The sequence below is a fragment of the Amblyomma mixtum genome, chromosome 6 (genome assembly GCF_055824585.1).
Source record: "Amblyomma mixtum isolate Tamu chromosome 6, ASM5582458v1, whole genome shotgun sequence".
Lineage (NCBI taxonomy): Eukaryota > Metazoa > Arthropoda > Arachnida > Ixodida > Ixodidae > Amblyomma > Amblyomma mixtum.
Genome location: NC_143017.1, coordinates 23700535 through 23771851, shown reverse-complemented (window position 1 = coordinate 23771851; position 71317 = coordinate 23700535). Strand labels below are relative to the sequence as shown.

General features: G+C 48.1%; 3 protein-coding genes across 3 annotated transcripts; 2 read left to right on the top strand and 1 right to left on the bottom strand.

Annotated features, from left to right (window-relative positions):
• Positions 1–30773: 30773 nt before the first annotated feature.
• Positions 30774–36473, bottom strand: LOC149338427 (uncharacterized). The gene has a single exon (XM_089547648.1). The coding sequence runs from the start codon at positions 36200–36202 to the stop codon at positions 34373–34375; it is 1830 nt and encodes a 609-aa protein (XP_089403774.1). The 5' UTR covers positions 36203–36473; the 3' UTR covers positions 30774–34372.
• Positions 36474–52837: 16364 nt separating this feature from the next.
• On the top strand, positions 52838–56604 carry LOC149338426 (uncharacterized). Its single transcript, XM_089550741.1, has 6 exons — positions 52838–52977; positions 53708–53872; positions 54458–54560; positions 54984–55079; positions 55475–55616; positions 56567–56604. Exons 1-6 carry the CDS (start codon positions 52838–52840, stop codon positions 56602–56604), a joined length of 684 nt encoding a protein of 227 aa, XP_089406867.1.
• Positions 56605–66190: 9586 nt separating this feature from the next.
• LOC149338425 (uncharacterized) lies at positions 66191–67006 on the top strand. Its single transcript, XM_089550322.1, has 2 exons — positions 66191–66726; positions 66810–67006. Exon 1 carries the CDS (start codon positions 66203–66205, stop codon positions 66704–66706), a length of 504 nt encoding a protein of 167 aa, XP_089406448.1. The 5' UTR covers positions 66191–66202; the 3' UTR covers positions 66707–66726; positions 66810–67006.
• The last annotated feature ends 4311 nt before the right edge of the window (positions 67007–71317 follow it).

Here is a 71317-nt window from a genome sequence, read left to right as displayed (position 1 = left end):
AGGTTTTTTTCGTTCATCCGCAAGGAAGAATTCTGACAGCATAGTTATCTATACTGACTCTTAAATATAAGCTGTCAGCCGCAAAACGCACGCTCCCAAATTTGGGACAAAGTGCCTGAACATACATTCAGACATTGCTTGAGCAGTGTAATGCGCCGACGCTGTGACATGATGGCAGCCATCTAGACAACATGATTAACTTTGCCCAACTGGGGTTCTGTAATGTGCAGAGAAACCTCAAGGGCGTTTCCCAATTCCGCCCGATAGTTTGTCTCCGAAGCCAGGAACATAACCCTCGCTCTTGCGGTGCGTTGCAGAACGTCTCCACCGTTAACGAATGAGCGCAGAGACCGAAATGAAACCAAGCGTGCATTTACGACGCTTATATGGGTTGTGCAGTGCACGTTTAGCTACGCGAAGCGAAAATAGTTAGTGGAAATTCCCCTGGCGCTACTCCTGCCAAGCTCATCCTTTACGCCGACACAGACAAGGCTCAGCTGTGTTGTATTGGTTTTGTCTCCCTTAAGGAAAGAACTGCGTGCACACGCCGAGGCAAAATATTTACGCGACCTTAAACTGAGATTGGCGGATGTCAGTTGAGAGTAAGTTCGGCGACTTGTTCGCCTCAATAATGTTGGGCCACGAAATTCTCCATCGAGCGTTCTAGGGTCCAGCAAATTATGCAGCTGCATGTTTTATATTACCCGCATGGCTTCGTTACTGGCATGTTTTCTGCCTTTCATATCACCATGTTTTGTGGCGCCAAAATGTCCAGCGGGTGGAAACTGGCCACGAGATCGCCGAAGGAAATTAAATGCTCCGCTGTCACGGCATGTCGCATCTAGGGTGTCTCTGTAGATGCTTCTTCAAAAAGTGGCTCCTTCCACATAGAAACAAGGAGCCCAGACCGCCATTAGTAGCTTCAATTATTTCGTTCGCTTACCTCATGACCTCCAGAAATTTAAGCCTGAGGATACCTTACTAACCAGGAATCTCGACTACTGAGCCGGTGAACTAGGGTTTAATGCCGGCTGCGGCGGCAGCGAAACAACGAGAAAGGTGCCCGTGCGATGTGTGATGTGAAGAATCCGATGTGGTGTAAGTTTGGAGCACTCCAATGCGGCATCCATTTATACCCACGTGTCGCTTCCGCTTCCGGTTAAAGGTCAAAATTGGCATTTTTTGTTCAGTCGAGGCCTAAATATCCGTTCTCTGGAACAAATTTATTACTACAATTGTGCACTTTCTGTTAGAAGAAGATATCGTATTTTCACTAGATTATGCAGAAAATACAATACCAACATGCTGGACTACTTTTGTGCAGCCCAGAGGCAAGACCGTGACCGCAATCTTGATAACTGTAACTGTCTATTTGGACGATGCACTGTATATATGCAACCTCCGCCATCTAGGCTGAACACAGCTTGGCCTGTTTCTTCTTTTCTTGAGACTGTTTAGCCGTGATTGCATTCATTTGCTTGCAATGCTGCCTCATACGCATGCTGACGTAATAGTGGAGGAGATGTGCGATTAATGCTTCCTTGTGATCAATGTCTATGTCTATGTTTATGGGGTTTAACGTCCCAATGCGACTCGGGCTACGAGAGACGCCGTAGTAAAGGGCTCCAGAAATTTGGACCACCTGGAGTTCTTTAACGTGCACTGGCATCGCACAGTACACGGGCCTCTAGAATTTCTCCTCCAAAGTTATTCAACCGCCGCGGCCGGGATCGAACCCGCGTCATTCGGGTCAGCAGTGCCTGGGAAAGTCACCATGTGTTTATCATTCACCACGCCTATGGGGTCATAGTACACGTATGACAGTCTGCATATTGATCAAAAAGCCGCTCTGTTTGCTTCAGAAGATAAAATATGTTCAAGTTAGGATGAGTTAGACTTCTCTGGTCTTCATATTGATGATAGATGCTTCAGCAAGAGAGTTATTTTTTTTTACCCTAAAGGCCGTTAAGCAACTAAAGCAACAGGTTACTTTTTGCATTTTTCTGCGAAAAAAACATCTAACGTAGTAAAGAATGAAGTCCTGACTTGCCCTTCGTCCGATTTGTCTTTGCGAATGTCTTCACATTCCCAATGTTCCGCTGAAACGAGGTCGTCCAGCTTTTCTTTGATCTGATGATGTGATAAGATCCCTTGTTTATGTAGCAGCGATTTTCTCCTGTTTCAACTTGCATCCAATAGCTCTATTATGGCTACAAGCTTTAGGAGCCAACCTTCAGCAGATTTTTAAAGCTATTTCATAAATACCCTGACTTTTTCCTGCAATCTCGGGCGTGCCTAAGTCGAAACTCGAATACACCTATATGGGAGTAAAAAGGGTATAAAGCTGTCCTCTGGCGCACACCCTTCTTTAAAGGGTGTGCGCTAGAGGACAGCTTTACACCCTTCTCACTCCTTTATGTTTACAGAGTAGGGAGCCAGGGAGGAGGCCTGTTTGCATACTACAGTGGCAACGGTACGCATTGGTTGGGAAAGGCTGCAAGTGCAATTAATTTTTTTTCCTACAAATGTAAAACCACTGCAGACTTCTCTTTTCAATAACTGACTAGTAATTTAAAGCAGGTAATCTTAGCTGTTTGGTAAATGTCAAAATCCTGGTTGTACTGTACATACGAACAGTATACTGCAGTGTGGTTTTTTCTTGTCAATGTGCTTGACCTGATCGAGAATTCGCAGTAAGAATAGCGTCGCCGCTCTGAAATCGTTAACGCACGTTTGATAGCAGCGTAACCTTCAGTTGAGGCACTCTTCTGTTATTTTGAGGTAGAAATCGCAGACCGTACTGAAAACGGGCACACAGGCGCGGAGACTGGTAGCGACCAAACAAAAATATGTACGCCATAGCGACGAGACGAGTTTTACAGTTTCCTGGGTAGAAATGGTCTAAATACTTATTGTTTCCCTCGGCATTGCTTCAGGTAATCAGGCTAGCCTCCGGTGTTGCAGAGATTTGTCGTGACTTGGTTCGCCGCCATCAGGGTAGGCCGCAGCGAGGCCCATAACCATCAGAGCCGATCGCGATTTTACCTTCGGCGAAAAATCCCGCAGGAAAACAATGTTGAACCAACGTTGAACGAACGTATGTCTCGAGTATGCCACAATTAAAGAGACTATGCAATAAATTAATTGAGATTACATAAAGCAGAAAGGAGATAGGCATTCTGTCACTTGTCACCCCAGCGCAAGAATTTTTGAGCTAGCATCAATAACAACGGAGTTATAGACGATGAAAAATTGCGCTCCTCCTCTCCCCACTCGACTCGTACACGCCGGGCACCAGAAAAAAAATAAAGGAAACAGCTCTGCGACTGGGCCCCGCCCATGATTACGTCATTCGCTGACGTTCACTATGCGATTTCAGGTTGTCGCACCCAGCACCCCAGCAGCAACATTGGCAGCGTCTCTCCGGTCTCTCATCGCCTTGCTGGATTGCGGCGCGTGTCGGATTTTTTTGCTTGTCACTGCGACAAAGGCACTGCGAGTGGCTCCCGAACTCCCGACAGAAAGAGGCGGCAGAGGTAAATTGAAAACATATGCGCGAAGGCATTGCCCTGGCTCACGCTTGCACAAGGAGGTCACGCGGCGACACGAGCAGACGATTTTCAGGGCTACCGGTAGCGTGCCCGTGACGTCGTGGCTGCCGTGGCTCCAGCGAATGACAGCGTGTGGTGGCCTGCCGACGTAACGGGGCTAGTGACGTCTATTTTCACGATTTAAGTCTAACAATCGGTCACTACGAAGACACCAATCGGCACGCAAATTTAAATAAAGACACGGTTTCTAAAAATTCATAATAAATTGCCGGCTCAGCTCCGAAGACTCATACTTGGTGTGAATGCCTCTTAGCATCATTTCTAAGCACTGAAAACATTTACAGGCGACTTTTAACTCGATTCATAGTCCCTTTATTACCTGCAATTTATACTGCAAGATATCTTCGTGTTTTGCTAGAATGAAATGCTTGTACCAACGCACGCTCTTGGACTGGAGGCGCTGTCGGTCGCGCCAATCGGAGCGCTGGAACCGTCCGACTCGGCCGCGTGCAGCAAGTGATCGTGCAACACCTTTCCCAGCCCACGCCCACCTGCAGTTGTACTGTCTAGCGCGATTTGAAGGTTATCGCGCGGACTCCGACCGAGAACACGAACTGCGCCATGGCCCAGAATCCTCTGCCGTGTTGAGGGAGGTATCAAGCCAGCTTTCCTAACTCTTTTTGCAGTTCCCTGAGGTGCCGCCACTCGCTCCTGGGCAAGTAGCTTTTTAATTTTTTTTTGTTTCATCGAACAGGCAGTGATGGTACTGTGCCACATATTCTTCGATATTATCTGGAATTGGACCCTACGAAGCTGCATACGGTGTGTGTAACGTCATTGTAGCTGTAAAGTAACAGTATTCGGAAGAACATTAGATTAAACTCGCGATGCGCTCGTTTTTTTTTTTTTGTGGCCTGTCTCCACTTTTATTTTTGCTTTTCTGTTCGGCAGCCTCAAACAAGAGAAAAAAGGAAGGACGACGCAATTAAAAAGGCCAGTTTAGACAAAATGCTCGGTGTCTCATCATTTTTCTCAACTTACGCATTATTGTTCTTGCTATACCAAAATGCTGCAGCCAGATATGCTCTAAACATTTAAAAATGAATGCGTATTGTGCGGTCGTCGACAATTGTGAGCGAATCGTGGTTGTGACCGTCCCGGCGCATCACGATTTGAGCAAGTTTCTGACGACAGCACGATCCATCTCACTATTATCATAGCAAATAGAAACTTGAAGATGAGAGCATAAAAAGGAGAACTTCTCTGACCAAAAGCATTCGAGGCGGCAAATGTGACAAACTGGGGAATAAAAGTTGTGGTTGTCGTTCTCAGTTTCCACTTTTCGAGCAGTGTTTGTAACACTTGTCTGCGGCATTTCATGAGCGATGACAGCGTAGATTTTTCTTGTTGCAGATGTCTACGAAGAGATTGAAGAGTGCAAGAAAGCGCTTAATTTCTTTACATATTGTGTTTATAATAGGTTCGGAAATGATTAATCATTCAACGCCCAAGGAATGATTTTGAGGGCGTTCATTCTAATTGCTGAACAACTATTTCAGTTAGCTTAGGCAATGCAGTTACGGAAGCAGCATAAAAATTTACATAACTCCGTTAAATATGGATAGATTTATTGCATAAATAAAAAAATGCCTTAATTATGACGTTCTCCTTGAAGCTGTACATTTACGCGCGTGAGGAACAGAGCAAAATCATTAGCGATGAAAGGATCCAGATCCCCAAGCCGGTCCCTGAGGCCCAGATGAGACAATGCTGCCCTGATCACAATGTCTGCAGCCGCGAAGCCGGATCAGCTGGACGCAGTTAAGAGACAGACGGGGAATGATAGCTCAACTAAGGCGTTTGATTGTGAGATGAAGGCCAACCGGTTCCACATGTGTTCGGCCAGCTACGGCCTCTGACGACAGTAACACTATATAGGAAGACGGTTAAGTAACCAGCTACCTCTGTAACTGGCAGTCATTGATGCTTGCTAATTATTCTTGATTAGACGCAAATTCATAGCACATGCTTTTTATGCAAAAGAGACCAATGCTTCCTATGCATTATTACAGTGAATTTAGCGTTTTTACCTTGGTCGTAATACTTCGACGCACCGCCTGATCTTTCTTTTACATCTTTTATACTTTTCGAGATAGAAGCGATCAGCGATTGTGCCAAGTCAGGGTCTTGTCGCAGCGCATTCTGCTCCCTCTCAACGACTGCCCACAGAGTGCCTGTGTCAATGTTCATCGAGTTGGAGCAAGCCTGTCGTGCTTTCATTAGGCCTCAAACGTTTTCTATGATATTCAGGCGGGTGCTTTTTTGAGGGTAGAGGAGGTGCGCATTGCTATAGGTGTGTAAGTTGCCTTGCACTGAGGATGCAGTGTGCACAGGGCAGCTATCGTGTTGGAAATAAAAAACATCCGTGAAGGAAAGGTCCGTTAAATCAAAAACAAGGGGAAGAGTGTCGATGATCTCATTTTATACTTTGGCCGTAACCTTTCCCGGGATGCGGAAGAGCGGACTCAGACCAGCGTAGGTTATTGCTCCCCAGGCGTTGACAGAGACACACCGCCGTATCTGCAAGAAAATTGATCCCTCCAATTTACTAAGCAAAAGACCCACACCGCGGTCAGCAATACGTGGCGAGATACACAGCGAAAGCTCCTAAGCTATTTTCAGTCTATACAGGGTGTTTCACCTAAGAATTTCTGCAATTTTTAAAAATAAGCTATTTGAATTAGATGCGCGCTTTTTCTGCCATAGCATTGTGAGTGGTGTAGTACATCATAATGCAGCTAAGACGTGCTAACTAGTAGGCTTGTTAACCAATATTTAATAGTTAACTTTTAAACTATTACCGTTGGGCTTCTTAATTATTAAGAGACATGTAGCCCACCGTAAGTAATGTCCATATCCGTTTTTAGAATTTCGAGAACGCGATTATCCTCGGCGCTGTGGCCCAACAAATTTTGGCTATTTCGACGAGTTAGGTTCACTGGAGAGGTTGCTTTGCCTGCAAGCTTCTGAAACCGCATGTATTTTGGCGCGATGTAGGCGAAATTTGTTGGGCCATAGCGCCGAGGATAATCGCGTTCTCGAGATTCTAAAAACGGATATAGACATTACTTTCGATGGGCTGCATGCCTCTGAATAATTAAGGAGCCCAAAGGTAATAGTTTCAAAGTTGACTATTAAATATTGGTTAACAAGCCTTCTAGTTAGCACGTCTTAGCTGCATTATGATGTACTACACCACTGACAATGCTATGCCAGAAAAAGCGCGCATCTAATAAAAATAGCTTATTTTTAAAAATTGCAGAAAGTCTTAGGTGAAACACCCTGTACACATGGCACTATAGAATTTCAGAGCGACATGCATATTTTTGTAGATACAGACCACTTAGTTTTGTTAACATACGCTTTGACTGACACTCCGCTCTGGTCATCCGATCTCCTCGGGTGGCGGGTTTCACACCAGCCGCCGCATGCGGAGTCTGTTATATTCCTCCGCCCTCTCCGTACTCTCCGCGCTCCTCCCATGATAACTATTTTATTCATCTACTCTTTCTCTTTAGGCATGCCTGCCTCCTTCCACGGTAACCATTCTCCTCCTACGCGGTTACCACACTGCTACTACGCCTCATTTTGAATTGAAGACGACGCAGCGAGGTACGCAAAAGAAAGTGACAAGTGTAATTTTAAGAGACAAGAAGAGAACAAAGTCGCTCAGAGAACAATAGCGACTTGCTACAAAATTTTAATGAAGCAAACAGAAAAATTAACCACGCTTCGTGTCGCTTGCGTGGTTATTCAATCTGTGTTTGCTTCAATAAACTTCTGTTGCGAGTCATTGCTCATCGCGTACTTCTCGTCCCTGTCTCTCGCGCTGGTAAATTAAAAAATGACACCGTGTCAGCTTGCCTAAATATCTGTTATTCTGAAACAAACGCCAGTTAATGACATCTTAGTCGCAATCAAGAACAATTGGGCAGAACACGTAATGGAAGGTAAGATAACTTATGGTCACTGAGGTTAATGGACTGGATCACAAGAGACGGTAAGCGTAGCTATGGGCGGCGGAAAGTTAGCTGAGTGGATGAGATTAATAAGCCTGCGTGGATAACATGATCGCAGCTAGCACAGGAACGGGTTAATTCAGTAAGTACAGCAGAAACATTTGCCCTTTAGTGGGTGTAATCCGGGTGATGATGATGACTTCGGTGTCCACGTATGTGAAATGATACGGAAGCAAAGCAAATCTCAGTGGCACATATTAACTCTTCACACACGAAGTCGCTGGTTGCAGCAGGAAGTGAATGTCGATTCGTCACTAAAGAAGACTTGTTGCCAGCGCTCATCTCTTGATGGTTCTTGCCGACGTGCAAAATTGCAACGCTACCTATGATGTTCGCTGGTAAAAAGCGGCTTTCTCGCAGCCACGCGGCTTTTCAGGCCTGCAATATTGTCCCCTTGAGATAGCCTAAAGGCGAAGGCCGAGATCTTTAACTTTCTTCGCTGTCGAGAAAAGATCACTGGCGGTGGTAGCAGTTATTAGGGCGTCTTTCTTCTCAGTTCTTTTTCCAGGCCTCCTTTGATGCCGGAAATCTTCTAAGCGGTTTTCCCGGCAAAAGACTCGAAGAATGTGGTTGCCTGTCTTCTGTCGACGGCTCACCTTCCGGGAAATTTCTCATTTTGACGTGAACTTTCCAAAGGAAACAATTTCGGGGCGCTCCTCTAATATAAGTCGGCGAGGCATTTTTCTTGCGAAAGTGGTCGGGATCGCAATGAACATTCCAGCACTTAAACCCTTGTATAAAAATCTTTTTGCGAAATTTCATTGGGGGAAAAAGACAGTATGACCAGGCGATATTGCGAGGATATATTTTTTGCAACTCATAAAGTAGTTCAGGTGTAGCAGTGCCAAGGATCAGCTTTTTCAGATCTTTCCTATCAATTTTCTTATCTTCCGCGAAGATTAGAAGTAACCAAATCCACACTTGATCGCAAAGAATGGAAAGCTTAGAATAAAAACAAAAGGGTGGTGATTTCGTCGCGGGGATAATGGTGGTAGCATGCAACAGCGAAAGAGGGAGGGAAGAATGTGAAATCGTGATTTTAATTGCCCCAAAACCGGCCGGTAGGCGCCTGGAACGCCAGGCCGGTCGACGCTCGCACGATAACCTTCAAATAGTGCTAGACTTTACACGTGCGATCCCCACTCGTGTGAGTCCGGTCGAATAACGATCGTCGAATAACTGTGAGGCCTGTAGGCCTCACAGCTTAGAATTTATTTACTCAGTATTCTGAATGTTCTCTAAGCGACTAATTTCAAAGTGCTATAAGCAGCCCCGAGTAGCGACCAAAAGATTAAGGCCACAGAGTCAACAAAAAGACTCGCGTTACGGCCCTGCCAAGGCACTCGTCTCCGCAGCTTCTTCACTAAGACGTTGGCCCACGCTACGACGGTGTGCTTTATGATTTATTATTTATCAGATACCCAAGTCGCCATTTGGCATTACAGTGAGAGGGAAAGGGGCCATGAACGAAACATGAAAAAGAGTGCTATGCACTCTTCAAAATAGTATACGTATACATATCACGGAACACTTTTCAATCACTACACTGGGGTGGTATTGTAATAGAAAAAAAAAGAAAAGAAACCGCTACTACAGATTGGGAACACACACACGCAGAAACATTGATAACCAAAGGTTAGATGCTGTGATCACGTCTAATGAGAACCAGGAAACTGAGCCTCCACAGAAAGGAAACCCATGTGAAAAAACGAATATGAGCGCGTTTCCTCACATATGCCGTACTGCCTCGCTCTGCACAGAAAAGGAAAAAAAAGAGAAGAAAACTGTCATGATTGGCTCTGCGGTGTTCTAAAGTCTTCCAGTATAATATCTGGTTTAAAAGTGCAGGACTAAATAATCTGTCTTTTGGTGATTTTGCTTTGATTTTGAGGTTTAACGTCCCAAAGCGACTCAGGCCATGAGGAACGGCGTAGTGAAGGGCTCCGGAAATTTCTACAACATGGGGTTCTTTAACGGGCACAGACATCGCACAGTACTCGGGACTCTAGAATTTCTCCTCCAACGAAATTCGACCACCGCGTACGGGGCGCCATAACCACTAAGCCCCCGCGGCGGCAGTTTAGCTCATTATCCTAAACCGTAATGACCAGATCTGTTTCTTGCTCGTGTCTATTGAGCGCATTGGGAGGATCCCATACCATGAAGCATATTCTAAAATTAAACGAAGGTTCGGCTTGTATGAAACTTCTCTGGACACCTCAGGAAAATTGTGCCCGGTGAAAAACAAGGTTTTTAGAGGCTTTGTCAACACTGTAATTATTGCGCCGATGCCAAAATAAAGAAGTGGTCAAATAAATTCTGAAATATTTGTATTCAGAAACTATGTTCAAGGTTTTGCCGTTCATGACACATCAGCAATTATTTTTAGTTTTCTTCCTCGTAAATCTCATACACAGTCTCATCTAAGTTTCTGCTCATCCCCCCTTTTCGCACGACATGTGTATTTAATTTAGACTATAAAGGTGGGGCTAAAAATTAACATGCAGAAATCCAAAGTAATATTCAACAGTCTAGCAAGGAAACAGCAGTTCGCAATTGGTGGAGAGGTGCTGGAAGTAGTAAGAGAATATGTCTGTTTAGGGCAGGTTGTGACAGCTGATCCCGATCATGAGAGGGAAATAACTAGAAGAATAAGAATTGGGTTGAGCGCATATGGCAGGTTCTCTCAGATCATGAATGGCAGTTTACCAATATCCGTCAAGAGAAAAGTACACAACGGATGTATCTTACCGGTACTCACCTGTCGGGCAGAAACATGGAGGCTAGCAAAGAGGGTTCAGCTTAAGGACAACGCAGTGAGCTATGGAAAGAAAAATGATAGGTGTAACGTTAAGAGATCGGAAGCGGGCGGAGTGGGTGAGGGAACAAATGCGGGTTAATGGCATCCTAGTTGAAATCAAGAGGAAGAAGCTGGGTTGAGCAGGGCATGTATTGCGAAGGCAAGATAACCGCTTGTCCTTAAGGGCAACGGAGTGGATTCAAAGAGAAAGCAAGCGTAGCAGGGGGCGGCAGAAAGTTAGGTGGGCGGATGAGAGTAAGAAATTTGCAGGAATATGGTGTCCGCAACTGGCGAAGGACAGGGTTAATTGGAGAGACATGGGAGAGGCCTTTTCCTTGCAGGGGGCGTAGTCAGGCTGTTGATGATGATGACTTTGAATTATATGATTTTGAATGACTTTGACTACCGAGCTTCTTGACATGATTAAACATAAACATGCCTTGTATGCCCGATGTGTGAAAACTGGAAATGCAATGCTGTTTACTGAGTTTAAAAAATTTAGGAACAGCCTGACAAATAAGCTTAGGGCAGCAAAAGATTCGTATTTTTGGGGTATATTTAGTAACCTTGATAATCAATGAAGTGATGTAATTAGGCGCAAATTGAATACGTTATTGCATCCCACCTCGAGTTCAGCTATTCCAGATGTTTTATATTATAATGGACAGCAACTTTCCGGAAACGCAATTCCACAAGTGTTTAATGAAATTTTCACTATAGAACCCTACCACTACGACGACCTCAGCCTGAACAACTGTTTGCAGTTTCTACCAGTTAAAAGCAACGCAGCATCGCTTTTCCTTGCTCCAACTAGATCGCTTGAAGTTTTTTCCTGCATCAGTACAAAAAATAGCAAGTTACTGGATGCCGATGGTATCCAGACTCGCCCTGTAAAGTATGTGCTCGATATTGAGCCCGGTGCTTACCCATATTTATAACATAATATTGTCTACGGGTGTATCCCCCCAAAAAAAGCAAATTGCCCGCGTTGTTACTACCTTTAAGCGCGGTGATAAGGCTGACCTAACTAATTATCGGCCTATTTACATCATTGCAGTATATTCAAAAGGTATTGAGAAAATAATGCACGAGAGATTACTATCATTTTTTAATCGCCACAACCTGCTTCATGACTTTCAACATGGTTTTAGACAGCACCGCTCTACCGAAACAGCCCTCCTCAATCAAAAAGAAATTATTGTAGATGCATTCAGTCGTAAGCACATAACATTAGATATATACATTGATTTCTCTAAGGCATTTGATTTGATTAATAATTCTATCTTTCTCAGCAAATGAGAAAATTACAGTGTGCGGGGAATAGCCCATGCTGTTTTTAAATCTTACCTTTCTTTCAGAACGCAATTTGTTGATGCAAACAATGCCACTTCCGCAATGAAACAGGTTAATGTTGGTGTTCCGCAAGGAAGCATTTTAGGGCCGCTTTTCTTTTTAATCTATGTAAATGACATTGTACACTGCACAGAAAATTCTTCCCTTATTTCTTATGCTGATGACACGACAGTGTTTATTACAGGCAGTTAGTGCAAGGATATTGAAAGCAAGGCTAACAAGACGCTGGCTGACTTAAAGGTCTGGGCTGAGGTTAATTGTTTGAAAATAAATCTCACAAAAACAAAAGTTATTTTCTATACGCCTAGAGGTAAAGTGTTGACAGATGAGATAAATTTGTTTCTTGGCTCCCAACAGCTAGAGATGGTGGACTCTGTAAATAGTCTTGGAGTACATTTTTCAAAGCTTCTTACCTGGAATGAGCATATCGACTACCTCCAATCCAAGTTGTCATCTGCAATTGGTGCCATTGCGCGTGTGCGGCGCTTTATCCCTGCTAAATTGAAACCTATGCTTTACAATGCTTTAGAGCTATGCAGTACTGTAACATGGTGTGGGGCACAACTGGTGTGACCAATTTGCGCAGGCTACACTTGCTGCAGAAAAGAGCCATGCGTTATATTGCTGATGTACATTACACTTTCTCCACGAACCCTCTTTTTTCAAAGTTTGATATTCTTCCTGTGTTTTGCTTATAAAATCATAGGTTAATTGTACGCTATAAAGCTATCGTTAAATTTCATATGGATTATGCAATGCGTCTTGCAAGACTACAAGTGAACTCAAATGATCGTCAAACCAGATACAAAGAAATGTGGTCCGTGCCCACCCCAAGGACGCCCTACGGTGAACAATCTTTGTCTTACACGTTGCCCTCACTGCTAAATTTACTCAACCGATTGGAGTTTGATCCTACCTGTAACCTTAACGATATCGTCAAACGATTTTGCCAACTTGTTTTTTTGCAGGACTAAAATAAGAATTCCATTTTGTTCGCGACAGCTTCTCTTTATACTGTTAATTATTTGCACCGGCATTTTTGTTTGTGTTTCTTTTGTGTTTGCCACTTTCAGTTTGCCTTTGATACTTGTCTGTTTTTGTAACTTGATGTATGACTGGCCGTCATCTTGCTTTTTGCCGACTAGTAAAGGGTCGGGACGTCGTCAAGCTCTCCGAGCTTTAAGTCCCGTGCTCCTCCTTCTCAAAGGAAATAAAGGTGATTGATTGATTGATTGATTGATTGATTGATTGATTGATTGATTGATTGATTGATTGATTGATTGATTGATTGATTGATTGATTGATTGATTGATTGATTGATTGATTGATTGATTGATTGATTGATTGATTGATTGATTGACTGACTGACTGACTGACTGACTGACTGACTGACTGACTGACTGACTGACTGATGGATATGACAGTCTTCATTATAGATAATTTTTCTGTATACAAAGCAGTCAATGCGAACTCTCTTACAAGACGGGAAGTTATCTGTAATCTTTTTTATATAGATTTAAAAAAATAGCGGTCTTTCAACCGATTCTTGAGGGACGTTTGACATAACTTCAACAATGCCTGAAGCCTCTCTACCTGCTATAACAAATTCACGTCTGGCCCGCATGTCTTCGGCTGTGCAGGAGATAATTTGGGGGCTAATAGTATCGCGAGAGTTTTTATTAATAGCAGGTGAGCTATGACATCAAACAGCTTTCTAAAATATAACAAAATGCAATCAACAGTAGACTGATTGTCAAGTGCTTCAGTGTCAGGAGGAAGTCAAAGGTGAATTCTGACAACTGTGTCACGAAGGACGGCCGCCTGCTCAAGCCATATAGGTAAGGGTTGAATAATATATAGGCATCTACGTTTTAGTATGCATTTATATAATATATGTTCAAGTGTTTTGCAGGAGGGAGATATCAGCGATGTAGAATTGTAGTTTGATACACTGCTACGCCAACTGGATTTGTAGATCGGAACAACGGACGCAAACTTCCAGTCATCGTGAAGACACGATTGGGTCGAAGACTTGTCAGAGAGTACTTTCAGATATGGGGATACAGGCCTTGCGCAAGACTTCAACACAGTATTCTGGATACAATCAGGACCAGCAGCTTTTGAAACTTCCATGCGTTGAAGCAATACATCTATTTCGAGACAGTCAAATATAACGTTTACTATGGGCGATACATCAGCAATAACCTTCCTCCTGACACTATCACCACATGATACTGGTAAAGTGAATATGGATTTTGAATATGAATCAAACTTTCCGCTTTTATCGTATAATGTCATACGACAGCATCACCTTCTTTGAGCGATGTAATGGATATACATTTCTTTTAACTCTTTTTATGTATTTCTATAATTATTTGAGACCTTGCTTGCTGCTTGAATTAGGTGTCTCTAATAAAGTACTCTGGACACTATCTATCCCATTTTTTATGTTATTGGTTATAGTTTTAGTTTTACTGAAATTTTCGGGCCTGGAATTATGTTTAAACATACTGCAAATTCGCTCCTTCTTTTGTGGTAGTGTACGCAAGTGCTTTCTGAACCATGGCTTGCTTTTATTGCGTATGTTAGTTTAGGTCCAGAATAGTACAAAATCATCGCGTAGTTTAAAAAATTTTTATTGAAGCAGGACCAAAGTTCTCTTACTGGAGAAGTCTCAGCTAGCGTTTGAAATACAACAAAAAATTAGGAGGACGCTTCAGGTTAGAATTGAGAGCTTCACGCGTTATGACCTTTTCTTTCTTTTTTCTCTTTCTCTCACATTCCGGTTCGCTTGCTGCCCCTCTAACACGTTTTAACTAACGACCCTTTGTGGCACCGGCCACCGCGGTGGCTCCGTGGTTATGGTGCTCGGCTGCTGACCAGAAAGACGCGGGTTCGATCCCGGCCGCGGCGGTTGAATTTCTTTGGAGGAAAAATTCCAGAGGCCTGTGTACTGTGCGATGTCTGTGAACGTTAAAGAACCCCAGGTGGTCGAAATTTCCGGAGCCCTCCACTACGGCATCTCTCATAGCCTTAGTCGCTTTGGGACGTTAAACCCCATAACATTTGTGGCACCTTCGATAAATAAAGAAAAGACCATGTGTGACATGCGCGCTGCGTGCCCGCCTGGCATGTAGAGGGCCGGTGAATTTCATTTTTCATTTGAAGCTTTTGGGAATATTTCCGTCATGCTTCCGATGCCTTCCTTTCAATCCCAGGTCACGGCGACAGCTTTTCGACCGAACGAGGTGCATACGCTATCGCATAACAAGAATCCAGCGCAGCATTATTCTCCAGCGTGTTGGCTTTTGCATAACTGTATATACGCCTACTCTTATTACGTATTCTTGCGTAATCTAGATCCATTTGGCACAGAACAGCGTTATGATTGCTTATTCCCGCTGAAGTGAAGTGGGTAAGATTGTCTGCGAGCAAAAGATCCAATATACCGCTTCCTCTCGTGGGCTGCAACTGAGTCTGTGTTAGAGCGAACGTATTAATGAAGTTGTCCAAAGGTTACTACTGGAAAAAGCAGAGTATTGGTTCCAGTTGAAATCTGGGAGTTTGAAGTCTCCGTCAATAATAATACGATCCGAGTTTATTGAGTTAGCTACAATAGTGAATTCCGATAATGCAGCCACTGAGTTACCTTATGGCCGGTAGAAAAAGCATACCGATAGAGTTCTACCGTTGCGACGATCTGAGTGGCACGATACTGTTTCACACGAGCAGTCATGTACAAAGTTTTGATTAAAGAAATACTGTCATCAACGGAGATAAAAACCCAACCTCCATATGCTTCTGCCTATTTTTCGTGCGGGACCTGAAGTGACTCAGAAAAACTTCACTATCTGCCACATCAGTGTCCAACTACGATTCTGTGCCGACATCAACTAATGAAGTAAGACATGATGTTGGGCTAGTCGATTCATGGTTAGAGCGAAACAAAACTGCGCGAAGACGACGGGACAAAAGAAAGGCACGAATACACACACACAAAGCGCAGACTTCCAACTGACTTTATTTCGTAAAAGCAGGGTGCTTATAAAGGCAATCACAGCAAACTAGGAGACAAGCAGAAGCAACGTGAGAACGGCAATGACAGAGTCAACAAGACCACGTGTGAATTACGACGCATGAAAAGTTCGGATGTGTCCATCTAAGAAATTGATTTCTTGACATGAAAGAGATAAAGAAGGGGCGCTAACACACTTATCACCCATTTTAGAAATGAAATAGGGTTCGATAACTTCTCTTTCGGTTTTTGTTTTGGCCTTTGAAAGGAACTTTGTTTTTTCCAGGTAAGGAGAACAGTTTTTGGTGTCGCAGTTCTCACAGTGCAAGGGTAGATTGCTGCCACTGCCACTGCTAAGGAATCGCCTGTGTTCTAAAGCGCGCTCATCTTTATCTCTTTCATGTCAAGAAATCAATTTCTTAGATGGACACATCCGAACTTTTCATGCGTCGTAATTCACACGTGGTCTTGTCGACTCTGTCATTGCCGTTCGCACGTTGCTTCTGCTTGTCTCCTAGTTTGCTGTGATTGCCTTTATAAACACCCTTCTTTTACGAAATAAAGTCAGTTGGAAGTCTGCGCTTTGTGTGTGTGTGTGTATTCGTGCCTTTCTTTTGTCCCGTCGTCTTCGCGCAGTTTTGTTTCGCTCTAATCAACTAATGGTTTCACCATATGAACTAGGCTATCGAAATCAGCAACTTTGTTTTTGATTCTACGGCCGTTTACGACAAGGAACGAGACGGTTTTGTGTGAGGGATCTCTAGGTAAGTTTAGTGGCACAACTTCCTTGACACTGTCATCGAAGATATATTTCTTGTAAGCCAGATGCAGGACGTCATACTTAATAGCGACCTTTGAGTTATTGCTTTTGTGAGACTTCGCGAAGTTCCAGAGATTCTGCGTGTTCCTTCAGAGTCCTTCAGAATACTCTAGAGAAATGCTAATTTCGGTGCCCTTTAACCTCTTGACGCTGCGCAAAATCATCTCTTTTTCTTTGAAATATGCAAAGTTTACAATTACAGGACTATTTTTGCAATGTTTATACTGTCCAATTCTGTGTCCTCTTTCTATTGCGGTGCGCGAGTAAAGACCCTGCAGTATAGTAAAGGCCTTACTGTAAAGACCGCAATTTTTTCCAGTGCCAGTGTCTTTGTCTCAGACTGACGTTCTTGCAAGGGCAAGGCGAATGACACCCTCGATTCCCTGATATTTATCAGTGTGCAATATAATGGCAGGATTTCTTCGGAAGACCTTAGAGGCGAAAGTCACAAACATCCTCCCTGCGTAGCTACAGGTATTAAGCGAGCAGTGGCGCAGTCAAGTTGTACCTGTTCCCAGCTCATCCCGTCAGCGGTAACCTACAAGTCGTCTAACGTTCTTCCTATTTCATTTCTTCTATCGAGCGTTGTTCTGCCTCAGAAGTAGAGTCCAGAGACCATATTGTTGCTAGTGCAACCGTTAATTGTCGTAAATCTTGAGCATCCGATGTAGTCATTCCCTTCTTTGAGTGACACGCTCGGTGCTAATTCGGGCAGCCGCATCCTACTCGGCTCGAAGTTCCCACATCGCCTGCGTTTAAATGACAAGCGACCCTGGAGCTTGGCAGCGGCGGCAGGCCGTTCAGGCTGTCGTCGTTGTTCGGAAATGCGACACGCGGAGCCACAGCGACGCGCGCCCGCATGAAAGCGGCGCGCGTTCATATTTCAGCACTCATTATCGTAGAGTGCGTCCAAGCGCAAAGTATACAAAGCAGGAGGGCAACTGAGCTGCGCCTATGCATTTCCGGCCCCCACACTGTTTGGGTTTCCAGGGAGAGAACAGCAACGTCGCTGCGCAGGCCCTTTGTGTCCGCGAGACACGCCGTCCGCCGAGCGGATCTGCGTGCCTTCGTCTCTTACTCTCTTGGTGGCCTTCCCAGCGGTTCTTTCTTTTCATGGCGTTGTTTGGGCGTCGCTGGGTCTGGCGTCTGTCGCATGCCAAACTGCCCGTTGAGGCGAGGACGGCGGCGAAGGGCGTAGTAACAGATTGCCGTTTTCTTTGTGTGTTTTCATGCTGTCCTGCAAAGGTCCAATGAATGCTCTCTAGTGCGCTAAGGAGAGGTCTTTTTGACAGAAAGTGTCATTAAATGCATGTATGCAAATACTTACGAAGGAAAAGTTTGAATGGCTCTTTAGTGTCGGGTGTAGCTGGCGCCTAAAGCTCTACTACCAGTTTCCATATTGTAAGGCCAATCTAGTAAGGGAGAATTGTTGCCAATTTCAAAATACCCTAATGGCCCAGTTGAGCATCAAATAGCTGATGAATGATAGAAAAAAGAAGAAGAGAAATCATAGAAACGACAAAGCAAAACAAATATGTGCAGCAATTTGGGAGTGATAAACTAAAGAAGACAACACACCAAAGAAGGCCAAAAAATTCAGACTGAGAAAGGCTGGTAGAAAAACAATGTGTAAAATATATAAGCAAACGAAATCCAGAAAGTGCACTGAGAAAAAAGAAGAGTAAGCACTTCATTTATGTGAAGCGCCTGAACTCACGGGAACCAGTAAACCGAATAAACGTTATCTGAAACACACCGTCGGTAATTAAAGTTATGCCTGAAAAAGAAGGGCGGTAAAATATTACGAAATACCCTGGGGGGGAAAAATATCAATATTACTGACTAAAACTGCGGCAGGACGCCTATTGTCGGAATGCCAGATTGCCTTCGTCTGTGGCCAATACGAGAGGCGAGTTTTGATACCTTTTCGTGGGCGCAAACATGGGGTAGACTTAAATTTTATATTTAAATTTTATTTGATACTGCGGACTGCCGGTGGCAGTGAGAGCAGGAGAGAGTGACTACATCATGAACATTGGTGAGTTGCACTTTGAAACGCCAAGGGAGCACAAAATATGTGACTGCCAGGCAGCCTTCAGAGAATGTGCACTGTCAACAAATAACAGTTCAAACATAGAAAGGCGTACGGTAGCGCAACGTAAGCACATGAGCCCGTAAGACGCCTAACAAACAAAATAAAATAGTTTCACGAGGAACTACGCGCTTCCTCACAGATAAAATGTCATGACTATTACAAAAGGTTCAGCAGAAGGCATATCAGCAACATCATTAAGTATGGCGTTCCACTCGGCTATAGTTCAGGGGGAGGGAGGAAGAGCGGTAAGCGCTATTTTTAATTAGCGGCATCACAAGTATTTTGCTCTACTTGCCTATCGTTTTGTCTTCATTCCTTCAAATGCAATCATGTATATAAATTCTTACATGACTGTGGTCAGTGTTGTACATATTTTGCATGCGGCTGTAGTTTGCAGCGCATTTCAGCTGTTGGGAGACCAGATCGTAGTCATATTTTTTTTGTGTCTTTATATGCATCCAAAACTTTCTTCGTTTGTTTCTAAAAAACGGTGCAGGTTAGCGTCGAAAGCAAGGCGTTGAAATGATTTCATTTATTCTAGAGTTCGGCGCACAGTGTCTATGGTACTTAATGCCGACGAGTAGGAAGATAACGCCTTCGAATGAACATTTCGAAAGGTGCCTTAGGAGCACCCGCAATCTTGAAACACTTGTAAAGGAGAAGCAGAAATATGACTCATGTATCTAGGCTTAAAGAAGGTACTCGTGTAAACGTGTCAGGTTTAAAAAGATGTATCTCAGCGGCGCGGCAGTGGTACGGAGTGAGCGTGCTATGGGTCGCTGCAAAATATTGATATTAAATATTAAGGAGCAGACTTAGAATATTTAGGCTAGCAAAGTGTTTTGAGCATTCCATAGAATTTATTTTTCGGGAAGGAAACCCAAGTGCAAGGCAGTACATAAAATATTCAATAATGACGCTTCACCGGCACATCTAGCAAATGAGATAAGAGAATTGTTGCATAGGTGTCCTAAGATAACCAGGACAAACGGTTGCGTGCCTTCTCAATTGAAGTCAAAGACTTGTATTATTCTATCCCACATGGCGAACTGCTAAAGTGCATGAATGAAGTAAATGACAGGTACGGAGCATTTGCTTTTCAGAATGCTTCCGGCATCTCCGTACAAAACTTCTTGGCCCTCTTACCAACATACCTTGAGTCCACTTACGCTGAATTTGATGGCCGTGTTTTTATTCAAAAGAAAGGGATATGCATAGGAGCGTGCATTGCTTCATTGCTCGGCGATTTTTACTTAGCCATGCTTGACAGGACCCTTGAAAATTGTCTCATTAGCTCAAATGCTGTAAAAGTTTTCCGTTTTGTAGATGACTACCTGATTCTGATAAAATCTGATGCGGTGAATTTTGATCAAGAAGTTAATGCCATTCTTTCTGTTTTTTCTGAAGTCCTCGCGCCCTTGAAGTGACACATGAAGTACCCGTTGATGACTGCATAAAATTTCTTGACTTGACCCTGTACTTCACTTTTGCACATATGTGCTGGTCTTTTGAACCCAGGAGCAAAAAGCCGCTGCTTCCGTACAGTTCCTCTCATTCGAAGCCCGTAAAAAGGAGCATTATAGCGTCTTGCTGCAGTAACGCCATGAAAAAATGTTGCACCCACAGGACTGCCAATAGTTTTTATTATCAGGTTCAGAGGCTCGTTACTGCAGGATACCCCCTCAATGTCTTAGCAGCAGTAGCGGAGGGGATGTTGAAAAAGTTGAAACTTTCTGCCGCAGTCGACCACAGTACCAGAAGAAAAAATGTGTCTGTCATACCCTACATTAATGCTGTCTCGCATAATTTGAAAAGAATAGGTAAGAGAGCCGGAGTAGATGTTGTGTTTTCAGCTCCTGTGAAATTGAGAAGTTTGTGCGCGCGTGTCAATGGCCCCAAAAAGTCAAATGAAGGTGAACCCGTCTGCACAAAAAAGCATGAGGTTAAATTTGTGAAGTGCGTAGAGAATCTGGTTTATTCGATCCCTTTGAGTTGTGGTGGTTCATATGTTGGACAAACTGGTCGTTGTTTGAACGATAGGCTGAGGGAGTACAAAAATGATGTTAAGAATGCTGCCCGCCACATCGGTGTTCACTGTCGTGATTGTTCGTGCGAGCCTCTGTATGACAAAAGCAGGATAGTTGATAGACACTAAGATCAGTTGACTAGAGAAGTTATCGAAGCCACTGAGATCTTGAAGCTGGGTCAGAGGTGTGTAAGCACCCCTTCTGTCGCTATCTTGCACAAAGAACATGAATTTTTGCACACGTGTTAGCCTTGTGTTATCAAATACGTGCCTGGTCGGAGGGATATCTGTCACGGTTCTGTGTATTTTTCTGTTGTTCAGTGTCGCTGGCGCCTTTATAAGCATGGCTTACTGAATAAACTTTCTGTTGTTAGTCAGCGCTGTGTATCGTCCTTTCTTGTCCTCTGGCCTTTTGCCGTCGCGCTGTTTCACAAGAAATCATGTCCTAAGAGTACGGCGGCGAAAGAATTCCGTCAAGAAGGTCGCCGTTTTTCAGCAATTAAAAAATAACGTAATCTGTGCTTAAAATGTTTCAATTTTTCTAAAATACTTCGGCCTTTTGCTCAAACCTTGTTGCAGCGTAGCGACGCAGCAATGACGTAATACATCCGCCTGGCGTGCAAAAGGTCCGCGGATCGAATCCCGTGCCGCGCAATTCTCTACCGTATTTGAAAAAAAAAACTCCGCGTGTAGAAGGAGTCTCTGTGACCAGAACCGGCGACGCACTCCATCAACAGAGCAGGATTTGGCCACCCTCGTGTAGTACTCGGACAAAACCTTCTATGAAGAAACCAATTAACCCTCGGCCATTAGTCTCCACCGGCTGTGCAGCAACTTGCAAGGGGCCGGTCAGGTATGTGTTGCAGCGGAAGGTGCTTAAAATCTCTGGCTCCGGACAGGCCCCCATTGGAAACTTAATCAGGCAACGTTTAACGCTGGAACATTGCCCAGTGAGCCTAGCTTAGCAGTGCTGTTCGAGGAATTGCGGGTATTAAATGAGATGTCATAGGTCTTAGTGAGATTAAGAGGGCAAGAGAGGCGTATGCAGTACTAAGGGGCGGGAACGCACTGTGCTATCGTGGATCAGCGGACAAACGAGAACTACGTGTGGGATTCCTCATCATCAGAGGTACAGTTGGAAACATAAAGGAAACATAGTATTAACGACAGTGTGGCAGCTGTTGTAGTTAGCCTTCATAAGAGGTACAAGCTGAAGGTGCTGCAGGCTTACTTACGCGCCTACATCCAGCCGTGGTGACCAGATCGTTGAAAGCTTTTATGTAAACATGGAATCTTCAATCAAGAAAGTAAAATTAGAGTACACTGTGCTGAGGACCTATTTCAATGGGAAGGCAGGCGAGAACCAGGCCGTACGCCCGGTGGTAGGCGAATATGGCACCGGCTCTACGAATGGCAGGCGGCCGTGAATAATAGAGTTCGCAGATATAAATAATTTTCGGATCATGAATACCTTCTTCCGCAAACGAGCAAACAGGAACTGGCCGTAGAAGAGCCCCAATACTGAGGTTAAAAATGAAGCAGACTTCATACTATTCGCCTACCCTAGTGCCGTACCGGGTGTGGAGGTTATCGGACGGGTGCGCTGTATTTACCACAGAATGGTAAGGTCCCAAATTAGCTTATACTTGAAGAAGGAATGGCAGAAACTATTGAAGCGGAAGCCCATTAACGAGGTCGAGATAAGAGGAAAAGTAGAAAAATTCAGGATATGGCTGCAGAAGAGATATTAGGCTTTAACTGAAGAAGACGATCTTAATGTTCCAGCTGTGAATGATAATCGAACAGCTACAATTACGCAGTGCGCAGTAGAAGCAGGCGTAGGATGGTTCGGCCGGATACTGGCAAGCTATCTCAGGAAACAGATGATATTATTAATAAATGCGAAAGCATGAAAGCGACTAACCTCACACACCAAATAGAACTGGCAGAGCTTTTAAAGTTAATAAGTAAGCGCAAGGTAGCCGACATAAGGCAGTTTAAGGTGGAGAGGATCCAGCATGCTGTAAAGAATGGAGGTAAAATAAAACCGTGAAGAGGAAAATAGGCTTCGGTAAAAACCAGATGTACAGGTTAAGAGACAAACAGGACAATGTCATTGGCTGTGTGGATAAGATAGTTAAAGCAGCCGAAGAGTTCTGCACAAATCTGTACTTTAGCCAATATAATCAATACGTTAATGACAGAGGGAGACGCGATATCCCTCCAGTAACGAAAGAGGAAGTAAAGAAGCCCTACGAGCAATTCCAAGGGGAAAAGCAGCTGGTGAGGATCAAGAAACAGCACATCCGTTGAACGACGTACGGAGGGGAGATTGAGGTAGAAAAACCTCGCCACTGTATACGCAATGAATGGTCCCCTCGAGCGTACCAGAAGCTTGGAAGAACGCTAACTTTATCTTAATTCCTAAGAAAGGAGACGTCAAGGAGTTGAAAGATTGCTGACAATGCAGCTTACTGTCCTTTGCCTACAAGACATTCACAAAGGAAATCGCTTAGGAAGTAAAGACAGTCTTGAACTTCAGTCAACCAAATGATCAGGCTAGCTTTCGTAAAGGATACTCGTCACTAGTCCATATTAACACTATGAATCCGGTGGTAGCGAAATGCGTGGAGCATAACCAACCCATACATTATATAGCCTTCATTAATCACGAGAAAGAATTTGACTTCGTGGAAACCTCAGCCGTCATCCAGGCATTGCGGAGTCAGGGTGTAGAAGAGTCTTGTGCGAAAATGAAAGAAAACATGGGTAATGAGTGCACTGCTAACATAGTACTCCATAAAGCTAGCAATAAAATTCCAATAGGGAAGGGTGTTAGGCAAGGAGACACGATCTCGCCAATGCTATTCACGGCCTGTTTACTAGAGGTATTTCGAGGCCTGGATTGGGAACAGTTCTGAATAAGAATTAATAGAGTATACCGAAGTAATTTTCGATTTGCTCATGACATTGTAATGCTATGCCGCTCACTAGATGTACAACAAATCGTGCTAAAGGAGTTGCATAGGCACAGAAGAACGGTGGGTCTATAAATTAGCAGTGCAGAGAACCAAAATAATGTTCAACAGCCTCGCAAGGGAACAGCAGTTCACAGTACGTAGCGAGGTGCTGTAAGTGGTAAGGGAACACATCTACGTAGGGCTGGTAGTGACCGCTGATCCTGATCTCGAAAAAAAAAATAGAGGGATCACAGCGGCGACCCGCATTGGGAGAATACGAAAGCATCGACGCCTCCTAAAAAATTGAAAGCAAGTAGGCTCATATGAACTTAACACTGGAAGTAGCTTCAATCCAGTAATTACTTATTGTGTGCAGTTCTAGGGGCAATTCAACTGCAGTAAAAAATGTTAAATATTTATCTTTATCGATATTAATTTGCATCTGTGATGAGTGAGGCTAATGAATTAATTTAGTTAGATCCGACTGAAAAGAACCATCTCGCATAGATTAACTCTTTCTGTGTAAATATCACAATCGTCACCAAAAACATGCAGTGATGAAGCCAGGTTACAGGGTATGTAAATAATATTAATAAAAATAAATAAAGGGTTCCGCACAGATCTCCCCGGAACACCTGACATTACTGTTATAAGCGTGAAATGCACTGTAAGATTTTCCGGCCTGATAACGCTTAGTTAGAGATTGTTCTATCAAAGTAGCCGTTTTATGTTTGAGCTCACGGGTACCAGTGTTCATGAGCAAAGGTTTGTGTGGCAGGCAGCTAAAAGCTTTGGAAAAGTACGAAAATTGCATCGGTGCTATTGGAGGTATCTAGGCAACATTCCTGGTCATTTGTATTTTCTAAAAGCTGAGTCTGACATGACTGTTATGTCTGAACCTGCGCTGCTAAAGAGAGGAAAAGTTAATTCTTTTCTGATGATCAACGACGTGGGTAAACAAGACGTATTCGAATAATTTGCAGGGTATTCAGGTCGGTCATACTCGCCTGTACTTTCACAGGTTCGTTTTGTCTCATTTATATAGATGAACAACATGCGTAGCAGTCTAGTCTCCTGAAATGCACCCTGTGTCAAGTTATTGCTGAAATAATGTGCCAGAAAAATAGGTGAGCGATTTCGTGTTAGTTTTAGAAGCTTTGACATACATTCAGAATCTGGTCTCGTGCTCATATGCAAACTTTCGATCTTACCTGCTATCCAATATCTTATGGGCTTCGATAAAACACAAATGTAAAGGTGGCGTTTGTTGGCATCTCTACTTGGCTCCTTACAACTAACAGACGCGGGAACTCTGCAAAGACAGGGTGCTTGTCGCCAATAAAGATTCGGTGCCCCAGATCTATGTTGTGTGTTTTATAAAGAACGCTTCCGGGCGACTCCACTGCTGCTCCGTGCACCAAACCAGTGAAGGAACGCTCACGAGACCAGTAGGCAACCTCTTCTTCGGGGGTGGCACGGAGGGGGTTGAATGTGGGGTGGATGAAGTATTTCCGGATGGTGTTTAATAATAATAATAAATAATAACTGCTTACGAGTACAGGAAAATGCGCAGTATCTGTCTCACATCTCGATAGACACCTGAACCGCACCGTAAGGGAAGGGATGAAGGTGGGAGTGAAAGCAGAAAGAGGGAAAGAGGTGTCGTATTGGAGGTCGCCGGAATAAATTTTAACCGCTGTCGATCAGCCCGAGCCGCCGTTTAGGCTTCAGAGAAGCGCGTCCGCTCAACTCCCGGGAGAACACCACTCGCCCAGCCTCGGTTCAACGAGGCAGCGCGCGCCAGTCTGCGGGACGGCACCGTCGTGGGACTGCCACAGGGCCCGGTGAAGAAATTTTGTTCTGTTTCTTTGCCCCCCCGCTTGTATTAGTGCAATTTAGGTGCAATAATTCTTTTGTATTGTTCTCTCTCCCGAGTGTCACTTTGCACGAGTTCCATTTTTATCTGAATCACGTTGTATGTGCTTGTACAAGTGATTGTGCATCCACTGTATCTTCTTTGCTATAGCAACTTTGTTTTGTTTCTGAACCTTTGTCTCCGGCCCATTTTCTGGCTTGCGACAGGGCGAAAGCTGGGCACCAAAAGACCAAACCTCTTCTCCCTTGGTAGCTGGTCTCCGCTGAGTTTGCCACACCGAGTCCAGGGCATCTCCTTTGTGTCCAAGACCGCTACCCCCACATGCTGTAAGGTTGTCTGGGAAAGCAAGCTAAAGTGCGCGAAGTGGAGAAAAGGGCTTCGGTAATTCTGGAGACCTGGAGGTCTTTAACGTGCACACACCACAGAGGAGTTGTGTATTTGAATTTGGACGACTGGCAGACGAAACTTTTTAAGACGTCAAGTGGTCCGAATGCCGAGCCCAGCAATAAGACGGCGGTTTCACCTCTGAGGGTGGCAGCATGGGTGCAACCTTTCGCGACCTCGTCGTTATTGAGACGGGCAGGGAGCGGCGACAGGACATGTGTGCGTCATGCCTTGTGCGGGTGCGAACCACTATGATGTCATGGAATCCGTACTGCCCGAGCGCCTGTGATGTACAGTCACGGACAGAAGTAAACGGAGCGCGCCGCGCATGAAAGAACTAGGGTGCCTCGATGCCAGCGCCGCCGTTGAAGGGCGGCGCTGGCATCGAGGCACCCTGGAAGGAAGGAAGGAAGGAAGGAAGGAAGGAAGGAAGGAAGGAAGGAAGGAAGGAAGGAAGGAAGGAAGGAAGGAAGGAAGGAAGGAAGGAAGGAAGGAAGGAAGGAAGGAAGGAAGGAAGGAGGGACGGACGGACGGACGGACGGACGGACGGACGGACGGATGGATGGATGGATGGATGGATGGATGGATGGATGGACGGACGGACGGACGGACGGGCGGACGGACGGACGGACGGACGGACGAATGGGTGGACGAATGGGTGGATGGGTGGGTGGGCGGACGGACGGACGGACAGACGGATGGATGGATGGGTGGATGGATGGATGGATGGATGGATGGATGGATGGATGGATGGATGGATGGATGGATGGATGGATGGATGGACGGACGGACGGACGGACGGACGGACGAATGGGTGGACGAATGGGTGGATGGGTGGGTGGGCGGACGGACGGACGGACGGACGGACGGATGGATGGACGTATGGATGGATGGATGGATGGATGGATGGATGGACGGATGGACGGATGGACGGATGGACGGATGGACGGATGGATGGATGGATGGATGGATGGATGGATGGATGGATGGATGGATGGATGGATGGATGGATGGATGGATGGATGGATGGATGGATGGATGGATGGATGGATGGATGGATGGGAGCGCCCCCTTTGAAACGGGGTGGTGGCAATTGCCACCATGCTCAGCTTTTCTTTCTTTTTCTTTAAACTGTGTTGTCAATTCTCATCAAGGTTCGCCATCTTCTTTACCTACGGTTTCCTACACTTCTAAAATTATGTCACATATCTGCTTTTCAGCCACCAATCCTCCAATCGCTTTTTGCTAACTTCCAGTGGAGATTTATTTGCCTGACCAACGTTATCTTTAAACCCTAGGGCCTCCGGAATAGCGTCTGTGCCTTGTTGGGTTTGGGATGCCCCCCCCCCCCCCCTGCCTGGGTGGATTAAGGCAGCTCGTGCTCTCCTCCTGTCTAAGTGGATTAAGGCAGCGAACTTCCAGGACCGAGAGACCACGGTGGCAGCGGCGAAGGTCAAAGACCGCCGAAGGCCGAAGATGTGGCGACGATGGCGGCGTCCCGTGGCCGAGTCGACTCTCGGGTCGACGGACAGAGTGGTGATGTGCTAATGAAAGACGGTTGTGTCCTCGGCGTCTCGCGTTTTGGACATCCGGCAGGGAAGCGTCAAACATGTGCACGAGGAAAGTCGTTCACCTGCGGGTAGACTGCGGGAGGTTCATTACCCGACTCTACCCTTTCCCACCGACCGAGCTGAGAGAGCGGGACAGCCAGCACCGCCCCAGCCGTGGGTGGTACCTCCGGAGTCCACGTCTGCCCATGCGATTGGACGTCATTCTTCGACCTATATTCCCCAGACAGGGATCTGGGGAATCCGTGCGTTATTTAACGGGTGTTGTTTTGAGGACTCCAGTGCACTCCTGTTGACTCCTGAAGAAGTTCCCTTTCACTGAGATTCATTCTCAGTTACCGTTGTTGTAAATAATGTAAATATTCTTCTTGCATAAAGTTCTCCTTCCTTGTTTAATCTCTTCGTAACCCCGTCTCCCGCCTTCCTCGTCCCTTCTCCGGCCCGACCACGCTCACCCGATCCTAATAACTGGTTGCCAGCGGTGAGATAGAAGCTACGTCTCAAGAATTGAATTGCTCGAGATGCCCAAGTCAAGTCACCGGCTCCAACGGACCCCGGCAGCTACGTGATTGACGGCATAAGCTACGCTTCTGAAGACTGAGAGATGGACGCGTCAGGTCACCGGCTCCAACGGACCCCGGCAGCTACGGGACTGACGGCGTCAGCTGTATCTCGGAGGGGTGAGTGCCCGATATTTGCCATTCGTTTCGCCAGACCGCACTAGCACAGGCAGATGTTAGTAGTAGGTTTTGTGTTTTCTGGAAAATGAAAATTTGGCAGTTTTGCGTTTTGTTCGCTTCAAGCTGAGGCTTGTTTTAGTGGGGATTAGCGGCACGAGGTGCGTTCCGCGATGGAGAAGTTCAAGGTAGAGGACCTCCTTGAAATTTTGGAAGAACTGGGCATATTAGTAGGCCCCGCTAAAACGAGAGAGGCGATTTTGGATGTTATGCGGGCGGAGGAGGTGACAGTCGAGGAGGCAGACGAGACGAGAGAGGCCTGGAGAAGAGTACGTGGAACGAGAGCCCCCTCTTGCATGTCCTGTCAGCCGAGCTGCGTAGGAGCGGCTCATCTTCCGGACGCATTGTCTGGTGGCGGGGGTGCTGTTGGGTTTGGGATGCCCCCCCCCCCTGCCTGGGTGGATTAAGGCAGCTCGCGCTCCCCTCCTGCCTAAGTGGATTAAGGCAGTGATCTTCCAGGACCGAGAGATCACGGTGGCAGCGGCGAAGGTCAAAGATCGCCGAAGGCCGAAGATGCGGCGACGATGATGTGGTGGTGGAAAACATTAATTTACACATGCACTACTGGAGGTATTGCATGAGCTGACCCAGAGGGGGCCAGCCCTTACAAGTACTAGGTGGAGGTCCCTAGTTCGGGACCCCAGTGGCGTCGGCCGCCGCCCGGGCTCGCGCGACAAAGGCCCGTTGCGCCTACAGGTCAGAGCAGCCGAGCAGGGTCGCCTCCCAGTCCTCCCGGGTTGGGTTGGGGTGAGGGGGGATAGCAGGGTTGGAGGGGCAGGCCCACACCATGTGGTAAATGTCCGAAGACTTCTCCGCACAGTGCGGACAGCTGCCCGAGAAAGAAGGGTCAAAGTGTTTGAGAGCTGCCGGGCACAGCAAAGTATTGGTATACAGGCGAAGCAGAAGCCGCTCCTCCGCCTTTGAGAGACCTTTACACGGGCGGGGATAAAGACCATGGCCAGATTGATAATGTAAAACAATGTCTTTAAAGGAGTAAGCGGGAGTGAATTCGAGTTCCTGATCGTCCGGGTCGGAGGGCAATGTCCGGTGAGAGAGCGCGCGGGCGGCGGCGTCAGCTGCCTCATTTCCCTCAAGGCCCATGTGAGCAGGAGCCCAAACGATACGCCGGTGTGCGGGGTCCCCGGTGTAGACGGTGTTTTGGAGAATGCGGTAGGCTAGATATGGTACCCAGCCCTGCTCGACGTTCCGACAAGCCTCTCGCGAGTCGGAAATAATTGTTTTTGAATTGGAATCAAATGCAGCCAACGCAATGGCGACCTCCCCCGCGTGTGTTATGTCACGGGCTCGGAAAGTAAGGCCGTTCACTGTTTTGGATTGGTGGACGACTGCGGCCGTATACCATCCCCCATGGTGGTGGCCGGAGGCATCCACGTAGAATACACCGGGTTTCGATCCATAGTGGCGGGACAGGGCTTCCGCCCGCGGCAGGCGCCGGTCATTATGGTCTTCACGGTTCATGTTCGCGGGAAGAGGGCGCACGTGGAGGGCGCATTTCCACTGGGATGGAATACGTACGCGCTCTTCCATAAGAGTGGTGTGTTGGATTGCAGTCGGGCAAGCAGGCGGCGACCCGACGATGTATTTGAGAGACGTGTGTATTGGTTGGTCAAGTGGGCTTCCCGGAGCTCCCGAAATGTGTTCACCATGCCCAGCCCCAGGAGGCGCTTGTTGGAGGTGTTCACGAGGAGGCCCAGAGCCCGCTTAATAATTTTGCGGAGGATAACTTCGAGTGAATCCTCGTCTTGCTTCCGCAGGTGGAGGTATGAAGTCGAACAAAAAATTCGACTCGTTACAAATGCATGCGCCAGCCGCAAGGCGTTCTTACATCGTAACCCCCCACGCTTGTTAGAAACCCGGCGGACCAAGCGGCCTACCTGGTCCCCCACCTGACGGAGTTTGGCCAATGTTGTTTCTGACCGTCTGTTTTGATGTATGAAGAACCCCAGTACCCGGACTTTGATATTTTCAGGAATTGGACCTGTCTCAAGAGACAATGAAATTTTGGATGTGCACTTTGGTGAGGGGCGTATGTGCACAAATTCAGACTTTTGGCGGCGTCCCGTGGCCGAGTCGACCCTCGGGTCGACGGACAGAGTGGTGTTGTGCTAATGAAAGACGGCTGTGTCCTAGGCGTCTCGTGTTTTGGACATCCGGCATGGAAGCCTCAAACATGTGCACGAGGAAAGTCGTTCACCTGCGGGTAGACTGCGGAAGGTTCATTTTCCGACTCTACCCTTTCCCACCGACCGAGCTGAGAGAGCGGGACAGCCAGCACCGCCCCAGCCGTGGGTGGTACCTCCGGAGTCCACGTCTGCCCATGCGATTGGACGTCATTCTTCGAACTATATTAAATTGTAAATGCTAAATTGGTTTTTGAGGAAAGGAAATGGCGCAGTATCTAGCTGTCTCACATATCTCGGCGGACACCTGAACCGCGCCGTTAGGGAAGGGAGGAAGGTGGGAGTGAAAGAAGAAAGAGAGAAAGAGGTGGTGGTGGTGGTGGAAACTTTTATTGCCAATGATGTAAATCGTGGGGGCGAAGCCCCCTACATGGCACTTGGATGCCTCCTCAATGTGAGGAGGAGGCACCCTTACAACGCGAAGGATAGCCCCTGGAGCGCAATCCTTCTGTGAGCGCTGGAGATGATCCGGCGCTGGTCTTGAGCGGACGAGCTGGTCAGAAGGGACTCCCAGTAAGACTCCGCCGCGGTTGGTGATGGGGGATGAGGGAAGGTGGGGCATGTGAGGAGGGTGTGTAAGAAGTCTCCTGGTTTGCCGCAAAGTTTGCATGATGACGGGAATTGGTCTGGGTATCGGGCATGCAGCAGTATTGGGTATGGAGCAGTTCGGGTTTGTAGTTGTCGCCAATGTGCAGCCTGCGGTATGGTGAGGGATGGAGCTGGGGGTGCGTATTCCCTTCGTTTGTCTCGGTAGTACGAGAGAATATCGCGGAAGGAGAGCAGGCGCTCCGAGGCTCGTAGAGGGGGCTCGACTCCTGCCCGGAATGTGAGACCTCGGGCTAGGGAATGAGCCTCCTCGTTGCCAGGGAGGCCAGCATGTGCTGGCGTCCAGATGAGGGTGATGAGGCGCCGGGGCTGCCAGAAACGTAGTAAACGAGCAGCGGTGCTGGATATGTAGCCCTTCGCATAATTTAAAATTGCAGATTTGGAATCGGAGATAATTTTTGTGGCAGATGTAGAAATGAGAGCAAGCGCGATGGCTGCCTCTTCTGCCTCTGTGGTCGAATTGGTAATGATTGAGCTGGAGGTTAGAAGCTTTGCATTATTGTCGGCTACCGCCAGGGCCATACGGGAGCCTGTCGTATATTCCGCTGCGTCCACGTAGACCACTTCATGGTCCTCGCTATACTGTTTGTGAAGGGCCCGAGCCCTTGCTACTCTGCGTTCCCTGTCTCGCTCAGGGTGCATGTTTTTGGGGATGGGGGTTACGTTGAGGTTAGAGCGAAGGGTAGCAGAAAGGGGGACCCCCTCGGTAGGCTCTGTAATTGGGGTCAGGTTCAACTGGGACAATAAAGTACGACCAGCCTCTGAGTTGGATAGACGGGATAGTTGTGCCATAAAGGTAGCTTCTTTTAGCTCCTCAAAGGTGTTGTGTACACCTAGTTTCAGGAGTCGGTCGTTGGATGTGCTGGGGGGAAGACGTAGAGCCGTTCTCGTGCAACTACGTAGGAGCGCATTAACCCGGTCTCTCTCCTTCTGTTTGAGGGGTAAGTATGGAAGGGCATATGTTGTGCGGCTTATGATGTAAGCCTGGATGAGGCGAGTCGTGTTTCGCTCGCGTAGGCCAGCCCTGCGGTTCGCTATGCGGCGAATCAGTCGAGTGGTGTGTTGAGCGTGTGTTTGAAGTGTCTTTATGACTTCTCCGTGCGCACCGTGGGAGTGGAGAACCAGTCCTAGCACGCGGATTTTATGTACTAGTGGGATGGGATGGGTACCTAGGGCGAGGGAGATGGGTGCATTGACTGAATCGTGTTGCTTGGGCCGGTAGAGGAAAAGCTCCGATTTTGAAGGGGAGCAGGTCAGGCCACGCTCCCGTACATATGCGTCGATGGTGGTTAGTGCCAATTGTAGGTGTTCTTCTATTTCGGCATCGCTGCCATGGTTTGCCCAGACAGTGATGTCATCGGCGTAGAGGCTGAAATGGATGTCGGGAATTTGAGCTAGCTGTTGTGGCAGGTGAAGAAGTGCTATGTTGAATAAAATAGGGGAGAGGACGGCTCCCTGGGGCGTACCTCGTGCTCCCAGCGTGATCCCTGGTAGGCTGTGGTTGCCGAAGGTAAGCGTGGCTGTGCGGTGGCTGAGGAAGTCTCGGATGTAGTTGTACATCCTGGCGCCGACTCCCAGGGTCGTAAGGTTTTCTAGGATAGCTGAGTGTGTAACGTTATCAAATGCCTTAGTGAGATCCACCCCTAGGATAGCTTTAGTGTCGGAAGTCTGTGAGTCGAGAATGTGATGTTTTAGCTGCAAGAAGACGTCCTGTGTGGAAAGCCCTGGTCGAAATCCAAACATGCTAGTGGGCATGAGATTGTTGCTTTCTAGGTATTGGCAAAGCCTGCGCTGGAGAACATGCTCCATGAGTTTGCCAACAGAAGATGTGAGGGAGATGGGTCTGAGGTTAGAAGTAAGCAGAGGTTTGCCAGGTTTGGGTATGAAAATGACTCTCGCCTCTTTCCATTGTGGTGGGAGGGTGCTCAGTCGCCAGCACTCATTAAAGTATTCTGTAAGTGCAGCAATGGATTGTGCGTCGAGATTCCTGAGAGCCTTGTTATGTACCCCGTCTGGGCCGGGGGCTGATGACGTGTTAAGCGTCTGGAGTTCAGCCTGGACCTCTGCTTCTGTAATGGGTTGGTCAAGCTGGTCGTTAGGGGGGCCTGCATAATCAGGGTGGTGTGCAGGAGGGTATGTGGGGAAGTATTGATTTCGAAGGTCTTGGAGGAGGTCTGGTGGAGGTATATCTGAAGTATGTATGAGTTTGGTGAGGGCGTGTCTCTGGGCAGTCTTAGAGTGAGTGGAGTCTATTAAGTGCCGAAAAAGGTTCCAGGTCTGAGGCACACTCATATTGCCATCAAGCTTGTTGCAGATAGATTCCCAGTTCTGACGTGAAAGATTCGCTGCGTGTGTTTCTATCTCTTTGTTAAGGCGGGCGAGGCGACGCTTAAGTGTCCGGTTCCATCGCTGCCTTTGCCAGCGGCGCTCTAGGCCTGTTTTAGCCTCCCATAAATGTAGGAGGCGGGAGTCAATTGTGTCGCTTGGGCAGTCTTCGGGTAGAGTACAAGTTACGGATCGGACATCGCTTTTTAGCTGCTCGGTCCATGCGGTGATGTCCGTGATGGGAACGAAAGTGCGTGCTGTTCTACGTGAGCGGAAAGAGTCCCACTTTGTAAGAGTGGAGCCTCTGAGAGGCCTGCGATGTAGTTGAATGTGTAAGAGAATCTCGATGATGAAATGGTCACTACCAAGATTCTCTTGTGTGTTGCACCATGTGGCGTGAGGGAGGCGATGTGCGAACGTGAGGTCTGGCGTAGTGTCTTTACAGACACTGTTTCCCGTGCGTGTAGGAGAGGTGGGATCTGTGAGAAGGGAGAGACCGGCTTGTTGCGCGGCTAACCATACCCGACGTCCTTTCGGTGTGTCGTGTGGGTAACCCCAGGCTGTATGTGGGGCGTTAAAGTCTCCCACGACGAGTAAGGGACACTTGTTGGCTATGCGCTTCGCGAGGGTAAAGAGGCGTTCGAAGTTACCTTGAAGGCACTTAGGGTGGCTATATACATTTAGGATGAAGACACTGTTCGCTCGAGTGTGTTGCGGCACAAGCTCAATAAGAAGGTGATCAATGTCTTCAATCACTATGGAATGGGAGATGGTGGTGATTGAACGACGAACCAGAAATGCTACCCGAGGGGGTGTGGGGGATGTGGGCAGAACAGGAGCATAGCCAGGTAGGGTGAGTGGGTTTGAGGGTTCCTGCAGGGCAAGGATGTCGGGTCCTGTAGCGCAGGACAGCAGTTGGTGGATTACGTGACGCTTGTGACCAAATCCCCGGCAGTTCCACTGCCAGAGTGTAAGATTACGGAGTGGAACTGCCATCATGACAATCTATAGAGGAGGGAGCTGTAACGGGGGGTTGGGAGCCCTGAACTATGGTAGGGATAGGGTTGGCCTGTTCCTCCGGTGCTTTGGGCTTCTTGCGTCTGTTCGGTGTGGGGTCACGCTTTGGGAGTCGGGACTCAAGATCGTTACAGCGTTCAGAGAATCCTTGAGTTAGCACATCGAATCGGTGGTTAAGAATAGCGTTGTCTTGTGTTATGCGGATTACTGCGTCTTTGATGGGTGTGTATTCCTCGTTGATGCGAGTTATAGCTTCCTGCAGTTTTGCCTCAAAGCGAGCTGCAAATGATTCAAGCAGGGTTGGTATGTTGTTTAGTGAGATGGGTGTGGAGGGAGAGGGCGTTGTGCACGGAGGTGAATTTGTAAAGGGATCAGTGTCAGCCTCCATTGCTAGCAAACCAAGAGAGGAATTAGGCTCGGAGTGGGAGGACGAGGTATCGGCGGTAGGCGGGTTGGGAGGAGGAGTTTGGGATGTGGTAGGAGTGGGAGCAGGTGGAAGGGTAGAACCAGCGGCAAGAGCACTTATCTGGGCTTCCAGCTTGGCGATGTGTTGACGCAAGGCGGCGGCTTCTGCTCGGGCTGCTGTAGCTTCTGCTTTAGCCGCTGCTGCCTCCTCCTGAGATTTTGCCAGGGCTTGTTGTAGACTGGGTTGTGCAGGCAAGGATGTCGTGTGCCTGTGTGAAGAGGCGGAGGTGTCCCAGACTTGTTTCAACGGCACTGACCAAGCTGGTTTGTTTTGGTTGGGCTGTGGGAGTCCGGATGACAAATGGGGAAAATTTTCTCTGGATAGGACCAAGTCGTGCTGCTGCGTTTGTGGGTGGTTTGGCTGTTTCCGTGGCTGGTGGAGGTTGCGTCCCTTGCAGGATCCCGTGCCTGTCAGGTGTGGGCCCTCGCACAGAATGCACTTGGGCGTGCAAAGCGTGTCTTCTTGGGAGTGTTGTGTTCCACAACGGGGGCAGATATTTGTCTTGGGACTCGGGCATACGTCGTGGCGGTGACCCGGCTGTCTGCAGTTTGTACAGGCATCCGGACTGCCACGGTATGGGGTGCAGCGGTGGATGGCTCCCATGTATTTGATGGAGGGAGGGACTGTGGTTTCGTCGAAGGTGATCAGGATGGAGTTCGTCTTTCCCATGCGTCGGGCTGCTAGAATGGTGTATTCAGGATTTCTTTTCACCAGGTCGTGGTACAGTTGCGTCGGCGTCTCGTCGTCATAGGCGTTCCTGATGACTCCTCTGGTAGCCCCCGGTGGCGGTGCTACGTATGCCGCGCAGGGATATGTTTTGCCTCCGATGGTGAGAGAGGTCAGCGTCTTGAGAGTCTCGACTGTTGGGAAATGTGTGGTTGCCATGGTGAAAGTATTGTTCATCGGGTGGACGCGCAGGCAGAAGTCGTCCGGTGGAATGATATCGAGCTGGGTCTGCACTGTCTTCAAGAGCCGGGGTGCTGGGACATCTAGGAGCCGTAGTTCACCTCGCGGGCGAACGACTACTCGAATAGCGTTCGGTGGGAGTGGTGGCAGCTGCTTGCTCCGCTGTACTGCGAGGCGAGCCTCCTTAGTCGCAGGTGGTAGACGGGCCGGCGTCTTGCCGCTGCCGGTTACGGCTGCTGCGTGGCGCGACGCGTTGTTGGCGTTCGGGTGAGCTGCGTCTGAGGTAGCGTTGTCGGAGCGGTAAGGTTTCGGCGAACTGGCTGGTCGGGAGGCGTAGGCTTTATACAGCACCGGTGTCCAGTCGTTTGAGTTTTGCTCTTCCGCGGTGATGGTGCGGCCTTCAACCGTTACCTCCATGACAACGGCTGCCGTCGCCGACGGAGTCGGCGGAGGGGAGGAATCCTAGTGCGGCCTAGCTGTGCGGCTTGGCGTCTCGGTCCGATAATTGTTCTTCTCTCAGAATAGGTCGGATTTTGCCCGTAATGGGCGGCTTTCCTGTCCTCCTTAGGCAGTTATGTCGGTTTTCGAGCAGATTAGTGGCCGTAGGAGAGATTGGGTAGGAGAAGCACGTACCGTTTGCCGGAGCCGACGTTGCAGGCATCCGCTCCCGTTGGCCCCCTAGCGGCGAATCCCGAGAAAGAGGTGCCGTAGTGGAGGTCTCCGGAATAATTTCGACCACCTGGGGATCTTTAACGTGCACTGACATCGCACAACACACGGGCGCCTCTTGCGTTTCGGCTCCATCGAAACGCTGCCCTAGACAGGGATCTGGGGAATCCGTGCGTTATTTAACGGGTGTTGTTTTGAGGACTCCAGTGCACTCCAGTTGACTCCTGAAGAAGTTCCCTTTCACTGAGATTCATTCTCAGTTACCCTTGTTGTAAATAATGTAAATATTCTTGCATAAAGCTCTCCGTCCTTGTTTAATCTCTTCGTAACGCCGTCTCCCGCCTTCTTAATCCCTTCTCCGGCCCGACCACGCTCACCCGATCCTTATAGCCTGCATCGACATCCGGGTGAATACCATCATATTTGAGTATGAGGTGTTCAATTGTTTCAACAGATCTACCACACACGGCACATGTGTCATCTTCTTCGTTAAATTTATTTCTGTAGCTGCGCGTTGCAAGACACCCTGACCTAGCTTCAAAAGGTAGGGCACTGCCTCTTGAGTTATCATAGAAAAATTCTTTCCTGATCTGCCTTTTCCAGTATCGATATAGTTCTACACTATGTTTCTTTTATTTGGAATTAATCCAATTTTTAACTTCCGCGTTTTTAACCTGTCGTTTAATGCTCTTTCTTTCTCCGTCCTCATGACCGGCATATTTACTGGTTAGTTTTCTAGTTCTTTTCCGCCACTGTGAGTCAACGCTCTTTCAGTATAAGTATTTAAATACCTTAGCTGCCCACCGTTTATCGTCCAATTTCCTCACGCGTTCTTCATATAGTATTTTACTCTCAGCTTCCCGTTCTTCAAAGTCTGCTCAGCCCATATCCCCTTGTACTGCCCCGTTTGCGGTTTTTCTGTGGCCACCTAGTGCTAATCTTCTGACAGCTCTATCATCTACGTCTAATCTCGACTGAACTTCTGCCCTTAAGCAAAAACTGAGTGTCCTCGCCACCTAGCCGAACCAGACGGAAGCTCAAAATCGCCACGTGCATGTGCACGCCCCAAACCGACGCGACCCTCTCATTGCTCCTCTTGCCTCGGCTTGGGCCGGAGTTAGTGACGCGCTAATTCGTATTCCGGTCGGATGGCGGTGCCCATTTTTTGCGAGCTGGCATTTGGTAATACCCATGCCGCTGCTTTGATGCCGAAGATAGCGCGGGGACGACGCTACCATTATGCCGCTTTATCTGAGAAAGCTGTAGGTGCGTTTCACCCCAAATAGCTTGCATGCTTGGATATTTGTTGCCTCTGGGACTCCTTAGCGTCTAGCTCTCAACTATGCGCGCTCAAAACATTCGATTTGCCGCCGTAGTTTCAGGTTCGTTTATCATAGTTATCGTTGATTTCCGCCTTGCGTCAACGAGGCACCGATGCGGCGGCAATGCATGAGCCCGGTGTGTCCCTGCATCACGTTGCTCCTGCACTGGAATTAGAGGAAAAAGCCGCTCCTAGCGCTTATTGCAGCGCCATCCAGAGTCGCAAGGATAGTAACTGCTCCCAAAAGTGCTCGATGGTGCTGCTGTGTTGCAACGCCTGCATTGTAAAACAGACCGATGTCGAATTGTAAACAGTAGAAGTGAAGTAACTAGAGCAGAGGAGACGATCGCTAGCTGGTGACTGTCGTGGCTCATTCTCAGATTAGATCCGAGGTGAAGGCAAGGTGATTACCCTTGCTTCGCTTCGCACATGACAGCGCGATACGTACCGTGCTGTTAAATGGCGATAATCGAAAGCGATAAGAGCAGGTTCGAGTACAGGGGGTGGTGAGCTTGACGAGAGACAAGCACAGTGCATCAACGAGGGCAAAACGCATGTCTAGAACATGCGAACTGTCTGTTCCGCACCTCTCAAAGCAGCTGCGACCAGGAAGTAAAAAAAATGATAACGAAATTCTATAAGTTTAACTGCACATGTTTGCATCCAGACCATTTTTAACCAAATGTTATCTATAGATATTGTAACGGAAAATAGGGCGACAGGTCGCTAACCAGCAGAATACAGCAAGCAGCCAGCCAGCCAGCGCGAGACACTTCAACGTCTTCGAAGACACTTCAGCGCCACCTGAGAACACCAGGTGGAATTACTCCCCCTCCCAAAAAAAGAAAAACATAAAAGCGGGGTTGCAGTACGGGCAGTGGAAAGAGAAAAACAAAACAGCACAACCACACAAAAATGTACAAGGGAGGTGGGCGAAGGTGTCCCACGCGATAACTAGCGGAGCACTGAGCGTAGTATCCATTACCGCGTGAAGTACGGTTTCATGCGGACAACGTGCACAACCTCAGAGCGGGGTGGGCGACGCTGAGGCTGCACAGTCCCGTCACGAAGAACTTCGTAGGTCACTTCTGTGACGCGGCGCAAAACTCTGCACGGTCCAAAGTAACGGCACATCAGTTTTTCAGACAAGCCTGGGCGGCGTACCGGGGTCCACACCCAAACTTGGTCACCCGGATGGTATTCGACGGGGCGATGACGGAGGTTGTAGCGGCGCGCATCCGTGCTCTGCTGCCGCTGAATTGAATACGGGCAAGTTGACGTGCTTCCTCGGCGCGCTGAGCGAACTGCTCGGCGTCTGGCGTGAGGGGGTGGTCATCAGTGCAGCCTGGAAGCATTGCATCCAGCATCGTCTGAGCGTCACGTCCGTAGACCAGACGAAATGGTGTAAATCGGGTCGTCCCCTGGGTGGCCGTGTTGTAAGCGTATGTGACGTACGGGAGAATCTCGTCCCAGGTTTTGTATCATGTCGGCGATCGTTCTGTTGAGTCTCTCTGTGAGCCCGTTCGTCTGTGGGTGATAGGCAGTGGTTTTGCGATGGTTCGTGTGACTAAGCTCGAACACGTCGCGCATGAGCTGCGCCGTAAACGCCATGCCTCGATCAGTGATTACATGGGACGGGGCGCCATGACGCAGCACGATTTGTTGCATAAAAAACTGGGCGATCTCGGATGACGTACCGCGCTGCACCGCCTTAGTTTCCGCATACCTTGTTAAATAGTCGGTCGCGACTATGATCCATTTATGACCGGCCGATGACACAGGGAATAGGCGCTGAAGTGTCTTCGAAGACACTTCAGCGCCACCTGAGAACACCAGGTGGCAATATCGTGTTGAGCCCGAAACACGCCCAGAGTGTGTTCTAGACATGCGTTTTGCCCTATGTGCCAGTGCTGCGTCGGCGCCTCGTAGGAGCAAAACGAATCACCAATGATAATTGTAGAAAACTGACACAAAACTACGCACTACGTGGAGTGTTTTGAGCGCGTTTGGTTGCTAGCGAGGCTCTGATGAGTTCAATAGGTAACAAAAGTTAGAAACACGCGGGTTATTTGCGGCGGAAACGCGCCTCCAGCTCCCTCAGACCAAATGGACTAAAGGTAGAGCCGTCCCCGCGGACTCTGCCTTATCTAGGCAGCGGTCTCTGCATTCGCAACTGCCGGCTTGCTACACAGAGCGAGACCATCCGATCTTCGCCATCCTGAGCCCGACAGTGACGCCGGCCGAATGCGAGGAAAGTGGGGCAATGAGAGGGTCGTGCCGGAAGGGGGCGTGCACATGCGTGGGGCGATTTTGAGCTCTCGCCCTCTTCGGCTGGTAGGCGCTACAAGCAGTTTTTCTTATTGTGCGGCGCGCTCCGTTTACTTCTCTCCGCACCTGCACCCGTCTGTGTTCTGTTGTGGCATAGCCTCCTTTATGGTTGTGGTTAACGATTGCGACGCCAACGGAGACGCAGACTTCCATTACGGCGTCTGTTTCTGTCTTTTCTCTTTCACCCCCGAACTTCTTTGTCTCACTGCGTGTTTGAGGTGTCCACCAATATGGGAGAAAGTTACTGCCCCTTTCGTTTCCTCTAAAAATAATCATAACGCAGACGCATAACGGCGAATTCAGGGAGCAGCGTCACCGCAGCCCGTTCGTGCCTTTTTCAAGCGGCGATGAGCCCGGGACGCGATAACGCTGCGGCGTTCCACTCTTAAAGGCGAAGATTCAGCGTCTTCCTGGAGCGCAGCTCTTTGGCGTCCGTTCCTGGGTTTCGCGTCGTCGTCGGCGTCGGCCTCGTAACCAGCTCCGCCCCCAATGTCACGCTTTTCAATTGATCGAAATGCTCGTGACGTCACAGTGCGCGAATTTCAAATGGGGCCAATTGTACTTTGGCTAGTAACCATGCAACCAATCAAAGGGATCGTATAGTGATGCTGCAACTAAGTTGGACTGAGTTTAGTTAATTGCTTAATTAAACAATTAGCCTAATTAATATAGAGGAGAATGAAGAGGTCAGAAGAAAAAGACGCGCGCCGCAGCGACAACAGCGTCCGCGGAAGGAGACGCTGCTGAAAAAAAAAACAGATAAGTACGAAGCCGCGTTCCCTCCACCACCACGCACTTCCCCACTCAGTAAGACGTTGCTCGTTTCATATACGTTGTGTCGAACATCCTAGACAGTTCCAACAATTGACAGGTTAATGACAGAACACGATGGATAGAAATACAATAATATTGATGCGGGTAGACGACGACGACAAAGAGCGATGGCACGAGTGGGAAGAGTAGAAGAGGACAACGAAGTTCGGACTGTGTTCTCGGTGCCGCTCGCAGCTGTTCTTGTCTATTTGTAAATATCTGTAAATATATTCTTTCCCGCAACATATTTGGTGGAGGTGCGGCTTTCCCCTACGTCTACCGACGACGGAGCTCCGCAGCGGCCGGCAGTTGCCTTCACTCATCATGACCCAAGACGCCGCCCAGCAAACCGCAGCCCCGGCCATGACATCACTCGTTCTTTCTCCCCCTCGTGACCCTGGGACCTTTTCTGGTACCGACAACACTGACGTCGACGACTGGATCAACATGTACGAGCGAGTGAGTACCTACAACCGCTGGGATCCGACCCTCATGCTCGCAAATGTAATATTCTATCTAAAAGACACTGCCCGGGTCTGGTATGAGACGCACGAAGACCATCTGACCAGCTGGGACGTGTGCAAAGAGAAACTCCGCGAATTGTTTGGACGGCCGCTCGGCCGAACGCTTGCCGCTAAGAAGGACCTCGCCTCCCGAGCTCAAACATCTACGGAGTCCTATGTGTCGTACATTCAAGATGTGCTGGCCCTCTGTCACAAAGTTGACGCCAACATGCCCGAGTCTGACAAAGTCGGCCACGTGTTGAAGGGAATCGCCGACGATGCCTTCAACTTGCTCGTATACAAGAACTGCACTACAGTCGACGGAATTATTAAGGAATGTCGACGCTTCGAGGAAGCCAAAAGCAGGCGTATTAGCCAGCCGTACACACGCCTGCCCAACACGGCTGCGACTTCTTCATGTGAAGACCTGCGACACCGGGAAACTCCAGCGCCCCCAGAAAATGTGACCCGCATCATCCGACGCGAGCTCGAAGCTATGTCCCCTGCCCCCCTGCATCTACATGATGGCGACAACCGCTTGCCTACCATCTCTCTGGTACAGGCTGTCGTCCGCCAAGAGCTTGCAAACCTTGGTTTCCAGCCCGTCAGCCCTGTACGGTCTTCACCACCACCCGAAATCACTGCGATTGCTCCTGGACGACCTTCGTACTTCACTCCACGTCGGCGAAACCCTAACGATTGGCGGACAACCGACGACAGGCCCATTTGTTTCCATTGCCACCGCATTGGCCACATCTCCCGCCACTGTCGAAATTATTGGTCCCGTCGCAGCACATACCGTCCTCTCAGCTCCCACCGCGACGACGAACAGCCCAGCCACTACACGCCCCCTCCAGCCCAGCACAGTGCTTCAGTCGACGGCCAGATTTCCCGCTCCAGCCGCTCCCCGTCCCCCCTGCGTCGACAGTCTCGTTCTCCCCAACGCCGTCGCTCCTCTCCTGGCCCCTACGGACGCTCGCAAGCGGAAAACTAGACGCTGCAGTGTCTGGAGGTGATGCTGCAGTACAGCCCCAGTCCCAAAATCCTCGATTAGCCCTTCGCGCACACCATAATTTGCTCGCCATTCATGTCGATGGAGTGCCTGTGCGAGCCCTGATCGATACAGGCGCGCACGTATCCGTCATGAGTTCAGCCCTACGACGCCGCCTCCGAAAAGTACTGACCCCTGCACCCAAAGCCGTTCTCCGCGTTGCCGACGGCGGAACGCCTCATGTTGTTGGACTATGCACAGCCCGTGTGACCATATCCGGCCGCCATACATCCGTTCTGTTCTCTGTTCTGGACCAGTGCCCTCATGAAGTCATTCTTGGCCTCGACTTCCTGTCTGAGCATTCAGCCCTCATTGACTGCGCCACTAATGTTGTTCAGCTTGACCTTCCTCTTTCTGCTGAGTCGCCGTCCCCAGTTATACACCGTCTTTGTGCTGTCGACTTTGTCCGTCTACCGCCTCAAGCCGCAACTTACATTTCTTTCTCATCTGTTCCGCCTGTACCTGATGGTCCCTACGTAGTCACTCCGGAACTTGACGTCGCCCTGACGCGCAGCATTGCGCTTCCACACATTGTATTTACAATGTCGGCCAACCGAGCGTACCTTCCGGTCCTGAACTTTGGTTCATCCATCCAACCGCTCCCGCAAGGCATCTCACTCGCCACGCTGTGCCCTGCTGCCGAATGTGTGATATCAGTGGTGGACACCTGCTTACCTTCCACTCAGCAATGCCGGCTGCCTGCGGACCCATCAACTGAGAACCCAACGGACGACTACGCCGACATGATCGCTTCTGACCTACCGCCAATGCAAGCTCGAGATCTTAGGTGTCTCTTGTCATCTTTCCGCGACATCTTCGACTTTGATAGCCGTGTTTTGGCTCGGACCTCTGTGGTGACGCATCACATAAACACCGGTGATTCCGCTCCTCTCCGTAGACGTCCGTACCGAGTGTCCAGCGCCGAACGCACCGTCATAAATCAAGAGGTGGACAAGATGCTCGCAAAAGACATCATCGAGCCCTCGTCAAGTCCTTGGGCTTCACCAGTCGTCCTGGTGAAAAAGAAGGACGGCAGCTGGCGCTTCTGCGTTGATTATCGGCACCTCAACCGCATCACAAAAAAAGACGTATATCCCCTCCCAAGGATCGATGATGCATTAGACTGCCTCCACGGCGCCAAATATTTCTCTTCAATTGATCTTCGATCGGGGTACTGGCAAATTGCCGTTGATGAAAAGGACCGCGAGAAGACCGCCTTCGTGACGCCTGATGGCTTATACCAGTTTAAAGTCATGCCATTCGGCCTCTGTAACGCCCCGGCTACCTTCGAACGAATGATGGACTCCCTTCTTCGTGGCTTTAAATGGTCCACTTGCCTCTGTTACCTAGACGATGTTGTGGTTTTCTCGCCTACTTTTGCCACGCACCTCGTCGCCTCTCCAATATTCTGACAGTGTTTCGTAACGCCGGCCTTCAGCTGAACTCATCGAAATGCAAGTTCGGTCGTCGCCAACTCACTATTCTCGGACACCTCGTTGACGCTTCTGGTGTACGCCCAGATCCCATCAAAATTCAAGCTGTGAAGGAGTTTCCTCTTCCAAGGTCGTCGAAAGATGTGCGCAGCTTTGTCGGCTTGTGCTCGTATTTTCGCCGTTTTATCAAAGATTTCGCCGGCATCGCTCGTCCCCTCACCGATCTTCTGAAGAACGACACCCCCTTTACCTGGGGCCCTGCTCAAGAGAACTCATTTTCATCCCTCGTCCATTTGCTGACCACTCCGCCCATCTTAGCACATTTTGACCCGTCGTCTCCCACAGAGGTTCGCACGGACGCCTCCGGATATGGCATCGGCGCCGTACTTGCCCAACGTCAACAGGGTCAAGATCGAGTCATCGCTTATGCCAGCCGCCTACTTTCAGCCGCAGAGCAAAATTACACCATTACTGAGCGCGAGTGTCTTGCCCTTGTCTGGGCAGTGGCTAAATTCAGACCCTACCTGTTCGGCCGTTCATTCGCTGTTGTCACTGATCACCACGCTCTCTGTTGGCTGTCTTCACTAAAAGATCCCACCGGTCGCCTTGGTCGCTGGGCACTGCGCCTCCAAGAATACTCATACTCCGTCGTGTACAAGTCAGGGCGCCATCACCAGGACGCTGACTGTTTATCCCGATACCCTGTGGAACCACCTGACCTAGAGGACGCTGAGACCCTGCCCTGCCTCTTAGCTATCTCCGATCTTGCCGATATTGCTAACGAACAGCGCCACGACTCATCTTTACGTCCTATCTTTGATGGCATCCGTTCTGCAAACCGATCTCCGTCTCTGAACCTTTATGTGCTCCAGAACGGCATTTTGTATCGCCGAAACCTACGCTCCGATGGCCCAACGCTCCTGCTCGTGATACCCCAACATCTACGCTCTTCTGTCCTTGAAGAATTGCACGACCTGCCGACAGCCGGTCACCTCGGCGTGTCCCGCACGTACGCTCGGGTGCGGCATCGCTTCTTTTGGCCTGGTCTCTATCGTTCCGTCAAGCGTTACGTGGCCGCTTGCGACCTGTGTCAACGTCGGAAAAGGCCCTCCACTTTGCCTGCCGGTCTTCTGCAACCCATCGACATACCTCCGGAACCTTTTCACCGTGTTGGCCTCGACCTTCTTGGCCCTTTTCCGACGTCCCTCTCCGGCAACAAGTGGATCGCTGTCGCAACTGATTATACGACTCGGTACGCCATCACGCGTGCTTTGCCGTCCAGCTGCGCTACCGATGTTGCCGATTTTCTTCTGCAAGACGTCATCCTTCACCACGGCGCCCCTCGTCAACTGCTCACCGACCGCGGTCGTTATTTTCTATCCAGAGTAGTTCACGACATTCTTCGTTCGTGTGACACGCAGCACCAGCTTGCGACAGCTTACCACCCACAAACCAATGGGCTTACGGAAAGGTTCAACCGCACGCTCACCGACATGTTAACCATGTACGTATCGCCAGACCACCGAGATTGGGACGCAGCCTTGCCTTATGTGACATTTGCATATAACTCTTCCCTTCATGACAGAACAGGCTATTCTCCTTTCTACCTTTTGTTTGGTAGGCATCCCACCCTGCCTTTGGACACACTCTTGCCGCCTTCTTCAGCCCCCACCACTGCTTACGCTCAGGACGCCATCTCCCAGGCCACGCTGGCGCGCCAAATAGCACGTAGTAGGCTCCAAGCCTCTCAAGTTTCCCAGAAGTCAGCCTACGACCGCCGTCACCAGGCCGTCGAATTTACCCCGGGATCACTAGTCCTTCTCTGGACGCCCTCTCGCAGCGTCGGTCTCTCCGAGAAGCTCCTTTCGCACTACCGTGGCCCTTACCGTGTCGTGCGCCGTGTTACCGACGTGAACTATGAAATTGCTCCCCTTGCAACCTCGCCATCGTCCTCTGGCGCCACCACCGACATCGTCCACGTCTGTCGCCTTAAACCTTATCACGACGCCCATACGTCGCCGCCCTAACGCCGAGACGGCGTTTCAGCAGCCGGGGGTCCTGATGCGGGTAGACGACGACGACAAAGAGCGATGGCACGAGTGGGAAGAGTAGAAGAGGACAACGAAGTTCGGACTGTGTTCTCGGTGCCGCTCGCAGCTGTTCTTGTCTATTTGTAAATATCTGTAAATATATTCTTTCCCGCAACAATATAAATATGAAATAGCCTAATTAACCTTTCTAGTTAGACCGCATAAATCAATAAAACCGAGAACGAAATTGGTCGAGTTGGGGAATCGAACCAGGGTCTCTGGAGTGCGATACGAGCACGCTAGCCACTCCGTAATGCCAGCTGAATGGTTTGGAATGAACAAAGGCGCGTCTAGCTAATACGGCATCTTCGTTCACTCCCATCTTCCCCCTTTCCCTTACGGCGAGGTGCAGGTGTCTACCCAGATATGCGAGAGAGATACATTTCCTTTCCTCAAAAAATAAATTTACCGTCCAGCAAGGCGTACAGCCGAATTGGCGATGGCGTTCTGTGGACTCCCTGGCAGCGTTGCAAGACGCTGTCGCGTTCCACTCTTACAGGCTGTGAGGACTCTGTGAGATTGCAGGTCTTATTTTAAACAAACACAAAAGTACAAACAATAAACGAGGCGGCTTTTTATCGGAAAGGAAACCAATTTCAATATGAGCGAGAAAAATGGAAAGGAACAAGAGAGCAGGGCAGCAACACACGGGAAAAACACACGGGGGAACAGAACAAAGTGCTTACGACAAATGCGGAAAAAAGAAAGTCAAAGAGGAAAGTCACACTACTTGTCTTATTCGAGCAACGAGCGGGGAGGACTGGCTGGTTGTCGGGCAGTCAGGGAGTCTCTGGGCGTTCCGATGTTGATGCGACGCTACCGCAGCGTCGGCGTCTGTGGGCTCCCGGCACGGTTTCCAGGTCTGGAATCCCGGAAAAGTCACGTAGGCGCCAGAAGCGGCCTGTGTGGAGCAGCTGACGGATGGACGGAGAAGAGTGGCGCCTGGGCCTGGTGGTTGAGGCTCTCGACGATGGATGTCCAGGTCTGGTGGCCCGGACGTCTGCGGCTAAGGTCCAAGCCCGGAACTCGGGGAGCCAGCAGAACTCGTCCACGTCCGTCGCCCACCGCGCTCTTCTCTCCTCTGCCCCGTAATCCTCTTCGACCTGCCCCGCATTCCCCTCCGCACGCGCTCCTCGTGCTTTGTCTTCTCCTCACGAACGCCGCTGGGTGGCGCTATCTCCATACAGAAGGCCCCCTCTTCGGAAGTTTTTTCCAAGGGAAAGAACTCAACTTCAGGAGAGCGACACCAGACGCGTTCGACGATCGCAACACAGAACACCGCACCACAGCGCGCACACTACACACCACACACAATACGACGGTCGTCAATGTTCGAAGCGTTCTCAGACCTTCGCACACACAGCACAGAGAGCACATGGAAAGTCAACGTAAAGCGTCCATAGAGGGCGAAGAAACACGGAAGGCATAAAAAGTAGATAGCCGACACTCAGAAACAAACATGAACAAACAAAAACAATTCCAACAACAGGTGTGGGCTACATTCTTCCGTATTCCATTGTTCACATCAAACCACTTCACCGTCGCGAGAACTTTTTCGGCTAGTACTTCCGTTTTCCTTTGTGAAACCGTTTTCTCCAAACCGACCTCGGTTTCCACCATGATTTTACATGTTCCCGTCCTACGATGTTATTCACTCTGTTCTCCCTTGCCTTCAACACAGTTTGCTGACACATATCACACGATCTGACATAACTCTTAATGTCAGCCTGTACACCGGGCCAGTAAAACACACTGAGCACCCTAGCTATTGTTTGCCGTATTCCATCATGGCCGGATAATGCACTCTTATGCGCCAACTTAAGAACTTGCGTGCGTAAGCCCTTCGGTACCACCGCTTGCTCAACGACTTGGCCGGGACACACTTGGTACGACCGGAAAAGAACCCCGTCATCTGTATCAAAGGAGTGGGCGGTCTGTCCCTTGCCATGAAATATTTGCCCCAACTTCCTGCGACACCCCTCTAAGGTCGGGTCTTCTTCCTGTTTGAGGCGAAACTCCGGCCGTGACAAGTGGAGTGTGTTCAGAGTGGGGCTTTTACTACTCTCTGAAACCTTTGCTGTCACCATAAGGGAAGGAACATCGACCGCACCCGCCATGGCAAGGGAAACTGCCTGATCAGTGAGAACTGGCGGGTCAACCGGGAATGGAGGTTTAGCCCCGGGGACATTGCCTATTATAATGTCGTATAAGGGTGTAGACAAGCAGCGCGCGATGGCCTTACTCGAGAAGTATGGAGAAGAAATCACCACCTCCGCTTCCGGAACTTCTACACGGGTCCCATTGGCCAAGAATAATGTAGCCTTTTTCCCTGTTAGTGCCGCTGGCGGTACAAGAGACTCACGCACAACAATACCGGTGCTGCCCGTATCCCGTAATACCGAACCATGCTGGCCGAACACCTCACCGTGCGCCACGGGCATAGCAGTTTCCACCGGGTTGGAAGGACAGACCATCTCCCCCAACTGGCCCTCTACGCGCGTTACCTCTGCAGGGTTATCGGGATGTGAGTATCGAGGTGTCATGCAACAGGAGGACTCCTCACGGTCTCCTGGCCTCTTAGCTTTGCACGACTGGGCATCATGTCCGACCTCGCGGCACCAGGTGCAATACAATTGCTTCGGCTTCGTCCGACAATCCGACGCCTTGTGCCCAGTCTTCTCGCAAAGAAAACATCGAAGGCGGGATTGTGAACGTGAAACCTCGTCCTTGGCTTTAACTATCGTGTGCTCACCCTCCTCTTTAAAGAACAACAAGTTATTTTGCCGCTGTGCCTCGAGAAAATGATCGGCAGCCTCCGCCAGCTTAGGAACTGTCTTGCCCTCCCGCTCACGTAAGAAAAGGGCTAAACGAGAATGACAGTTGTCCAGAAATTGTTCGCTCACGACCATCTCGCGAACCACCTCAAAAGTGCGGCCTTCTCCCCGCATCTCGACCCAACAGTCAAAGAAGCTAAACAACCTGGCAGCATATTGCGAGGCCGTTTCTCCATCCTGGGGCTTGCTCTGGCGAAACTTCTCTCGGTATCCTTCCGCGGTGAACCTAAACCTCTGAAGCAAGGCAAGCTTCGCTTTGTCATAATCCACGGAATCCTCAGGCGATAGCCGACCGAAGACCCTAAGTGCTTCGCCACCAAGGCACAAGCTCAACGCCGTTGCCCACTTTTCTTTTGGCCAACCCTGCCCCGTGGCCACATGTTCAAACCTCTTTAAGTAGGCATCGAGGTCATCCCGCGCTTCATTGAACTGTGGTATGAGTGCGTGCGGGTTAATGGAGCTGGCCGGTGCGACGCTACGCTCTCCACCGTCACTTGGAGGATTTGCGCCACCCTCCATGAGCCTTATTTGTAGCTGCAAGTTCCGCGCCTCTAACTCCAATTTCTGTTTCTCCGTCTCTAAATTCCGTGCCTCTAATTCCAATTTCTGCTTAGAAGCTTCACGCTCCGTCTATAAATTCCGTGCCTCTAATTCCAATTTCTGCTTCGCAGCTTCACGCTCCGCGGCTCTCTCTTCCCGTGCCTTACGAAGCTCGTCCTCCACCCACGCTCGTAACTCCGCGCCGCACAAGCCCATGCGCTCGCCTAAAGCAACCAAATCTGAAGCGCTCATATTGTTCCTAAATTAACACAACAGGCAAATAAATAAAAACCGACCTCGTCCTGTCGTAGTGGACGCCAAATTTGTGAGGACTCTGTGAGATTGCAGGTCTTATTTTAAACAAACACAAAAGTACAAACAATAAACGAGGCGGCTTTTTATCGGAAAGGAAACCAATTTCAGTATGAGCGAGAAAAAAGGAAAGGAACAAGAGAACAGGGCAGCAACACACGGGAAAAACACACGGGGGAACAGAACAAAGTGCTTACGACAAATGCGGAAAAAAGAAAGTCAAAGAGGAAAGTCACACTACTTGTCTTATTCGAGCAACGAGCGGGGAGGACTGGCTGGTTGTCGGGCAGTCAGGGAGTGTCTGGGCGTTCCGATGTTGATGCGACGCTACCGCAGCGTCGGCGTCTGTGGGCTCCCGGCACGGTTTCCAGGTCTGGAATCCCGGAAAAGTCACGTAGGCGCCAGAAGCGGCCTGTGTGGAGCAGCTGACGGATGGACGGAGAAGAGTGGCGCCTGGGCCTGATGGTTGAGGCTCTCGACGATGGATGTCCAGGTCTGGTGGCTCGGACGTCTGCGGCTAAGGCCCAAGCCCGGAACTCGAGGAGCCAGCAGAACTCGTCCACGTCCGTCGCCCACCGCGCTCTTCTCTCCTCTGCCCCGTAATCCTCTTCGACCTGCCCCGCGTTCCCCTCCGCACGCGCTCCTCGTGCTTTGTCTTCTCCTCACGAACGCCGCTGGGTGGCGCTATCTCCTTACACAGGCGAAGCTTAACATGTTAACCACACATCAGTAACACACGCAGACAGCCAATGGACGCGTCATTCGCTGGCAGCACTTGATTCATCATTCACAACCACATTCGTGACAGAATGCTGTACTAAGGCTTTCGCCTTGCACCACTTTAGTCGCCAAAGTGACTCCTAATTTTTGTTTGTGTCGGCATCGGCGGCGTTGTTTGGCACGTCACATGAAGTTGGCGAACTGTGCGCCGCAAAGTTGCCCAACGGCTTGCTGGTAGTAGCTGCCTACTTCGCCCCTACCGCACTCACGAAAGACGTCGTGCACTTCCTGCAACTCGCATTAACCGTCCATCGATCCACACCGATGTTAGTAGTGGGGGACTTTAATGTTGACATAAACACAAACAGCAATTTCCTAACACTTATGCGGGAGAACATCCCGTTCCTCTCGCTCGTAACGCGTCCCACGGCTGTGACAACCTCGCGAGGCACTTGTATAGATCTCGTCTTTGAGAATCAAGCATTGGTGTACCAAGTCGAACATATATCAGTCTATTTCTACGACCACAAAGCTTCCTTCATGACTGTCAAGAACTGTTAGTGGAGTTTTTGTTAAAGGAATACGTGTGAAAAATAAAAAAAAATTCTGTGATAGCGCATACATGTGCTGCTCGATTTCTTTGCCTCAATCTATCGAAAAGGTGAAACAGCTTATTTGCTGTGCTCAAATTTCGCATTAGGAAGTAACGTAATCGTCGGTAATTTTTTTTGGTTTGCTATTAAAGCGAGACCTAATGGTCCGAAAACCCCACCGTCATCAAAATCCCGCCGCCGAAATAGCGCCCGCAAATGACGTCATCACCCCTCCTAGAGAAATAGGCCCCAGCTTCCTTTCTGAATGCGCCAGTGGCAACGGGCTCAAAAAAATTCAGGGGGCACTTTGACTGTGTAAAGTGCGTAGAGGCGAAAGCGTTTTCCGCACCACTTTCAGTGCTTCTGGTGGCACTGGTGGCGTCACATGTAATTGAGTACTAATTACTAAGTGATGACAAATCACTAATTAATGGTTAATTACTGATTAATGCCTAAATACTAATTAACTGCTAATTAAGGTGAAGCTTCGCCTTTAGGAGTGGAACGCGACAGCGTGTTGTAGCGCTGCCAGGGAGTCCACGGAACGCCACCACCCGTTCGGCGCGATGCCTTGCCGTTTCAACGCAACGGTTTTTGAGGAAAGGAAATGGCGCAGTAGATCCTGTCATCTCGGTGGACACCTGAACCGCACCGTAGAGGAACGGAGGAAGTGGGAGTGAAAGAAGAAAGACGAAGATGGCCCGTAATGAAGAAAATGAAAATTGTATTTGAGGAAAGAAAATTACGCAGTAACTGTCTCACATATCTCGGTGGACACCCGTCAAAATTCAGGGAAGGGGGGGGTGCACTTTTTTGACCTAAAGTGTGGTCACTGATGTGTGGAACGCGAGAGCGTCTTGCAACGCTGCCAGGGAGTCCATAGAACGCCATCGCCCATTCGGTTCTACGCCTCGCTCGTCGGTAAATTGGTTTTTGAGGAAAGGAAATGTATTTCTCTCTCATATCTCGGTGGACACCTAAACCTCGCCGGAAGGGAAAGGAGGAGGATGGCAGTCCCTTATAAAAATGGTCTATAGACTTTCTATAGACTCTATAGCCATCCTATAGACTTTTCCTTTTGTCTATAGACAGTCTATAGAAAATCTATGGACTAAAGTCTATAGCTGCTTCAATTTCCTTTTGTCTATAGACTGTCTATAGACCCTCTATAGACTAAGGTCTATAGCTGCCTCAATTTCCTTTCGTCTATAGACTCTCTATAGACTAAGGTATATAGCTGTCTCAATTTCCTTTTGTCTATAGACTGTCTATAGACACTTTATAGACTGAAGTCTATAGCTGTCTCAATTTCCTTTTGTCTATAGACTGTCTATAGACACTTTATAGACTAAAGTCTATAACTACCTCCATTTCCTTTCATCTATAGACGGTCTATAGACTCGCTATAGCCTAAGGTCTATAGCCGCCTCAATTTCCTTTTGTCTATAGACTGTCTATAGACTAAAGTCTATAACTGCTTCAATTTCCTTTTGTCTATAGACGGTCTATAGACTCGCTATAGCCTAAGGTCTATAGCCGCCTCAATTTCCTTTTGTCTATAGACTGTCTATAGACTAAAGTCTATAACTGCTTCAATTTCCTTTCGTCTAAAGACGGTCTATAGACTCGCTATAGACTAAGGTCTATAGCTGCCTCAATTTTCTTTTGTTTATAGACTCTCTATACGCTCTGAGCATTGCAGAGGTTGCGCCGCCTGTCGGCGGCGTCACGAAACAGAAGCGGGGCTTCCGCCGGGCCTTTCTCGTCTCGTTTTTACGCAGTCGAGGTTCTGGCGCATGAAAATCGCGTTCGTTCGGTGCATATGCTTCTCTTAGAGCCTGGACCATGTCTAAAAACAACTGTTGCGTAGTGGGGTGCTCGAACAGCTACAAAAGCTCCCCGGGAACGCGCTTCTACAAGTTTCCTGGCCGCCCTTACGAACAGGAGCGAAGAAAACAGTGGATCGTCGCCGTCCGGAGAAAAAAGTGAGTGCTAGCTACTCGCGTCTCGTTGCTTTTGTAATATTTACTGCAGCGCTTTCACGGTGCGGGTATGAAATGTTAATGGTGCCATTATGTATGCCCTGTCAAGCATCACCAGTTCATTTTGATTGCTGCTTTCATAGTTGTATGCGAAAGAAAGTTGCTCGCTTTTTCACGTGGCTCAACTGATCGTTTATGGCGCGTCTTGTGCACGGCGCTTTTCATCACAGCGAACGCAGCACGAATCGCATGATGTTTCACGCGTGGCTCTAGATCGTTTCCGAACTCATTATGCACCTGTGTGTTTAGCGACGCGCAAGCTATGAAGCGTTGCTACTGTGTGCATACTACTCGCTCTGGATTTTGCACAGCTGGCTCAAATTTTCGCTTTGTTACGGAATATCATTCGCTGCGTGTATTTGCGGAATTGGCATGCTGCGGCTTTCGTATCTGCGCAAATATTGCGGTTTATAGCTGGCATGAATTCAGCATATTTGTGCTGTGTAACAGTGTTGTGGTGGTTTGATTCTTACGCGGAAAATATGTCATGATTGTGGCTCTTACTTCAGGCCACCTTGCTTTATCTTTGCATTTGTTCGTATGTAATCGGAAAGCAGCTGGTTGCAAGTTCGTGGACAGTTTTAAATATATAATCGCCTGTATTCGTTTTTGACTAACACTTCTTACAGCTTATTTGTTGACGCACGTTTGCTTTGCTTTCTTTCGAATTTAGCAAAGATGGGAGCCCTTGGGAGCCTACCAAAAACAGCAGGCTCTGCAGCCAGCATTTCGTGAATGGCGAAAAATCAAATGACCCGAGGAGCCCATCATACCTACCTACAGTATTTCCAACTGCTTACAGATGCTCGAACCCAGGGTCATCTGAGAGGTACCAAAGGTAATTCGCTTTCTGGTTGCCTTGCTGCTTTTCATTTCAACCTTGGTAATGCTAGTCAGGTAATTACATGACATAATGTTGTGAAACTTCTCGCATGATGACAGACGAGGCAAAAGTTCTGTGGTGCCAGCCTTTTAATTTAATTTGAGCTTATTGAACCACAGCTGGCTCATAAAGAGGTGAGCAATCAGGCTGGCAGGGTCTCCAGTCTTTACTCAGCTGCTTTGCATTTGTTTACTTGTGTCACTGAATGCTTCGCACAGGCTGCCGTGGCTCTACTGATAATGGTTTATAAATTTGTTTGGTCCACTTGAGAACGCTTGACACCAGTCTAATATCCCCAAAATCAAAAATTACCATATGTGAGGTTTCTTGTAAGTCGAGATGAAGAGTGAAACAAAGGGGCAACATTAACTACGTTGCGGCTCATTGTCAGTACGGACAAAGGTACACACTGAAATTTCTCGAAGTGTGCTTAATAGCATGCCAAATTTGCAGGTTTGTCATGGCTAATTAGCTGCTTGCTTATATAAAAAACCCTTAGTAAGGGGCACCTACACCTTGAATCCAATATACCAACTGCAGGTTGCGGTCACGTGAGCTGCAAACAACCAGTGATCCTGCTCCAGCCGACCTTCCGGAGGAAGAATGCTCTGCACACAGTGGTTTGGAGCTCACAAAGAGGAGCGTATGTATCACTGCCCCAACTCTTACAAGCAATCTTTTGTTTTCAGCAAATTAAAAAAAGGGGAGGCATGCTGTCTATATATATTATTCTAATATTAATTGGCATTCCTTCCTCAAGGAAAGTGTTTCACCCATGCTGATCATCGTAACCCACGGCTATATACCTATCAATATTTCTCAGTATCCAGCCTGCTTTAAAGGGTTGTGTAGGGTTCAAGGCAGCTAGGACAGGCCAGAACAGAATGGAGCTCATAGACAGAGTATGAGGCAGTTTGTGAGGGGCGGAGCAGCCAGATATTTTCTCTCTGTCTCAGTTTATTTTGACGATGTGAAGCTTGGTTTCACTGCATTGCACTTTTGAGTGCAAGTAGCAGGAAAGGTATAATTGTGTGGCAGCTTACACTACGCTCGTATATTTGCGCAGGTGGAAACACAAACAGACCCTTGCACATGGGCTTCAAGCAGTGACTTGCCAAGTATTTTTTTATGCTGTATGACAGGATGCGATGCTGAGACACAGGTAAGTGCCATTTATCTGCCACTGCAACTAATGTGCTTGATGCATTTTCCTCTCCCTCCCGTGCACACCGTGCATGGACAAAAGAGCATATATACGGAGCAATTGGACCAACCAACAGCTTCGTTTACATTGTGGTAGCATATTTATAGCTTCATTTGCTTGTGCCAGTGGAGTGCATGCATGATACACCAAGCAAAATAAAATATAGTTTGCTAAATTCTATTATCTCTTTTTCCTGTCTTTCGCTGTCCTCTATTATATGGTTTTTAAAGTAAATCCTGTTTAATTGCACATTTCTCACAAAAACAAGTACCCCCTTTTTATTTTATTGTTCTTGGTATTTGGAACATGCACGCAAGCAGCACTGAAAACTAATTTTCATCTGTTTCTAACAGGCTGTGCTTCCTTGGAAGAAAAGCTGCAGGGATGCAGCATCAGGCACATCTTTCGAAACTAGGGACTCTGCCTGTGACCCAATGAATGTGGTTGACACAGTGCCTACTTCTGGCTTCACTGGGTACCAGAGTGTGGCAGCTTGTAAGCCCCCAAAAAGGGCAGAAGTTCTGACTTCCATTGCTGGCGTCTCTATTCCAGTATTTGACAAGCTGCAAAATATCCTGCTTGCTTCTGTGAATCCTCAACGGCATGCTGAAGTTGTGAGCGCATCAAACAAGCTTTTACTGTTTTTAATGAAGATTAAGTTAAATTTATCATACTCAGCTCTAGCAGTCTTTTTTAGTATTCATCGAACAACATGTTCCCGTCATTTCTTTCTCGTCCTGAATATTCTACACCAGAAAATGCGACCCCTCATATATTGGCCCTCAAAGGCAACAAATGAACTTATGATGCCAGACTGCTTCAAGCCACACTACAGCCAGTGTCGAGTCATAATTGATTGCACTGAGGTCCCTTGCTCTGCGCCAACTACAGTGCATGAAAAAGTTCTCATGTTTTCTAGTTACAAAGGCTGCTATACAGTGAAGTTTCTTGTTGGCATCACGCCAAGTGGAATAATTAGCTTTCTGTCTAGACCTTATGGTGGCCGTGCCACAGATTCCTTAATCACAAGAGATAGTGGAATATTACATCTTTTGAACCCAGGTGACATTGTCTTGGCCGACAAGGGGTTTCCGCAAATAAGAAGTCAGCTGGCAGACCGTGGTGTTAAATTTCATATGCCAGTGTTTGCCCGTCCTAATGAACCATTTACTAGAGAAGAAGTTTTTGAAACTTACAAGGTTGCGACTGCTAGGATACATGTTGAGCGATGTATCCAAAGAATGAAGATTTATCGCATACTTTCTGAGAAACTCTCGGCAGACTTGGTTCCACATGCTGCAAAAATAATTGACATGTGTGGTGTGCTCACAAATCTTCAGAAGCCAATTATTAAGCCAAAAGAGCAGCCATAGATGGCAACTTTATGGGTCATCAATGCAGTGCATGTATCATATTGAGACAAGGAATTGAACACATATTTCCAGGGTCCATGCGGGTCCTTGAAAACCTTGAAAACCCTTGAATTTGGAAGAAGTGTTTTTAAGGGCCTTGAGAGTTCAGGAATTTTCATGGGGTCCTTGAAAACCCTTGAATTTTGGTGTGATGAGGGAGACGGCCGTTAAAAAATGCTAGTATCCTTTAAATTTTATTTTTTTTTTCACAAATTAACCCTTTGGAGATAACTTTACTGGAACTGCACCTCTGTGGCTTTGATCACCGTCCCTTCGGCAAGAGCTCTGCGTAAATGCAGATGAAGCCCCACTGTCTCCGCCCGACGCCACACATGGCTTCCGTCACCCCGTAACCTGCCCCAAGAGCAAGGTTTGGGCACAAAGCGAAAAGAGACACAATCTGAATGTGGTTCGGGCAGGAACCTGGTGCGGCGTAAGCGTAGGGAGCCTACACATGCGACATAAGCAGTTCACGAGCACACAGCAGGCACACGTGCGTCGCTCCGCTAACGCAACGCAGGATGCACCTAAAGCCATTGTGAAAAATTTGTCCACCGTAAAAAAGCGAAGTTATAGTGCCTTCGGCGTCATTCACAGCTGCGCCTCCATGCAGGGAGTATTCCTTCATGCAGGCAACAGTGATCAAGCACAGATTAGCTCGCTATACATGCATAAAGTTCGCACCAGAACAGTCAAAACAGCTTTGTTATTAGAATGATTTCGAGCAAAGACTGAGCATGCTGGCTCAGGTGCCAATCTTTTCAAAATGATGCCGTGCGCAGGCACGTCTGGCGATGGACTACGCTACTGCTTGGCTGCCGTAGTCGTTGGTACGCCTAGCCTGTTTCGCACTGAAACCGCAGCCAACGGCACGTCTAAAGTGGCCAGAGCTGAGTGAAAGGTGTGCTTTTCATAAGGCTAGATGTCAAATTCATCAGCTTATAATAAAATAAAGGTGTGGTCAAGTTCCACGACATTTTCAACAGCGAAGCTTGCAGACGCGGGACAGATGTGAGGTACAGCTGCGGGTAGAAACGGCAGAAATTTGTTTTTATCGCAGTTGCCGCTCTTACTAGCAACTCTTTATTGGTAAACGGCCCTCAAGAGAGGTTTATTTGTTACGTTAAAAGTCTCTTGTGCAATAATTGCTAGATACATGAGATGTAAGAAATGTTTCTTTAATAAAATGCTGTGTTGCTAAGTCCTTGAAAGAAATAGTCGGGGGTCCTTGGAAGTCCTTGAAGATCCTTGAATTTCATGGCTGAAAAGCAGCATGAACCCTGTATTTCTTGCTTGTAACGAAAAAAAAAACGAAATCATTGATGTGAACTGTGAAAATGTGTTTATTTAATAAAGGTGATGATAAAACCTTTGACACTAAGCATGCTTCTTTGTGTCCGAATTAACATGCCCCATTGCTTGCTACCCTTGCTAAAGCGGGCAGCAACTGTGAGAAATAGAATTTCTCAAGCTTGGGAATAGATGCGCACAGAAAGTCTTTGTCTACAGGAACTTGCACGGTGACTTGCTGATGTTTGGAGTACACATACAAGTAACATAGTTCGAGTCCCAGCACATACAGCGACACTTGAACTTGGGTGAAATACATGTGTGTTTTCTTCAGTTCCAGTATTGCACCACTGAACATCAAGTATGGCACATTGCAAACCTTTTTCTCAAAGTCCACAATCGATTTGTTTTTGCATGTATAAGGGCATTTTACCTCTAGTAAAAATTCCTTTGATTCTTTAGAGGCAATTCCATCAGGTGTGCAGCAGAGCCATGGCTGCTCCAACATTACAGATAGGCCGCACTTGTGAACCTCTGCGCCAGCCTCACTGGCAAATAATGTCACTGCTTCCGCTTCTAAGGCAATACCGTAGGCTGTAGCTGGTGACCTTTCTCTTTCAAAAGCCCTTCAGCCACTTGAGCAGGTTGCCGCCTGGACCTGAGAATGGTGTGTGCCTTGCTGCTAGCAGAAATGCGAGTGGCACGCATATTTTTCCAGAAGCTCACATCCCTTTTGGGTTCTCGTGTTTTCATTTCTATGTCTGCAATTTCTTGTCATGTTGCCATTACATGCCCCATGTAAAACTCCATTTCGTTGTCAGTGTTGCTCCATGGTTCACTACAACGGTGCAGTGCTGAAGTGCGCACATTGCCTCGAGTGACACTTGGTCTCGGTGAAAGGGCTGCCACTTGCTCTTCAGGTTCTTCGCTCACTCTCACAGAGAGCTCGTGGCCAATTGCTGTAACCAGTGAGCAGTCTTCACCCCACAGTCCATCAAGTAGTGCAGCAACTGCCGTTGCATCCTGCACAGGTGGAGCAGCTGGTGGCAAAGAAACAACTTGCTCCACTGCTCGTCCAAGGAAGCTGTCCAGGCAGGCTCCTTTTTTATAAATGCCCAGACTTTTAACAGACGGCTTTCCCCAGCTTCTTGTGCCACTTGTACACGAGTTGTTTTGTGTGCAATTCACATAGTGCACAACTGCTGCTATATGCTTGCAGCGGCCTCCATTCCCTGCCTTGCAGGTGCACATTGCATCCTCGAGGGCAAGTTCTGGTACCTGTCAATAATAATAAAAAAAAACATTTTAAGCTGAATTTGAATCAAAGCATGTTAACTTAGAGCGTTGGCTCTAATTACGCGAAATCAAACAATCCCGTTGCTTGCAGGTTGAGTTCGTCAGTAACAAATCTATGGTTTATGGGGATTTAACGTGCCAAAGCGACTCTGGCTATGAGGGACGCCGTAGTGAAGGGCTCCGGAAATTTCGACCACCTGGGGTTCCTTAACGTGCACTGGCATCGCACAGTACACGGGCCTCTAGAATTTCGCCTCCATCGAATTTCGACCGCCGCGGACAGGATAGAACTAGCGCCTTTTCAAGTCAGCAGCCGAGCGCCACAACCACTGAGCCAGCGCGGCAGCAATTACTCGATACGATGAAGCGTTATTTTTACGACCAAGCTCGGCTTGTGATGTGACCTACGCGCGTAGGCAGCGCGAAAAAGCAAGGCGAGCAGCAGCTTCGGGAGACAGAATCCGACAACACAAGAAGCTACCTCTTGCAAAAACAATTGTTTACTGTTTACCATACTCATTTCTTCACATAATCCACACATAATGCAGAGAGCTCATCTACAGCATCTCTCATAGCCCGTGCGCCGCTTCGAGACTTTGAAATCTACAATTTACAATTTTACTACTCTCAGAACGCAGATCGAGAGGAGACAGCGTGCAGTGAGGCGGGCTCCGCACAAACTAGCGTTACATCAAACATACTTGTAGCTATAAGTGATGCTTTGTCGCTAATTCAACGACACATCACAGCGTTGCAGAATTTAATAAAGGCGATGAAAACCACTGCCGATCAGCATTATGCATGTTCGCCTGTTTACAAGCGTACCGCCGAAGCGTCTGTCGCGCTCGCCTTCATTGCTGGCCGCTCGATCAGGCGTGCGAGGCAGGCACCACGCAGTTGCAGAAAAATAAAGTGGATTTATGAGACCTTTCTGGAAACACATAGCTTAAGTGTAAACACTGATTTAAAACCAAAAAAATGAGGCGATGTACTCACGATCAGCTCCACGTCGTAGCCGGGCTTCGTGACACTTGTTTGCGGCAAGCATTTTGCACGAATGCGGATCGGGTCGTCCCATACAGCTGCGACGTCGGACACATGTCCGCTTTCAAACAGTTTACTTCCTTTTCGGAGGCTGTCTCCGCAGAAATAGTCTTCACGCACCCGCACAAACGGCAAATCACATGCGCGAACTTCGGCCATGCTTGCTGCTTCAATGGGGAAGCCGGGGAAAGTGCCCCGTCTGTGTTTCCTGCGGCGGCCGCGAGGCGGCTTTCAGTGGCGCCCCTATAGGCGGTGCTCGGCGCGTATAGACTAAAGTCTATAACTGCTTCAATTTCCTTTCGTCTATAGACGGTCTATAGACTAAGGTCTATAGCTGCCACAATAGCCTTTCGTCTATAGACGGTCTATAGACTCTCTATAGACCAAGGTCTATAGCGGCCTCAATTTATTTTCGTCTATAGACGGTCTATAGACTCTCTATAGCCTACGGTCTATAGCTGCTTCAATTTCCTTTTGTCTATAGACGGTCTATAGACTCCCTATAGACTACAGTCTACAACTACCTCAATTTCCTTTCGTCTATAGACTGTACACTATAGATAGTCTACTGCCTATAGACCAGTCTATAACAATCGTAATTTTATCTAACAATGTTCGATACACTGACTTTCGACTAAGTCCAGAACAATGTCAATTTCTTTTTGCACTGCATGTTGAGGGGACCTGCATCTAGTGACCGCAACTATGTCGGGAGTCCCCCACCTCCTTCGCTATTACGAAAATTAAAAAGTATTGCGTAAGGCCATTACAACACCCTCCTGTATATTGTTTACAGGAGCCTTGACAAGCTCCTTTTCGTTATACCGTGACGTATATTGTCAGTACAATTAGATATTTAGTGCTAACAAGTAAGCCGAGGAAACGCAGCCGTTCTTGAAGTAAGGGCGCCCGCAAACTGTACTACGTCGAACGAATACGCTTTCCCTTAAAGGAATCGCTCTACACAATTCCATTCCATCTTTCGATCGTTACTGTCCAACGCGCTGAAATCAGAAACATTTCATCAACGGTTGTACATTTCTCTTTAAAACGTCCTGAAAATAAAGGGGGAAATACGGGTGTGAGAATTCAAGGAAGCGCCCATCTCTTAGAAACATCTTAGATTAATCTCGAAGAGCCTGGTCCTCTGTGCGATTAACATCTGCCATTTCTACCTTTGCAGTTCGTATTCACGTGAATAAGTGCTGCGACGCAACAATCACAAAGCCAGTATTTTTTCGTTCCTACCCTTGCACCTGTTGCTTTGGAGCCGATGACACGCTGATGTTGCGCATATCAGTTTTCTAAACACGAACACACGCAAAAAAGACGTTATGCTATGCAACCTTATAATTATTACTTGAGAATTGTACCACATACTATTCGGTGGGAGATGCGACGCGTATACCGACACGAAGTTAGATTTCGGTTCTGTTTTCACGAAAACAATAAGATTTTTAGAGGGTAAGCGAAGAATTTAAGCTTATAAACCAATTGCCTTCTGTGGACTTGGATATCAGATCAAGCTGCACACGGCAAGAGTGCGAGCGATAAAGATACAACCGTGAAATGGGTTTCTGTTTCACGTTTTACCCATTTTACCGCGAGACGGCGGAAAATCATTCGGGCTGCAAACGACACTGTGCATGGCTGCATCAATGGCGTTGGCGTGTGTTTCGCGGATTGCGTTTTCTTCAAAATCCAGCTTCATCGTCCGCTTACGGTAAGTCTACACGTTTATATTTTATTCATTTGGTCTCCTAAACCACTCTAAGCAGAGCTGTGTGTGCAGAACAGATTATGTGCGCCTATCTTCGTTTCTAAGGCGGAAGCCATCGGGTTCTCGACTAATGCCGCTCATCTCTGTCCCGCTGTCTTTACTAACGCTCGGAAAGGCAGTCTGTGCGATGCCCTTGATACGCCGCTCCTCGCGAGCTGTCTACTAGATTTTCCGTGTTTCAAAGTAGATGCGCGGCCAGAAATGTCGTTTAGCCTGTGAATGACGGCCGAAATGGAACTGTGTGTTAGTTAGCGCCGTGTGAGCTCAATTTACTTTGCACCTCCGAAAACGTACTTACATACAGTCTCGTTCAGTGGTGGATTACATTTATTTTCTTATCTTTGTGTTATCGCCTGTCCGGACCATGGAGTGCTGTTCTTCTTGAGGTGTGCATTGCTTGCTACGTATGGACGCTCACTCGGTGCGCGTCGTGGACGCCGACGTTTCAGCAAAGGTGTCTTGTAACGCTATAGACTGGAGGGCGAGACGTTTCTCAAAGTTGTATTCAAGCGGCGCTGGAGGAATGCTTGTAGTGTGATGGGTGAATAAAATTCGTTGCCGGCGCGAATGGCCGGCGTGCTCAAACACCGCGAAGAACCCACGAGCTCCATCCCATCTCCCCTTCATTGCACACGTATGGATTCGTCCGTGTCTGTCATCAGAGCCGTTGGCCGCCGCCGCTGGCTTGCGGGCACTTCATTTTGAAAGCTGGGTAAAGGTCGGCTCGACAAGAGGTGGCTTACATTTCGTTCCGAGTGGTTCGTTCATGAATCCCGCTCACGCGTGCACAGATTTCTAGAATACCGTTTGCGCGAGAGGCAAAGTATGTGTTTCTGATTTCAGACTGCTACGTTACGAAAGCGCCGATGTGACTCGCCGCTTATTCGCGCCTAAAATTAAATGAAGCTCTCGTGTTATTATAACTGCGCCTGTTGAAGGAGTTAATTGTTTCATTGAAATACTTCCTACTTTGAGCACGTTCAATGCTTTCGCTGATTTTTCTAACAGCGTTGGGTTAGGCTGCCTTAAGGGAAGAAACACCTCTTTACTGCGCTGTTGGAGCTGCACTTGAAGGAAAAACTAAGTGAATTTCAGACGGTATTTTATCGTGACAGTAATTTGCTGTCTCAATCTCGCGACTGCTTTTGAAACGGCGCAGCTGCAGCCTCTGTGTGCTGTATTAGTTTTCTGAATAATGAGCGCGGCATGGAAGCGCTGCAACCCGCTTGTTTCTAAGAGCGCGCGCAGATGTATGAGTATGCTGTTCCGTCTTTGTGCTTCAAGTTATAGGTGCAAATCTGTGGTGAGCTGGTTGCTTCTGCCTGCTGGTTTTGTATAGCTTGTGCCCGTTTGGGTATCGGCTTACGTACACTGGGCCAAATCTTTAACTGGCTTAGGTGTTGCATCGCTAAATGCACCTTGTAAAAAGGTGCCTTTTGGCTACACTGCTGGCATATTCATGTTGTAATTTGACGCGTGAGATGGAATTTCATAGTTTCTTTTTGTTAATATAATGTTTGAGTGGAGTACTTGCATGTTTAGGTCAAAGTTATCAGAAATATTCGTCGTCTGCCGCTACGAAGAGCCGAAACAAGCGGAGTACGCAGCCATGGTTCTGGTGGCGCATTTGCACTAATCTGGGTAAACGACTTGTCCGCCATGAAAGGAGGGGTACTTTACCCAGAGGATGAGGCCATATGGACCAGATCCATTGCTGCGTATGCCGCTTGTTTCAGCTGTTCGTAGTGGCAGACGAATGTTTCTGATAACGTTGATCTAAACACGCAAGTACTGCACTCAAACATTATATGAACAAAAAGGAACCACGAAATGACATTTCACTCGTTAAATTACAGCATGAATATGCCAGCAGTGTAGCCGAAAGGCACCTTTTTTACAAGGTGCATTTAGCGATGCAACACCCGAGCCAGTTAAAAATTTGGCCGGGTGTACCAGGCTTAATTCATGCAGGGTATTCTGAAGCGCTTCTTCTATAGCGGTTATAAGAATAAATGCTGCAATATCTCCTTTTTGGATCCCTGTGTAAGGTACACTGAATCTGTATTTTATGGAGGTGGCATTCTTAACAGCTCCTTGCGAGTCAATGCAGATATGTGGCACAATTGTTCGAAGTCTTCTGTTACAAATAGTGTAAAAGGGTTGCCATAAAGAGGTCAGTATTCGCTGTAACAGTATTGCCATACAGAAATCAGTTTCAGTACTGGATTCAGAGTTAGAGTGCTCCAGGGATTAGGGGTCTTTGTTACAATGTTTTATGACGACACTTACAATCTGTCGTGTATTTACTGAAATGATTGAGCCCTCGTGATAGCTCAGTGGCTATCGTGGCGACCTGAAAGATGCAGGTTCGATTCCGGCCTAGGCGGTCGCATTTTAATAGAGGCAAGATGCTAAAGGCCTGTGTACTCTGCACAGGTCACCGAAATTATTCCCCAGCCTTTCACTTCAGCGTCTCGTAGCCTGTGTCGCCTTGGGTCTTTGAACCCCATAAAACCAAACCAAAAGCTCAAGACTGCCTTTCTAGAATGGTATAGCCAGGATATGCCTTGCATTGTAAAGCACATGTGTAGAGATGGAATGGGAATTTTTTTTTTCAGTTCCTCTTATATTATTTTTTTTCTTTGTGGTGTACAGGTGAACATGCCCGGATTATTTACTGCAGACAACAGGCCACAAGAATGCTTCTGAGGAAACTAGCCGGACTGTTACTTTCAACTTTTATGTTACTGTGGTGCATTTTTATGGTGCATGTATTGCGTATTCCCAGCCTGGATAGCTTGGAAATAAACTAAATTTGTAAGTATATTGACTGTTTCATGTGTGAACTTTGTCTGGTGACCTTTTTCAATTATTGTAGACAGTCTATAGGCAGTCTATAGATAATGGTCTACTAATAGTTTAGTAGACAGAGGTCTATAGCACTGCCACGCCACACACCTATGGAATGTCTATAGACAGTCTATAGACATATGTCTACTGGACCAGTAGACTTTTGTCTGTAGACTGTCTATAGACAGTAATCTACAGGAAGTCTATGGCCATAAGTCTATAGGTCGTCTATAGACAAGTGTCTATAGACGGTCTATAGACAGCTCTATAGGAAATGTATGACCATAAGTCTATAGATCGTCTATAGACTGTCTATAGACCTGTGTCTATAGACTTCCTATAGACCTATAGACTTTCAGTAGACATTTGTCTATAGACTGTCTATAGACAAAAGTCTACTAAAAGTGTATGGCCATAAATCTATAGACTGTCTATAGACCAGTCTAAAGAATTTGTCTATAGACAGTCTATAGACTTCATAGACTAAAGTCTATAGACAGTCTATGGACTGTCTATAGAAATTTTTATAAGGGGTGAGCGAAGACACCGTATTCACTAGACGTGCCTTTGTTCATTCCAAACCATCGAGCTGGCATGGCGGAGCATTCTGCTTCCGGCAGCCGAGCTGAACGAATCGCAGGGTCATGGGCTCCAGCGGAGCAGCGATAGCGGTCTTTGACGGCCGCGGAAACAGGATCGATGACTGCGGTGATAAGGATTACCAGATTATTTTGCCGACACTGCCAACAGGACGTGTTGTTTTCAACACCGTTTTTCTTCACGGCGACGTGCGAGCGAGGCCGTTCCGGGTCGAGGATTTCCGAGACGCCCTGGCCGAGACTGGTACGCTCCCCGACGTGGTCGCGTTGGGGGCGTACCAAATCAACCACGTGTGGGCGGTTACCCTGCGGAACACGGAGGCAGCAAAGAAGTTGCTCGCCTTCAACGAGCTGCAAGTTAAGAAACGCCGCTGCCTCATTATCGACCCGGAAGACCAGCAGGTAAAGCTGCGGCTACACTGGATGCTTCACGGTGTGGCCGACGACGACATTCGGACGGCATTCGCGGCGTTTGGCAAAGTGACCGACGTTACGCGTGAGCGGTGGCGGATACAAGGCGTCAATGACAAGAGCTCAACGACAAGAACGGTCCTACTGAAGTTGAAGCCCGGTTTGAAAGTGGATGACCTGCCACACCAGGTACGTGTCGCCGGAGAGTTGGCTCTTGTCGTAGCGCCTGGGCGTCCAATGCAGTGCTTGCGCTGCCATGGTACAGGCCACGTGCGGCGTGAATGCAAGGTTCCCCGCTGTACGAAATGCAGGCGGTACGGCCACGCGGATAATGAGTGTGTCCGCACTTACGCGGTGGCTACGGGTGGGGCGTCGAACGACGACTCTGCGGAACTCCTGATGGATGTAGTCGAGGCTGAAGAATCTGCGAAAGGCATAGAGGAACCCGAAACGCAAGCAGGATCGACGGGCTCTTCGATGCCGGACGCAAGCCGATGCCGGACGCAGCAAGCCGATGCCGGACGCAGCGATGCCGGACGCAAGCCTGAGGGGGCAGAACCTACTAGAAAGGAGACGGAGGCGTCGAGCGGTGAAGTAAGCGTGCCAGCGCTCCAAGAAACCGAGCCAGCGACTCTGACCGAGGAGAACCTTGACCAGAGCGGCGCCCGCACGACCGGCGTCCCTGCCCCAGCGAAGCGGCCACACGCCCAGACCGGAACCGAAGACGACAAGGCGGAAGCCCCCAGCGTCGAAGAGCCGCCGGCAAAAACGACCCAAGGACGGCGGTCGTCCATCCGGCTACGATCAAATGTGTCGACGGAGAGGAGAGCCCTTGACAAGCCGCCCCCGCTGCCAGGCCTGGCACCAGCACCGGATGGCTCCGGTGTCAACGATGTCGTCTAGCCAAGCGCTAGACGTGAAGGGTAAGCACCATGTTCCCGGCCTCTTTCTTCTGCATTAAAATGGCTCATGCGTTCCCCATGAAAGTCGGTACACTTAATGTCAGGGGACTGGCAAGTAAGAAGAAGCAGAGCCAGGTGTACCGCCTTTTAACTGAGCACGACATTGACGTCCTGGCAGTGCAGGAAACGAAAATTGACGGGGAAGAGGAGACCGGGAGCATGGTGAGACGTTTCACGTCTAGGTTTTTTGCAGTTGTCGCCCACGCTGTAGGAACGTCTGCGGGTTGTGTCATCTTTGTAAAGAATGTACCAGGACTTGAGGTTCAGGCATATACGGCGTGTCCTTCGGGTCGATTTGTTTTGGTTGACCTCCTGTACCACAAAACATATTGGCGCATCATTTGTGTGTACGCCCCAAATGCGGTGGATGAGAGGACAGCGTTTTTTCAACGCGTACAAAAGCACTTCAGTTGTGAGAAATGCCTGATCGTAATGGGTGACTTCAATTGCGTCCTGAGGGGCTGTGACAAAACCAGTGCAAGGGCATTTAGGGACAGAAGCACTGAAGTACTCTCAGAAATTATAGACACGTGAAACCTCGATGATGTGGCCGAATGTTTAGAAGGCGAGCGTTGTGTGAGACTCACCCATTTTCAACGGTCAAGCCATGCACGGCTAGATCGCATTTATGTGTCACCGAACGTTATTTCAAAATGCAGTAGCTACAATGTAGTACCGGTATCATTTTCGGATCATTGTTTAGTGCAGTGTGGGATAGGGACAAAGAAACGAGGAAATCAGTTTTCTTGGGAGATGTGGAAATTAAATAATAAGCTCATTACAGACGACATCTTTAGCAGGAAAGTAAACGCAGAAATCAGTAAATTAAAGCCGAGCGGGGAACTGAAAGTATGGCAGCAGTGGGAACTTTGCAAACAACAAATAAAAATAGCAGCAATCGAAAGGTCAAGCTGCATACGACAAGAGGAGAAGCGTGAGGAGGACAATTTAAGATCTTTACTAGCTAGACTTCTCGAAAGAGAAAGCGAAGAGCCTGGCAAATGGATGGATGACATTAGGAAAATAAAAAATAAGATTGAACTCTTTGAAGAAGAACGCTATCGTGGCGCACTGGTGCGGGCTAGGGCGCAAGATATAGCTGATGGGGAGACACCTTCAAAACGAGCGCTAGGAATGGAAAAAACGCATGCTCAACGAAACCACATTGAACAGATTGAATGGGGCGGGGCGTTATCTGGAGAAAGCGGGCATATCCAGCAGGCATTTCTTGAATATTATCAGGCGCTGTTTGCAAAGCAAGAAGTGGATGTGAGCGCATTCAAGGAAAAGTTTCTTGGCGCTTTGCCGCGATTAGATGACGAACAGAAAGAAAGGCTGCAGCTGTCGATAACTGCGTCGGAGGTCGAGCAAGCGATAGAAAATTTGAACCTGGGAAAATCTCCTGGACCTGATGGGTTAAGCGCCGCTTTTTACAAAGCATATAAACGCGAAATAGTGCCAGTACTGACAGCAGTTTTTAACGAAGCCTACAAAGAAAATGAATTGCCCCCGTCTTATGGTAAATCTCATACAGTGCTAATCCCTAAATCCGATGACGCAGAAAAGTTAAAGCAGGTCACAGCATATCGTCCTATCGCCCTCACAAACGTGGATTATAAAGTTTTCATGAAGATTTTAGCCTGTAGACTACAGTCAGTAATTCAGGATATAGTCGGTCCCCACCAGACGTGTGGGATCAAGGGACGCTCTATTGTTTCCAATATTCATAAAGCGAGGTGTGTGCTGGAATGTTGTGATTACACAAATAGCTGTGTAGCCATCCTTCAGCTAGATCTTGAGAAGGCATTCGATTGTGTTTCGCACGATATCCTGTTCTGCATACTCGACCATGTGAATTTAGGGTCCATTATTTGTGAGGGAGTGGCCTTGGCGTACCGGAGCTGCACGACAAGATTAATTGTAAATAAGAGTTTGGGGGCCCCCATTAGCCTGCAGCGTTCGGTGCGCCAGGGTTGTCCCCTCAGCCCTCTTCTATTCTGCATTTACATTGAAGCGTTGTGTTTGAATATCATGGAAAGTGAAAAAATCCGAGGATTCCAGCTACAGGCAGCAGAAGTTAAGCTGCTGGCTTATGCGGATGATGTCGCGGTGTTCACAGTGAACCGGGAAGGTATAACCGAGGCCGTGGCATGCGTAAAAGAATTCACCAAGATCACCGGTAGTAAAGTGAATTGGTCAAAGTCCCTGGGGCTTTGGCACGGAGAATGGCCAACGAAGCCCGGCAATTTTGCAAACGTGTCCTGGGTGACGACCCCAGTAAAGTACTTAGGCGTTCCACTGGACGGTTATCGCGATAGCGATTCGTACTGGAAAGCACAGATGCAAGCCACGCGTGAAAAGGTGGAAAGGCGGAAAGGGCGACACCTTTCATTTTTCGCAAGGGCCACAGTGTGCAATCTGTTTTTTATGTCTAGGCTGTGGTACGTGGTGCAAGTGTTGCATTGTGCAAGGATGAACGTACAGAGACTGTACCGGATCTTTGCCGTTTTTGTGTGGGCTGCGGACTGGGAACGCTGTAGCCGGACCAATTTGTTTAGGCGGGTGAAGGATGGCGGCCTGAGTCTGGGACACTTATTTCTGCGGCAGATTGTAAGCAGATTTTGTTTTGTGCGCGATGTAAGCGATCCGTTTTTGCGCACTGTGTGCCAATTAAGGCTCGGAAATGCACTGCCGGACTTTGTTGTCACAACCGAAAGTTTCTCGGGACGTATTTTTGGTTACTTTAGAGAGGTTGTCGCGAGTGTTCGATTCCTGTCTGTTCGATTTTCGTATGAATATTTATCTTCTGTTAGCAGGAAGAAGTATAAAGATTTGTGCGATGTAGTTCTTCCACAACCGATGTACAGGGCCTTATACAATGGAGGCCAGGGACGCGACGTACTTAAGCGTGTGAAGGCGATGCAGGTGCTGCCGAGTGCAAAAACTTTTTTCTTTAAATTACATACCGGAACACTACCAGTAAAGGAATTCTTGGAAAAGGAAGCAGTTATTTCTACCTTGGGGATCACATTGTTTAATTTGTAAACAACCAGAAACAATAGACCACGTTTTTTTGCACTGTTGGGAGGGGGTATACTTTTGGGACATCTTGCAACGGACTTTAAAAAAGGAATTTCCGCTCGACGCTCATGGTATTCGGTACTTGCCTGTAGAGAGTGAGGATGGAACACCATTCGACCTCATTATGCTAATGGGCCTCCATTGTATTTGGCGCTCCAGAATGGCAGGATATCATTGCGATCCTGATGCACGGCCAGCACGGATCTATTTTCGGGAGTGCATGCATAAGTATATTGAAGTTCAGAAACTTGCTCCTGAAGCTCCCGAGTGGCTCGAAAGAGTCGAGCCTTTGGTGCCGCTTAAGGAGTTTTAATATGATGAAGCCACGCACCCCCGGGCGGATAGTGTTGTTAATTATTGCTCATTGCGCTCTGTAAGTGTATTTGTGTACTGTGGTTCTTGCCGAAGTCAGGCAATAAATAAATAAAAAAAAAAGCTGGCATGGCGGAGTGGATAGCATGCTCGTCTCGCACTCCGAAGACCGGGGTTCGATTCCCGAGCTCGACCAATTTCTTACTAGGTTTTATTTATTTATATGGCCTGACTAGAGAAGTTAATTAGGCTAATTGAGTAATTAAGCAATTAACTAAGCTCAGTCCCACTTACTTGGAGCATCACTATATGGTCCCTTCAATTGGTTGCATCGTTACTAGCCAAAGTACAATTGGCCCCGTTTGAAATTGGCGCACTGTGACGTCACGACCGTTTCGACCAACTGAAAAGCGTGACATTCTCTGTCGACAACTGCTGCTTACAACGATGAGACATTAAAGGCTTTCGCCTTAATATTAGACCTCGTGCGTTACTGCGACATGGGTGACTGTCACGATCGTTCGCCTATTCGACGCCGGTCGCCGGACTGTAAATTCATGTACTTGAAGCATAGCGCCCGCATTTGCATTTCGTGGACTGCGAAGGACTGTCGACCGGCCGGTACGGCAACCGTTGCACAAGTGCCTTTATTACGAATAAGGTCAGCGAAGGGCACACGCATAGGAGCCAAGTCCACACACACACACACATGGGTGCTTGAAGGTATGCGTTTCTCGCTCGCAAGTAGGTACCATATTGACATCAAATGGCTCCTTCTAGACTCGAAGTGCATCCGCATGGATCATCCACATGCAGAGGAGTGTTAACGTTCATATCCGGCTGCGCTTGCTGTTAGAATCTGCTAAGCGCTGAATAATAAGCCACACAAGCTGAGCAACAAGTTAGCTGAGAAGGCCGCCAGCCATTCCATTCAGTAGATTTGCGCGCTGTTATAACAAATCATTGAAGTTTGTGTGTCGCCACGATAGGGACATACTATACATGATGATGCGCCTGCATCAGCCATACTTCTCTCTATACTGTTTCTTACACTAGCCATACTTTTTTACTTAATTCCTCTCCAAGGCTTACTACACAACAGCATCAAGTCTGGCAATTCTCGACACGAGCAGAATAATAAAATGGTATGATCAGAGGA

What these genes read in the sequence shown, in the direction of transcription:
- LOC149338427 (XM_089547648.1), bottom strand. Translation starts at nt 36,202, where the DNA reads ATGGAGGTAACGGTTGAAGGCCGCACCATCACCGCGGAAGAGCAAAAC.
- LOC149338426 (XM_089550741.1), top strand. Translation starts at nt 52,838, where the DNA reads ATGTCTAAAAACAACTGTTGCGTAGTGGGGTGCTCGAACAGCTACAAA. An exon ending in TGGAGCTCACAAAGAGGAGC is followed by an intron (nt 54,561 to 54,983) that starts GTATGTATCACT and finishes ATATTTGCGCAG; the next exon opens with GTGGAAACACAAACAGACCC. An exon ending in GATGCGATGCTGAGACACAG is followed by an intron (nt 55,080 to 55,474) that starts GTAAGTGCCATT and finishes TGTTTCTAACAG; the next exon opens with GCTGTGCTTCCTTGGAAGAA.
- LOC149338425 (XM_089550322.1), top strand. Translation starts at nt 66,203, where the DNA reads ATGGATGTAGTCGAGGCTGAAGAATCTGCGAAAGGCATAGAGGAACCC.